The 72,089-nt window shown below is 37.7% G+C and overlaps 3 protein-coding genes across 3 annotated transcripts; 2 read left to right on the forward strand and 1 right to left on the reverse strand.

Annotated features, from left to right (window-relative positions):
• The first annotated feature begins 5,290 nt into the window (after positions 1-5,290).
• LOC105060701 (uncharacterized) lies at positions 5,291-23,508 on the forward strand. Its single transcript, XM_010944513.4, has 9 exons — positions 5,291-5,552; positions 10,466-10,514; positions 12,738-12,826; positions 12,976-13,032; positions 14,732-14,794; positions 14,884-14,949; positions 22,217-22,303; positions 22,481-22,574; positions 22,707-23,508. Exons 1-9 carry the CDS (start codon positions 5,448-5,450, stop codon positions 23,258-23,260), a joined length of 1,164 nt encoding a protein of 387 aa, XP_010942815.1. The 5' UTR covers positions 5,291-5,447; the 3' UTR covers positions 23,261-23,508.
• Positions 23,509-24,880: 1,372 nt separating this feature from the next.
• LOC105060712 (glucan endo-1,3-beta-glucosidase 7) lies at positions 24,881-27,919 on the reverse strand. Its single transcript, XM_010944524.3, has 4 exons — positions 27,666-27,919; positions 26,522-27,519; positions 26,157-26,451; positions 24,881-25,371 (listed from the first exon to the last, which is right to left on the reverse strand). Exons 1-4 carry the CDS (start codon positions 27,730-27,732, stop codon positions 25,337-25,339), a joined length of 1,395 nt encoding a protein of 464 aa, XP_010942826.1. The 5' UTR covers positions 27,733-27,919; the 3' UTR covers positions 24,881-25,336.
• Positions 27,920-60,702: 32,783 nt separating this feature from the next.
• On the forward strand, positions 60,703-72,078 carry LOC105060720 (uncharacterized). The gene is made up of 8 exons (XM_073251078.1): positions 60,703-60,887; positions 62,151-62,258; positions 64,145-64,209; positions 64,319-64,334; positions 64,410-64,471; positions 66,918-66,936; positions 67,223-67,277; positions 71,424-72,078. The coding sequence occupies exons 1-8, from the start codon at positions 60,791-60,793 to the stop codon at positions 71,629-71,631; spliced, it is 630 nt and encodes a 209-aa protein (XP_073107179.1). The 5' UTR covers positions 60,703-60,790; the 3' UTR covers positions 71,632-72,078.
• The last annotated feature ends 11 nt before the right edge of the window (positions 72,079-72,089 follow it).

A 72,089-nucleotide genomic window follows, 5' to 3' on the forward strand; every position in this document is an offset into this window, starting at 1 on the left:
ATAAAACAAAGCACTAGTAAGAAACCATCATACTTAAACCTCTTACTTATACAATTCTAGCAAAGAAAATAGAATAGGCATCAACCCAAAGCATCAAAGCAAATGATGAATCTCAAACATCCCTCTGTAACCACATAATATCACTTTGTAGAGCATGATTTGCCATATAGTTTGCAGCTTGGTTGGCCTCACAATAGGTGTGAGATATGTAACATACCAAACAACATGCTTTCCAATGCAACAGATCTTTTGAAATAGGAATATGTTGAGAAATAGGCATACGTTGATGTTTGGTTATAGAAGTATTAGTAAGCCAATTGACAACTATGATAGAATCATCTACTAGCCAACATGTTCTATACAAAGATCAGTCACACTTATCCTAAGACCAAGCCAAGCAACAATAAGCATAAGGCATCAATGAAGACCAAAACCTTTTTCCTCTTGCTCGAAACATTTGACCTAATTGGTTTCCAATAACGAAACATATGGTTGCTTGATCAAGTGTAACAAAAGCATTAAAGTTGATTTTTAATACTCCAAAGGAAAGTACCAGCCATGATACTTCTTTAATAAATTTGGCATACAACTGATGCTAAAAAGCACTGCTCTAGTGCTCTAATGGAGTGTTAAGTAAAAATTGCATTTAATTGCCACCATAGTCTATAAGGAATAAAGAAGCTCTCTAAATTAACTGATATGGGGACTGGCTAGCCTATTGAAACATGGGTTGTCCAAGAAACATATGCAACAATAGATCAATAGTCTTCCTCTACCATGGCATTAGACAAATAATCCACAAGGGTTGGCAAAGAAATAGGCAAAAAATCCATCTCACATATGTTTCTTAGTAATTGCTAAAGTTCTATAGCAAATGAGCAGGTGATAACAACATGGCTACAGTTTTCTTTTATCAATATTCAATTGGCATAAATCTCATAGTTGGGCTTCATTAGACATAATATCTCTTCTGACAAGAACTTTTTGACAAGCTAATCTCTTCCATAACAAGCTCCACCAACAAGTTTTTAACTTGCGGGTACTTTTGAGTTTCCAAATCTATTTAAAGCTTGGCATAATACCTAGGGGTACAAATGATCGGTTCAAACTAAGTCATAAGTGACATCGATCTAATCTGATTCCCTCAATGGATTTTAATATTGGACACAGATCCAATTCAATAGAAGATTGGATCGGATCTGTGGTCAAAACTTTGCTCTATTAGACCATTTGGGTCAGGATCGGGTTGTTGGATCCACATATAACCCCACCATGACTCAAAAAAAAATTGGGCCTAGTTCGGGTCTGGGTTCGGATCCGAGTTGGGTCCTATTTGAGCCCAGTTCGTATGATAGGCCCATGATTATCCTGTGCTCAGTGCAGAAATTTTTTTTTTTGTTAGGTAGAGTATATATTCATTAAGATGGAGAACGGTTACAGATAGAATGGCCTAAGTGAGCATTATATATACTATGTACAAAGAGCAAATGAAAATTATAGTACATTATATGCCAACACCTGCAAATTAGTAGAGAAAGCCAACCATATAAATAATAGCTGGGTCAAAATTGGTCTATTGAAAAAAAAAACTAGATGAAGAACATTGAATCGTACCTTGTTTAAAAGCTGTAAAGTGTGAAAAAGTTGTAGTTATAAATACATGTAGTTAGGCACCTATATAACCAAAAAATATTAAACATTTAAGACTTAGGAACCTGAAATAGAATGGGTCGACAAACTTTCAGCATGATTGTAATCTTGTTCTCAAGCAAATTCTTTTCCACATATACATAGATGCATACATATATACTGCAAGCTATCGTTGCGATCCAAGTGAGAAGCAAATGATAGAAAATTAAGGACACAACAAGGAGGACATGGTGATGAGGCGAGGAGGACACAAAGGTAGGAAAGGAGAGAGGATGGGTGAGAACATGGTTGGTGAGGATCGAGGGTTCTGAAGGAAGGATGGTCGAGAACAATGTAAGCCGGGACATAGAGTTTTGGATAGAGGATGGAGTAGTTATCAATCGAGATATAAGATCTATCATATAGGGTTTTAAAGAGGGATGTATATCTAAACGAAGCATTGAACATTCCAAAGTCACTGCCTCATTGGATGCCAAAGCCATTGGTCATTGAAGAGAATGATTCATTAGCTACTGCAGGATCAAGGGTTTTATGAGGGAGAACTGGAGAAGGGAGATTGATCAAGAAGGAGTCTGGGAGGTAGGGAAAGAGAGCGATTTTAATTTGAAAATTAAGAGAGGACTTGGGTGTCGGGGCTTATAAGCAAATATGTGAATATGATTTGGCATTGCCCCATCAAGTTTGGGCCATTTGGGTGACGGGTTGGACATGGGGCTTAAGAGTTGGGACTCATGGGTTTGCCCATTTGAGTCATACACTGGATTCATATCGGATCGGATTTCTTAGCATAAGATTTAAATTAATCTAGAAAATAAAATGGGTCGGATCAAATTAGAATTTAGTTAACCTAAGCACAACTTAGAAAATGGAATAGATCCAATTTTAGAACCCAATATGGCCCCATGGATCCTTTAAAATGGATCGGATTGGATCTAAATAGATTAGGTCAAATCACGTCACAGGACAATCTGACCCATTTGTAGCCTTAATAATACTTAAAGACTTTAATACAAATTTGACAAAAAGATATAAGGAAACTTAGTATGGGCCTATAAGAACTGATATAATTAGAATTCTAGTGCTATTAGGAGGCATTGAATTTGGTTCATTTTCTTAGCCAAAGCCAAGGCAGCCATTTGATAATTATCCTAGCTCCTGGAGCAATTAATAAGAATAAATACCTGCATTTCTTTAAATTGAACTTCTATGTTAAGATAAGCTAGTGAATATAATCTAAGGATACCTAAGTACATTAATTGCATGTCCAGTCCTGATTAACTATAAGAATTGATATTATATTGTTAGCCCAAATGTGTAAATTGTATTCCACATTGATGAACAATGCTGATGTTTGATGCAATTGTTCTATGACTTGGTAAAATGATATTTAGCTTAGACCACTTGGACCCATAAAGAAGATGGATACAAAATAACTGAGCTGCTCACTTACATAAATAAGCTTGGCAGCGAACAAATAGTGATGGGAATCCAAGGCCACCTTGATGCTAAGCCATATATATATTTAGGGGTATGCAAGGAAACTGATCAAACTATAAAATCAACTCGAATTGTTGATTTCGATTCGGTTTGGATTCATTTTTTCAATTTTGGTTTGGTTTCAATTTAAAATTTTAAAAATTAATCGAAAAATTTAGTTCGATTTTGTTTAAAAAAAAAATTAATTCAAGCCGAAACAACCCGATATGTATGTATGTATGTATATACAACGATTCACTTATATTTTGTCCTAACTTCACCAGTTTATTGCTTCTATATTTAGCTCATTTAGTACATCCCATAACCTGGCCATTTAGCATAGCCCATAAACTGTCTATTTGACATAAGCCCAATAGACTATAATCTGATAAATCGAATCGAACCAAACCAATTTTTTCATTTGGTTTGAATTGATTTTTCTGTATGATCGGTTTGATTTTAGTTTGGATTTTAAAAAACTGATTTAAATAAGTTTGGTTTGAAAAATGATGATAAACTGATCTGAATCGAACCATACATACTTCTACATACATTGTCCCATGAAATCATATGGAGTCCTTTTTGATCACTAGGATGCCCCCATAACAAAGCATAGAATTCTTTTTTATTTAATTTTGATAACACATGACATAGAATAAAATAAAAACGATGACAATATAGATTGAAGCAAGATTGCTTTACTTGCTAGAAATAGAGTCTTCGATTTTCACTCGCAATCTTTGCAATCGCTATATCCGTTAGGAAAGTAAACTCTGTAGATTGAGAGATATACCCGACAATATGGTGCTAGTACAATATATATGATTCGAAACTGCACGATGACTTGCACAACTTCTTAGATATCACATTATCCCTCCATTCCATATTAACAATAATTTAACATAATATTTAAGTGAAGTCCAATGGCACTACCCTCATTCTTTTTTTACGATAAAAAATTCTTTTATAAGCCACAGTAGTATAACTTTATATGTGGCTAATAATAATCTATCAGATATTATAAAAAAAGATAAATTACTTAATCTACTTTAGTTCAAGCCTGAAAATCTAACTTTATTCCCTTCATAGTTGACTTCTCAAGGCTATAATAGTTGCATTAAATTTTACAAAATCATTCTAATTTTTCTTGCCTCATTTATAGATTTTTAGTTAGAAAAAGTATATTTTGATTAGATAAACTAATTTTCTTTATTTTAAGATCAATAATGTTATGTACCATATATCATTTTGTCATTAACATAAACCCTCGATATAAAATAACTTCTTTCAATGACTAGTCTTTTACAAGGTATATCCTTATTGCTACGTACTAATCCTTGAAATAGACGTTCATATTTGCTAAACAAGTAGATTTATGTGTCTTATTTTGATGCTTGGCCATATACACCGTGGATTCATTTGGTTTATAATTTTTTTTCCTCTATAATATTATTTTTAAAAAATTAATTCTTAAAAATATGATGCCTAGAAAAATAGTTTTACTATGTTTGGTTGAATATAGAGTATTGACTTATTTTAGAATTACTTATATTTGATTTAACATCTATTTTCTTAGTAAAACTATATACAATACCTATTATATCTTTAATAGATATAAGATCATACTTTTTTGCTCCCAAATTTTATATAAATATTAATATAATATTTATATTAATATAAATATAATATTAATATAATATAATATTAGATTATAATAATTTATTATATCAATATAATACTAATATATGTTAATATTATATTAGTACGATATTACTATATATGAATATGAATTCTAATATAATACTAATATTTCAATATGATATTTATTAATATATGTATTAATATAGTATTAATAGAAATATAATATTAATATTAATATTATATTTATATTAATATAATATAAAAGATCATCATTAAAAGAGTATTTTTGAAAAAAAAATTTTAATTTCCATCTCATGAGAATTTTAAAAGCCGGCCATCTTTATGAGTTTTTTTTTCATAAAATATAAAATTATATTTTTATGAAAAAACTTTTTTCTTTTTCAATTTCTTTTCCCCTTTTTTTTTTTTTCCAAACTCTAATCAAATAAAAAGAACTTTTCCGCTTTCAAAGCAACATACTCTCTCCCCATCAATTCCCACGAACCATAGGGGTAGAGTCCAACCCATTTGCTGAACGGCTACGATCGCGGGTCTGGAATACGGACGTTACGAAGGGAACTCCAAGGTTTCGCCGAGAGTCGGCGCGAGGGTCTCGGTCTATGTAAAACCAGCCAGTCGCAGCACGCGAGTCCCAGCGAGACCGCCGGAGACGCGCTGCCATGACCACCCGCATCGCTCCCGGCGTGGGAGCCAACCTTCTCGGCCAGCACTCCGCCGAGAGGAACCAAGACGCCACCACGTACGTCGGCAATCTCGACCCCCAGGTACTCCTCTCCCTCCCCTCTCTCCTCCTCCTCTTTCTCTCGCTCATCTCGCTCTCAGAAGTTCTTCTTGCACTGGTTTCATATCTAGGGTTTCCAGAACTTTTCATTTTCTATGGGGCATGTAGTCGATATTGTCTTTGAAATAGGACTGATAGGGGCCAAATCTGTTCTCTTCTCCATCAAGAAGGAAGAGGACTGGTAGGGTTTTCTTTGTGTGTAATCGCTTAGGTTTTCGTAATTATCCCACAGTGTTCGTGTCTCAATGAAATTATTGCCATGTTTGTTGATTGGAATGTTTGGATATTTGGTAATGCTGTATTATATCAGGGCTTCTCGAGAATCTTGTGAAATTGCTCAAATTAGCTTGGCTTGTGAGACCACTGGTTAAACTAGTACTTGTTTATTTTTTTCTTTCTTAGGTTGATGGGTATGCTGGTGATAATGATTTGGATGATATTTGCCGTTTCGATTGCAATAGTTCATACGATCATGGCTGCACTTGTATCCAAGTTTTGGTGCTTATTGGTGGCCTCAATTTGTTATCATTGTCTTGTTGTATAGTAGAATAGAGAGTGTTTGGATTTTCCAAGTAACATGGAAAAAAATCCCTAATTATCCGATATCTATGAGATGATGCTTTCTGGTTATCATGATGATGATTTTGTTCTAAATGTGCTCTCACTTGGGAAAAAATGTGGGAGAAATAAAGCATCTATCTAGCAGAGGTTCACTAAAATGGACAAACAACTATGAAGGATTGGACACTTTTTACCTAACTAGTCATTTTGATGCAACCAAGTGAAATATCCATCTATAATGCAACAAATTTCCTGCAGCTCGTTGCACAAACAAAGCGCATATCAAAAGCTTCCAACATGGGTTTGGTGTTGACAATGCAGGCAGTGAAGGCTTGATATTAATTTCAGAGCTACTTAGTGGAAGGCTAGACTAGCTAAGCAATATTCTAAGCTACCGAGCAAAAAATAAACTAAACCTAGAAGTAAGAAAGTGGAAAAAATAGATTAAAATCTGAAGGCTAAGGGAAATTAAGGAACTAAATTGCTTAGGGAATAATTGGTAGCTTACCATCCCACTACCAAGGCGGCTTCACTGCCAACAAGGACTCCACCATCTGACGCTACTGTCGGATGCCTCAACCAAGGACTCTATCAACTGATCTCGACACCAATCCCTGGAATCAATTTATCTAGAGAACCATGTTTTATAAACCTGTTCCATAAAACTTACAGTTTCTCCAGGAAGTCCTGCCCATGTTGCATTTTCAGTCTATGACAGTACTTGTTTGGCATTCCAAAGTTAGCAAAGAGGCATTCTTTCCATTTCAATTATATGATGAATTTCTTCCTCTCAGATTGCTTACAGTAATTTCTTTATTTATGTTGCTCTTTTGTTTTATGTTTCTAGCCATAAAAGGGAGATCACAAACTCATAATTTTGCCCTTAGAACAAAAGAAAATTAGTGAAATGGCTCCTGAATTCAAGGCTAGTGAATATTGTTTAGGAAATTCTACAAACCACATGTGAAATTCAAACTTTTTCCAAGTAACATCATTTTTGATTGGATCTGTACCATGTCATCGAAGTACACTGCAAGGTTGAACATGAAATAGAAAACATGTGTCATGGTCTGCAACTAATTTATTGTTGTTAAAGGATCCTTTTAAAAATTATATCTCTTCTTTTCTTTTTTTTGATGGTCCAAGCACCTCACTGTGCCAAATCTTTTTTCATTTTGTTTCTCTTAGACTCTGTTTGGTTGCTGGGAAAATGAAAGAAGGGAAAAGAAAGGAGAATTAGCATAAGAGAGAAAATAAATTGGATTTTTCTCTACTTTGGTTGATCTAAGAAAATTTGGTGGTGGGAATATAGGCAGGTGGAGTTAGGTCTAGTTTGGTTAAATTCAGGTTGAGATTTGAAATTACTCATCCTAGACTTGGCCAAAATTCGATCGGGTTGGGATAATGCCGACCCATATTCAACCCACTTGGGTTTAGCTTAGCCTTCGGTCAACTTGATTAAAAAAAAAAAAAAAATTATAGGAACATTCCTTCAACTTTAGTCCAATTTCACTTACACCTCATTGACTTTAAAACGTGTCAAACTAGTTCTTCAAATTTTTGATATGTTCCAATGTGGTTCTACCATCTAATTTCAAAAACTTGAAGGGCTGGTTTGACATGTTTTAAAGTCGAGTGGGTATAAGTGAAATTGGATTAAAATTGAGGAGATTTTCTTGTAATTTATCCTAAAATAAAATATACTGTGTTAAATATAAAATAAATGATGAAAAGCTTATTTCTCCCTTCCCTTTTGATGCACATCCTTACACCTCTCTTTGTTTTACTTAAAAGAAAGGCACAGAGGTCTAACCATCCCTAGATCTTCTGCTACTTCCATCTCTCCCAACATTGATCCCAATTGAAAGCTCTCCTAGTTGTGACTCTGACCAATGACAGCTCTCATGCAGCTATTCTTTGCATTGGATCATGGTTCAACAATTATGAGCAACAATCATAGAGATCAAAGGAGAGTTGTTAGGTTTTCTTAACATTTATGTGCCAATTTTAATTTTGACTTTTTGAGTTGAAAGGGCTATGGAGAAACTTAAGGTTTCATTGAAACCAGGGAAGGGAAATGTTACGACAAATGAGAAGGAGTGTTGGGATCTTACTGAAGAGAACTGAGAGAAGGGTTAAAATTGGCATGAGAATATTGAAGTTGCGATGGGTTGAGTTGGGATTTTGATTACCATGAAGGCAAATTTAAGATTAGGAAGGGAGCTTCGTTCTAACTATTAAGACTTAATTGGGTCTAAGCCAACCTGAGCACTACACGCACAGTGGCTTGATGGGTTTGTTTGATTGACTTTAAATGGGTCTGTGAAAGGACCAATCTGAATGTGCTTTTTATCCAGATTGGTTTGTGGGTCCATGTTAGTTTTGGGCCCTAAGAAGATTGAAGAGATAATTGTGGAGAAAGTGGTTAAGATATGACCATGTTATTTTAACTAGTTGCATCATGCATGTTTATTATTTTCCCCCCAAGATACCAAACTTTTGGAGAAGTAAAGTTTAATTCTCTTGAGGATTTTTTTTTTCTTTTTTTTTTTTTTTGTTACACAAATTTCACAATGTAAAAGAAGAATGTCTTCTTTGTTTTCTCTCACTTTCTGGCAGTTTTGTTAAAAAGCGGTTGGGTAAGCGCTTAACTTGGTCGGGCTGCGTAGGCCAAGCTTGCTTAACCCTATTGCTTTAATGTTTTATTTATCTGTTTTTTTCCCCCATCCGAGCCCAGTATGGGAAATGAAAGAGGCGAAGACTGCTGCCAACCTTGTAGCAACTAGCAAGCTGATCAATGGCCACTGATAGGTCAACTAGCAGTTGTAGGTGGTAATACTGGTTGCAGTGGCCAGCACGAGTACCACATTTGTATATATTGCTTTTTTATTCTTCCTTAGATCAATTCTCATCCTCTTCTTCTCCTTCCTCTAAAGTTTCATTCTCTTCCCCTTCTATTCTTGCCCCTTCTTCATCTGGCCATGTCCCCCCTTTTCCTCCTTTTTTCCCCTTTTATTCAGCTTGCTAGCCTTTTGCTACTCGCCTCCTCCTCCTCCTCGATGGTTCTTGGATGTGTCCCTGCAACATGTTGGCTGTTGCTTTCTAACCTCTTCTTCCTCCTGCTTCTTGCTGGGTATTGGCTATGTTTTGCAGCCTATTGGCTTCTGTTATAGCAGCAATGCTGCTGCTACTCTATTATTGTAGATTTTGGTCTTTGGACTTTTTAAGTGTGGAAAATAAGATTCATGTTGCTAATACTGGTGATAAAAGAGTATATATATGATGCATGCATATGATTAAATGCATTTACAACAATAGCTGGGAAGGATATCCTCCCTAGGTGGATGCCTAAATGCCTAGGTGCCTGCTTAGGCCATATAGGGGGTCCACCGTTTGGCTTGACATATGCAGCTTGACAACCTTGCTTCCTGATCAATCAAACAAAGCCTCAACATGCTATTATGAGCATAAAATTGGCATGCTTTTTGGTTTTTAATAATATGAAATCAGCACAATATTTTCCTCTATGTTTATTCTTGTAGTTTTAAAATATAAATTTTCTGCTGGATTTTTGAAAACTGTTCTTTTCATATGTTGGCATTGAGTCTCAAATTTGGCATGTTTGCTTTATATAAGCACACTGTGATTTGATGAAGGCACGATGGATTTCCAAATTTATATTTTATTATCTCTACTTGGCAATGCTAAAGGCTTTTATCCTCTGTCCATGGGTCCTTGAGGTGACTTCTTCATGTCTCATTCTACGCATGTCCTCTTCATAAGAAATACACTCGCCTTGGTTTAGTTCTCTATCTTCTGGTGAAGCCTGAGAGGGATTAGGGAAGTGCATGGATAAAATATCATATTCTATTTATCAATATAGTTAGTTAAATAAAAAAAAATATATTGGTTCACAACCACCCATTCTCCTCATCTGCATTGCACATGCTCAAAAATATTCAGTAAAATGAAATATAGTTACTTCACCTTAGATTTCAGATGAGTATTGCTTATGTTTGGAGCTAGCTCAGCTATAGTTCTTCCTTATGCAAAATTTTTTTTGATAACAGAAGCTTATAAGCTACAGCATAATGATTATAAGGAATAATTTTATATTCTCAAAATTAACTCTGCTAGAGCTTTACATCTTCAAGGTGTCATTGTTATCATAGGCCTTTGTGAAGTAGTCCAGATTTTGTTCCCCCTCAAATGGAACGCATACACGTCGTTAAAGGCACCATAATTTTTTTTTTTTGTTTTTTGGGCTTATTATGGTGATTATATAGATGCATATTCTCATGGTCGTGATTTATTATATTATTTTTAATTTTACAGGTTACTGAGGAGCTACTATGGGAATTATTTGTCCAGGCAGGTCCTGTTGGTAAGTTCAGTGCTGCTTTGTGATATCATATATTAGTTGAACTACTTTAGAATCATGCTTGGTGCAAAACAGCATATTGCCCTTTAGCACATCATAAAGCTTTCTCATAAATGGGTAATGTTGGAAGCTTAGAAGTTAGAACACTACAAGTGTTTTAGCAATCGGGTGAACGGTTGTAAACTCCACTTAATACATCAGAAAGAGATTTCTGATTCATAAAGTGCTTGAGAGAAATGTTAGGCACCAACAATTACATGATAAAATTCTAAGCAGCTAATACTCTAAATAGGGACACCACAAATAAGAAATGACATTTAAAATTTCAGCTATAGCTTGTATGCAACACTACCTGGATCTTAGTTTCAAGATTTCCTGATTGCTTTATCAGCATTTCCATATCATGTTCTATCTGATTCCTGTACCTGTTCATGTCTCACAACCTTGTTTGGCTCTTATACCGTCCATTTCTCAAGATCGATTAATTTATTTGCATATTTTAAGATGAGTTTGGGTGAAGAACCTGTGACTGCTTATCTAATGTGATTGTAATCCTTAGCAGTTTTGTTGCAACTTGATGGACAAGAACTTGGTGAGATGAGCTTTATCCGTGCTCTGACTAGAGAAGAGATGATATGACATGCCTTGAATTAATATGAGTGTTCAGCTATTTTTGTGCTACTTCAAACCATTTAGAAAGGGTGGGCCTTGGTTCAATGGAAAGATTGCTCCACTGTGACCAGGGTGTCATGGGTTTGAAACATGGAAATAGCCTCTCTGCACACGGGGTTAAAGCTCTGGACATTCGACCCTCCCAAAAGCCCATAGTGGCTAGAGCCTCATGCACTTAAATGCCCTTCTATCAAACCATTCAGAAAGGCAACTGTGTTTCAAAACTTCATAGATCTGTAATCTACCAAATTTGGCCCTCATGATCCATATTGAAGCCACGTAAAGGATTATTTGATAAAACATTGAACCTCATGTTCAATCGTAGGTAAGATAGGTTCCTCTAGCTAGTCATTATACATGAAAAGAGCATGGAATATTCTAGAGACTACATTAGAGTTGGCTGATATGGACCTGCCCTGTCTCATTAGAAACTGAGGATAGCATGGCAAACTTAATGGACTAAAAGATAAAGGAGTGGGATCAGCCTAATTTAATAATGGACATATATATGCAACATATGCATTAATATTTTTGGAGAGCATGTTTCTTAAGGACAAGCTTTTAGTAATGTCTCATCTATGCCTTAAAGGTCCTAAAAGCTATAGCATGAAAGTAGGTTTCTTGTCTGGATTATTCGGTATTGATAGGGGTGCGATTGAGCAAATCTAGATCAAGCTTGCATCTGACCAAGCTCAGTTTGAAATTAATTTTGAGCCTGCAGTTTGAGTGCAAGCTTAGCTCATTTTTTATTTGATAGAACTTTTGATTCTATAATCCTGAACTGAGGTGAATATGAGCCTACTCCAATCAGCTTGATAACCTTAAAATTGAGTCAACATAGGTTCAAATTCGTATCAATAAAAGTTTTACTTGATTCTAAATATTTATATAGACCACTAATCAAAACTTTAGTCACGAACCATGGAATCAACTAGAAACAGAATATAACATTAAAAATATTATCTATCTCACATGTTATTCAATTATGTGCTGGAAACATTAGCCTATTTGATTTATTCTAGTGGCTGATTGCACATGCATTTGTATACATCTGAAGGAAAAATGCCACCCCCTCCTCCAAACACACACACGAAAGAGCTTTCTCACCCCTGCAAATATAGTTTATTGCACATTTACCCTCTGAAAAGTGAAAATCACGATTTTCATATGTGTATATATACCTCAAATTATTTTTTGCACCAATTCGCACCCCCAAAACAACCCCCCTCCCCTCTCTTATTAGTTGTTGCATAAATTATTGGATAATTGGAGGGCTATATATGTAAATAATGATTTTCAAGGGTAAATTTGCAATAAGGTGAGCCTGATCAAGCCAATTTTTTGTTAGGCTTAATTTGGAATTAGTTTCAAGTCTAAGAACTGAATCCAAGCTTGGCTCAACTCTGAATCGGGGCTAATTGAGCTTATTCAAGTCAAGTTTGACTAGAACTCCAGCTGCTAGGATCAATTGACAGCCCTAGTGCTATGTAGACGGGTAAAATTGAACTTGGTCTTACGTCATTTCAGTATTTCATTGTTCACTTTTCTGTGCAGTTAATGTCTATGTTCCAAAAGATAGAGTTACGAATCTTCATCAAGGATATGGATTTGTGGAGTTTCGGAGTGAAGAAGATGCAGATTATGTAAGCATTGCACGCATTTGTGCATTTCTCTTGTCTGTTTTTCCTGCATTCACTTTTTTTTTTTATTATGTAGCTTTAATTGCTGGTGCTTTCAAGCTGTATATTATCTCCAACAATGAGGACTCCTTTTTTGGTTTAACTTTTTTCAGGCTATCAAGATTTTGAACATGATCAAACTGTATGGAAAGCCAATACGCGTCAATAAGGTGCAATTGATTTCCGTTTTCCTATATCACTCCTCATTTTGGTGATCTTCATGTTCTTTAAATCGATATTATTTGTATTTTTTGGCAACTTGTTGAGCATAAAGCTTCTTAGAGCAAAAAAATCCATCAGGGGTGCATTTAGAATCTTTTTGACTCTAGCTCCAATATGGGGACCATGCTGTCCTTTTGCTCTTCCAAGTTGACACTCATGTTCTTATTTTTTCCCTCAATTATACCATTTTTAAATGGTGGAGACTATTAAATGCATTTGTTTTTCCTTTTCTTTATTAAACCACTCTCTGTGATAAAAGGGGACTAAATGTGTAACAGTTAAATATTTGAATCACAAGACAAGCTGACTATTTATTGTATCGCATTTTATTTGTTCATCATGAATTAAAGCATTACCTGTATTGCTTATGATGGGATGACAGCTATCCATGGAATCATGTGCCATATAATTTGTTATTCAGGCTGCGTGTTCAGGTTCCAAGCTCCAACTGGAAAGGTGGAGTGTTGATGTTTGGTTGACAGCGAGCTGTAAAACGTACATCAAGCTATGAAATTTATCCAAATTTAACATCCATTATTGTCATGATCATGGTAAATCATGTGCAACTGCTTGCTAGATGGTTCCTTTCAGTTTGATACACTGAATATGATGGAACAATAGCCATTCATCAAATCAGTCATGCACATCATGCATCCAAATACTCATTGTTTGTTGCTTTCACGTGAACTTTTTAGTGCTTCTTGTTTTTGTGTGATTATCTCGCAATACTATGGCAATATATAATGGCTCGAAAGATTTTGCAAGCCAAAACTGGTTGAAAACATGTATATATAGAATCTGCATCCTACGTTCAAGCCATGGTGTAAGAAATTGCTAAAATTCTTCACTCTAAAGTCATGCTGCCTCATTTCATTAAGAGAATTTTCCACATCCACTTGGTTTTCCAGGCAATGCTAAGCACGCTGTAAGGAATGTCTGCAGAACTATGCAGCAGCTTAGATGCTTATGTGCTGGGCGATTTCAAATTGTATGAGCTTTTTTAAAAAAAGAAAAAAATTGATGCCTTCTGATGGTGGAAAGCTTTTATATCCTGTGCACATAATAATTGCCAACTTTTGCTACATGTTAAAGGGATTTTATTTTCCTTCAATTGAATCTTTTCTGACCATTATAAATCATGTCCTTTTGCCTATATTTCATGAAAAATATTGAACTTTATCTGAACCTGCCAATGAAATATGATGTTTCTATATAATCCATTTCTCTCAGTTTATATTTCCAAATGTCCTGTTTCTTCCTGAATTTCTTCCCAATTTTGTCAAACTATGTCATTGTCACTAGGTTTCTAACTACACTAGCTGGGTTTACCAAATAGTTGTCTTCCAAACCAGTCATTAATTACCTGGTTTTAATCATTTGGTTTCTGTTAGTGCTGTTTGCAAATCACTCTGTTACCCTACTCTGAGTTTCTGGAACTGCCTCTCTCTTCATTAAAGCATACCTAGATGGGGACATATCCTGATTATGTCTGCTGTTGCTTATCCTTTTATGTTCCTTGTTTTTTGGCTCTGCTGAGGCTAATAAACCATTACAGGAATATTTGGTGGCTGTTTCTATGCATTAAGAGAAAATTATTTCCCACAAGATAACTCACAGATTGTACGTCTAATTTTCTTGTTATTTCAGGCTTCCCAAGACAAGAAAAGCTTGGATGTGGGAGCAAACCTTTTTATTGGTAATCTTGACCCGGTAAAAGCCTTTTCCATCCATAATTTAAACACACTGACATCCATGCAATACTTCATGATTTGATGTATATTTCTTGTTATTTGCTGCAGGATGTAGATGAGAAACTTCTTTATGATACATTCAGTGCATTCGGAGTTATTGTGACTAATCCTAAGGTGATGCCTTCTTTAACTATTCTCATTGGCTGAAATTTTAATTCAATGTGATTTTATGTTTGGAGTAAAATTACTACATGAATTGGTAATTGGGTTAGTAGTTTGATAACTTGCTGCATTCCTGTTAGTAATAACATTCCATGCATGTGTGCAACGAATGTTTGACAAAGGAATCTTGGAGAAAAGATGTACAATCTTCTATTCGTTCAGAAGCTGAATGCTTATTTGTGCAATGAAAATATTTTGTTTGTTAGCCAAAATTTTCAAAATCTTCTTTTAGTTTTATTAGTATAAATCTCATGTTGCTAATTATTTTTTAGTAGAATAACTACTTTCAATTTGAATTCTTATTTGTTGCTTATCTTGTGGTTATAGCATTTTAGGAACTAATTTATAATAGTTGAGTTTTGAGTTTGATCAGTTCGTCTCTCTCTCTCTCTCTCATGTATCTCTCTCTCTTTGAAAGGATACAGAATGACCATTATTAGTATAAAATCTTTCTAACATTGTCTTGAAATGATTGCACGAACACAGTTTGATTTTCAAAGGTGGTTCTTGTGGAATTTTGAAATCTTTTGGGGTCTGTTTGGATGATTGAGCTGAAAAATCTTTTATGGGATTCATGAGTTGGGCCAGTACAGCGAGCAAAATCATAAAATTACAGGCTAGGCTAGGTCTATATTCATAAGTACTCAGGAGTGGTTTTGGAGTGGGCCGGCCCTAATCTCATAGGGAGAAAATGAAAGACCTCAGCAGATCTTTTTTTCCTTTCTATGGTATTCGGACCTGCCCACTCTAAAACCACTTTTGGATATTTATGAATATAGGCCTAGCCGAGTCTGTAATCTTATGATTTTGCTGGTTGCACTGGCCAAAACCACCCAACCACAAATCCCATAGGATTTTCAGCCAAATCATCCAAACAAGCCCTTACATTTCAGAAATAAGATGGGATCGTACTGCAAATTATCTATGCTTTAAGTAATCTTAGTTTCCGTGATATGTGATTAGCAAACCTCTTTCTATAAAACCAGCCAACTATAAAAGGCTAAAGTACGTGCTACCAAAATGCTAGATTCCATCCTTTCAGAAGCTTGAAAGACATTTCCAATGTTTATTGAGATCATCAATTTTTCTAATAGCATTAGAATGCCTATGGTGTTGGTACAACACTATTTAATTCTGTTTGCCTCTCCATATGTACTTTTTAGTTCCAGGTTTGGCTATGCCTTTTTTTAAGTTAGTTTTGACTTCTATTTATCCCAAACTTGAGCTGACCTCCCTGTTTCATGGGTTAATGACCACATATGTAGAATTTTTTGGTTTGATTGGTACATTTCAGTTTCATGTTGGACTAGGTTTGTGTATTATGTTGGAGCAACTCACCTAAAGTTGAACCTAGGAGTAGTTAAGGTTGGGCCCAGTCACGTGTGTGTCTACTTAACCTCACATGTGAGTATGCTCAACCCAAGCCTATGCAAGCCAGGAATATGGAGCTACAAGAAGACACAAATGGATGAAGGGAGTTTGTGTTTCCCTTAATCTAAAATAGCAAAAAGAATGTGTGTTAGAGTGCATTTGATAACAAGTTTAACACCATAACCTAGCAATCCTTTCTTGTAAGCCCATGTAGGTTTACACTATTGATGGATTGAAATTTGTTGACCTATATTTATTAGGGGCAGTCACTGTGACTACATTTGATGTGAAATTTACTCTGTAATGCAGTTAGCATCAAAATGCTTGGCCAAATAGTGTGGGGAAAGTCAGATATAGAGAATGTCTTATGGAGCTGATGTTGGGCTTACCTCCAATGACATAACTGTTATTCCCCCAACCTAAGCACATGCTCAGGAATGTGGCAACCCACTGCACACGCATGAGGCTGGGTCCTACGAGCATGCAATGTGACTGACAGCTTGTCAAATAAACAAATATAACCAAAATAACAGTAGTCAAATAACATAGGCTTGTCAGATAAACGAATATAACCAAACTAACAGTGGTCAAATAACATAGGCAGGATAATAATTTTCAAAACTCACTAAATCTTTTCAAAACTTGAATTGCCGATTCCCAAAACAACCATAGTTAAACATCTGGGTGAAACTACAATTGAGCCTACACAAGAACTTTACCAAGTTTTTAACGGGTTCACATGGTTCTGCAAAACAACAGCAATTGTAAAGGCTGGTTTAGCTGAGTCTAGAGTCTTATTAAGTCAATATTCCAATTATGATTCGAAGGAGTATTCTGTAGGCCATTCCCACAATGAAGGTTTCTTATGCTCATGTTTCCGATAAGCATCTTATGTTTATTTTATTAAGCAGTTTATGGACTCATGAGCCTCTACAACTATGGCCCCATCATCCTTGTCGTAGGGCCCAAAGTACCACATTTAACCCTGAAAGAGCCGGTCCAAAGCAATCAAATCCCAGAATGATTGAATGCCAATTTATAACCCCCACTATTGGGGTCAATAGTGGTCCAAAACATACCCGACTAAGAGTTCAAATCAACACATCAAATCCAATTGTTTTACCAATATCATTACATTTTTTCCAATTGATAAATATGGCTCAAACAATTTACAAACTCCTCAATTATACTTAAGTATCAAGAATTCAAATATTTGACAAACAAGCATGGTTTGTAATGAAGTATTTCAAACACTTTCAAAGATACATGATTTAAAATTTTGTGCAGAGATTTTCAAGTATTCAAATATTTCTAATAAACATGACAATAAGTCATATTTATGAATGCATATAGATTTCAAAGATATTCAAGAGTTTTGATGATGTAATAATCTCTTGCATGATTCAATTATAGATATACAATGTCCACCATACAATGTTTAAGTGTTTGCAATAACTATTTTAGAGATATAATAAGCCATTAAAATTACTCCGGTTATGTTGGGGTTGCTTACATTGAGAGTGCTGACTATAACTACTACAAAATTATCCCTCCAAGACCTAATAAACCATACAAGTATGTAAAGATAGGAATATTTTCCAAAATTCTCTGAGTCCTCAATTACTTTTTCTTAATTTATTTCTAAGAACCTAGAGATATGCACAGAGGTCATTCCTAGCCTCAAAATAAAGCCTAACAATTAATCAATGCTAAAAGATCCTATAAGCCAACCCTTCAAATTTTCTAATATTAATCCAAGTATTGAAGCCTAAATCTTTTTCTTATTTGTTCCGAAAAAGGATAATGTTAATCATAAATAAGTGATTATGATGGTTGTTACCTCACTAACCAAATAGGGGTTGGTTACTTTCTGCTTCTTTTCCATGCAAATACAGAGACAGAGCAAGAAAATCAGGAAAATATATAGAGAGAAATGAGTGAGAGGGTGAGGGATTTTGAGTAAGAGACGTGGGAGGGCTTTGCCCTTGCCTACCTAGTCGTCCATAGAGAGGGAGAAAGAGAGTGAGATAGAGAAAGATAGATGAGAAAGAGTGAGACATGAGAAAGGGAAGGAAGGAGAGAGTGAGAGGTAGTGGAGAGAGGCTCAATCCCTTCCGCCCTATCCCCCCTTCTTTTTTCAAATTCCAAAGAGAGAGGGAGAGGTGAAAGATGGAAGGGGCGTGCTCAGTCCCTTCCTTTGGTTCCTTCATAGAGAAAGAGAGAGAGAGAGAGAGAGAGTATAGGGAGAGAGATATACAGAGTTAAAAGTGAAAATGGGAAGGAACAAGAGGGTGAGAGGCGGTGGGTTGGCCTTTGGACAGCAGTAGCATGGCAGACCTTACACCGGCTATAAAGAAGAGAAGAAGAATCGGAGGAGATGGGGTGATAGAGAAAGAGGAAGGAGATTGTGGCCAAATATTAGAGAAAAGAATTTGAGAAATTGTGGCCAAAAATTAAAGAGAAGAGCTAAATGGAGATTTCAAGAAGAAAGGATGGTAAAAACTGTACAAAACCGACTCTGATTTTTATAAGAAAAACTTTTTTAGGTAATGGCTAGCTATAAGAAAAACCTTTTTTGGTTATTTGCTAGCTATAGCTTCCCCCCCACACCCCCCCCCCCCCCCCCCCCCACCTTTTTTTTGGGCTTTTTATTGTTACCGGGTGTCCTTTTCAATTGAACTAATTTTTGCTTAAATAAGCCCAATTGATATCATATTAGATCCAAGAGTAACTTTGCCACAACCTATCCAGTTATGTTTGATTGACCACGTGCAATGGATACTCCAAAAGCAACCTCCACAAAATCAGATTGAAGTGTAGATCGCAAATAACATCCATCTTGTATGGCTTTTCTTTCAAATATCCTATCATCCGTTCAACAGTTTGATCAAAAACACTCACAACAATAATAAGCCAACTTATACTAGATAACTGTTTAACTTTGATAATTCAGCATCCTATATGCTTGTAGATTGGATGTGTAACACAGGTTTGATATCTTCGCCTATTAGGATAGGCATAAAGGTCACCAGAGAAATTCTGTTCATACCTAAATTCTTATTAAGATAAAACCATGGAAGTTGGATTTCCAATGCAAAATTGATAATGGATGTGGTGGTGAACCTAATGAATCTGAAATCGAGGTCCAACTAGGGGGGAGGATTGGCTGTTTTTATGACTTTAGTGCCTTTCTGCACATCCAAGTTTAAGTCTGAATTTGCATAGGAAAGAGGAATTTATTGACTTAAAACCTAGCCTAGGGTCTTGGGATTTAGCATTTAAGTGGAGTTCTAAGGTTTAAATGAGAAGAAAGGGAGGATATTAAGGGCCTGTTGAACAACTGATTTGTGCAACATAGTTGTAAGTTGTAACTCAATGATGCACAGTTGGAGATCAATAAGAGAGAGCTCTAGGATCAATTCTTGGAACTGTGAACAGGGAAAACAGATACAGCCATACAGGTATGGAAAAATAAAGTAGAATATTAAAGGGCATAAAATTGAGGAGACAGTAAGGGAAGATGATACCTAGTGACCTCGCACCACTAGGAAACTCAGTTTCACATATAGGATTTGAAGTTGCACACCTCTGTTGCAGATTCACAGGACAAGAGAACAAGAAGTCATTCTTTGATTCACCATTCATTGAACTTTTATGACCCCTGTCGATAACAAAAAGAAACACTAGTGATGACTGATGACTCTTAGTCCCAAAAATAACCCCCACAAAGCATGGTTACCTGTCGTGGTTGCTGTAACTTGAACAGTTGCATGAATAATACCAATACAGAATTAGTCTGATCAAGCTGTCAAATAAGATTTGAGAACTTCTGATCTCTGCCTTTGATCCGAAATGACCCACTAAAAGCTAATATAAATCACAACAAAACAAAAATACAGAAATGGATAACTAAGTCTTAATCCCGTAGCCCTCTGACATTATCTCCATTATTCTGTGACACATGACATTGTCTCATATTAGCATTAAGCATAGCATGATACCTGCATGTTATAACATCATTTACCTGCCTCTCTTTGAGTATTAAGTTTGATGATCCCCTTATTCATTTGGCTGAGGGACAGATGTTTCATGATCAGTCATTAGTAATTTGGAATGTGGCCACTGTATGTGGTCAACTGAGGGATCTCCAGTGGCAGATCTTGGGGACCTGGCAGGGCCCACACCTCCCCTCCCCACCCCAAAACACATATACAACCCAGTATTCCATTGTGTTTAAGATTACAAGGCATCCCTACTCCAATAGAGCTGGCCCCTCCTTCCTGTTTTTTGGGAAAGTATATATGAATGTGAATTGAAGGAATATTAGGCAACCAATCGCTGCACCTGTTCTATTGGCTTTTATAATAACTTCCCATAAATTTCCCCCGTAATAATTGAATTATAATGTACTCTTTACAGTACATGACTTTTCCTGATATTTGTCCCAATTCAAAGCACTGGCCTCACCAAATCTTAACCATAAAATAGAAAAACAGGAAACAATCTCAAATACCTAAATTCCGAATTCCATTTTCTATTAAAAATATTCTCCGAAAAAAAGACTTCTATAAAAAGAAAAGGTCTCAACTCCAACACAAAAACAGCGGCAAGAAAAGCCCTCTTGGCCTTGGGTATCACTGTGATGCAGTCAGAATATGATAGTAGTTTTCTTTTATTAAAACTCTAGCCATTGGTGAATGATCGTTTCTCTCAAGCTTAAAGAGTAAGTCTCAAAACTCAGATCCTTGTGGAAGGTCTGAATCATAAGATTATTTGTTCTTGTTCCACAGATCTTCAACATACCATCCAATAAAAAGGTTACTGCTTCCCTCTGGCTCTTCCATTGCATCATATAGATTTTTCTCCAGAAAAAAGGATACCAGTTATAAGTTGAATATCATCAATATGAATCTCTATGATACTAGATACTTTGCTGATTTTTTTAATTAAATAAATACTTGTTTTTGGAAAAAAGTTGTTATAGTGTCATGTTTCATAAATATTAAATTAGCTTTTCTATGCTTTAGTCTAAATTATTCTTTACTTGAAAGAACCTCTTGCTTTTGTCCAACATAGCAAACAAAGACTATCATTTCTTTTTTTGGACAAAAACGGAGGAGGCTAGCTCCACCTGCTTCATTGAGAAAATGAATAGTATTACAAACACTTATATTTCAATGTTAACCAATAAAATAATATCTTGTCCATCCAAACTACATCCTTTAATCACAGTTTAATACACATAAATATTGAGTCTACTACATAAAAGCATGCAAAGAACTCTGTTATCTGTATCACCCAACAATATATGTGAACTCATATTTTCATGTTAATTAATCCATTGTATTTATATGTGTGCGCATTCCTATCTTGTTTCTGGGATAAGGATTAAAATGTAGCTTGAACTCAGATTGCTTTTGATAATGAGCTTGGAGAGGCCATCTAGTGCTTTAGTTGTACATTTTTTCCCATAAAAAATTTAATGTTTTGTTAGGTTAAAAATGTTATCATTAGTAGAGGAAGCTTTGATATTTCTTAAGGTGAATTGGGCCCCCCAGGGGTTAAGCCATGGGTCTGTCCCTGGGGATCTCATGGTGCTTAAGCCAAAGGATGGTGTGTATTGTATTTGACTGACGAGTAAAACTGAATAAGATTTGTATTTCTATCCCAGTATTACCCCCTTTGCCACTTTTCTGGAGGAAAGTTGTCTTCCATATTTTATCATACGCTTCTTCATGTTCACTATCATGGATTTCATTACATGTGGACCCCTATTTTTAGTTGCTTGTGCTTTTACATCTGCCCTTTGATAACGCAAACTGAAAATCTCTTCTTCCTACCTACTCAGATAATGCGAGATCCTGAAACTGGGAATTCACGAGGTTTTGGCTTTATTAGCTATGATTCTTTTGAGACATCTGATGCAGCAATAGAGGTAATTTCTCTGGCTTCGTTTAAATTACCTAGCATATTTTGAATGAACCGTGCTGCATATTTTATGCAAGTTATTTGAAAATTTTGGCTGAATGATACATCAGGTGTTAGGGCTTTTTGCTGCTTTCACATCTTATTTCCTTTTATTTTCTTCTGCATGTGTTGTTTGTCCATACAGGCTATGAATGGTCAATACCTGTGTAACCGGCAAATTACAGTTTCCTATGCATATAAAAAAGACACTAAAGGAGAACGTCATGGCACTCCAGCAGGTAGGTTTCTTCCATCTCCAAAAGTTACGGTCTGGCAAGAAATCTTATAGGTGTTCTCATCATGAAAATATTTTGATCATTATTCCATGAATTCTGAAATGATGTTTCTATGTGTTGTTTCGTAATGTGCAGAGCGTATTCTAGCTGCAAGCAACCCAGGAGCTCAGAGGAACCGGCCACACACCCTATTTGCAAGTGGACCACCAACACTCCCCAATGGTCCTCAGGCAAATGGTGCCGCCGGTGCACCAATTCCTCCGCGACCTTATGCCAATGGTGCAGTGCCACCGAGCCAGATGCCACCGGTTCGGCCTCCACCACCAATGGGGCAGTTTCCACCCCCCATGCAGATGACAGGGCCGCCATCATGGCCTGGTCAACCACAACCATCCAACCAGCACATTCCACCACCTACCATGCCGCCGCCGCCGCCACTGCAGCAGTTTAGGCCTCCAATGCAACCTCCACCATCCGGTTTGCAACCTCATCCACCTGCAGGCATGGTAAGGCCACTGCCGCCACCTTCTGGGGTAGGCATGCCGCCACCGGCTATGTGGAGGCCACCCCCACCACCTCAGCATGTTGGTGCAAGACCGATGCCTATGCTTCAGATGTCCATTCCACCGCCGCCGCCACCAAATGCTCCACTCCAAGCGGCACCTGCTGCTCCAAATCCTACAGGATGAGTTGTCAGACGTACAGGCTGGTGGAATTATCATGCGCCTTTGGTCTACTTTGCGCATGCTGTGTGGCTATACTAATGAAAGTTTTATGCAACTGAAATATGTGGGAGAGCCTGATGAACAGAGGTGTAAAGTGTGTGAGAATTTTTTGGCTTCTGTCTTGTAGGAGAACCATATGCGAGTGATGGATGGTGTCAAGATCTATAAACCCTTGGTAACATGTTCAAGTGATGATGTGACGGTATGATGAAGATTCGAGGGTCACTAATGCTATTAAAAAAACAAACAAAAAAAAATTTGCTGGTTTTGAATTCATGCATTGCATTCACGCTTAGACCGTATCGAGTCAATAATTTTGCATCAAATCGGTGGAGAATCTCCTACGGTTCAAGGTGTAAAAACTTTCTATCGGTTAAAAGCGTCGCAGGTCTGAGTTGGTTGATGTTAACGGCACGGTCTCCTCTTTTTTCCCTCTAAGACTACCTTCACAGCCTAAATCGGTGAAATCTAACATTGTGATAAGAAATAAATGGGAATCCAAGTCACCAGGAAAGCTTGTCTAACTTTTACCCTAAAGAAATCAATCACGCTTTGGATGCCGTTCGTTATCTTCATCTAAAAAATGAACATAAAATGAATGATCTATGTTAAACTACCTTCTCATAAGCATCATGAGAATTAAGATGGATAAAAAAATACGCAATTGCTAGAAATAAATAAAAACAAGGTTATAGCTTCTTCAAAAACAAGGCTTCACATTACTAGAAACAAATAATAAAGTTATAGGAAATCAAGAGGGTGTTCTCATTGATGTCCCATATGCTATCCCTCAATTTATCTCATATCCTAACCTTCAAATATTTTATTCAAGGGAATTTTCAAAAACTATTGCTCACTCATTAGTATTCAGCATGTGTAATTCATGTCCATTGCGCATTAATTGATCAAAAGACAAGTATTAGTATCAGCAAAGGCGACTAGAGCTTCTGTGGTTGGATGGAAATCATAAAATAAATAATTGATATAAAAGCTTTGGAACTCAAGGTTCTCCTTGCTAGGAGAGATGTTTTGCTCCCAGTTCACCCCTTCTATCGGGCATGTGCTTGTCTAATGGAAAAATTATTGCATGCGTTACCATGCTATTACACGCCATCAATCTTTGCGGTGTATTATGGTGGGCCATAATTGGGACAAGCAAGATGGCCGAAATCATGCTCATACATCTCGATGATTGGTGGCATGCACTAGCATGATTCTGCATGCAGTACATGCAATAATTTATCTATCTAACCATCGGAACTAAAGTCATAGTACGATTCTCGATTCTCCATAACGTGCTATGTTAGTGTCACTAAAGTTCATTTTGCATTATTGAGATAGGGGCCTATTTTCAGGAGATGCCTCCACCCAACCATGACTTGTAGCAGGACATATAATATTATCTCCATCTTAAAATAATACCACGCATCTTTTGGATAGCATATGTTACATATATAACTCGATTGGAACTCAATTATTCAAATCTCGATACACATATTTCGAACAGTATTGCCACGTAAAGCACGGGAGACACACACATGAAAGCGAATCATCTTTAGAGTAACAAGTATGATGCATGATAGCTTGATTGAAAGTTAATGTATTAGAATCTAGATAATACACACATACATCGAGACCCCAACACAACTCGCAGATAGAGGGGTATGTCTCCCTACTTTCACATAGCTTTCTAATTATACACAGTGGGGTCAGCATAACCACACCACAATCTAGTTTACAAACACGTATATATAGTACTGAAACTTTTCCGGACAACAGAAACAAATGCCAACCAGAACCAGCGGGGAAGGGAAACAGACGCAGGCCCACAAGATCAATTATTGGACGAACCTCCTCCCCTCCTTTTTATTATTCCACCCATTTCCGTGCGAAGGAAGAAACACGAGTCGAATCCTCCTAATAACCCACCACCTCCACCACCAAGGAACGCACCATCTCTCTTAGAAAAGCTAAAAGAAAAAGGAAGGCCAGCTTTTATTCTTCCCTCCAGCGAACACCTTTCTCCCCTGCCACTTCCCATCACTGGCTTCCCGGGTACACACACGTCGAATAACCTACGTTACAAGAAAGTGAGCAAAGAGAAAAACCCACAGATTAGCTCTAGCTCGGGAAAAAAAAAAGAAAGAAGAAACCATTTATCACCGTGCACCGCGGAGGACCACACTCAGCCGTTAATCCTACGCCATTATTATAACGGCTGTCGTAACGGTCACAAGTTTAGAAGCCTCCGGTTCTTTTAAGTGCACACTAATAATGCACATTTAGAAAATGACAGTTATTCAGACGTCACGAGATTTTTGAAAGAAAACTCAATTCCATCTTCATTGTTCATTAAAAATCATAAATTCCCTTCCCCACATAACTACCAACAGCACAATTTATTTATGAATTGATGTGCTACGCATCCGTTACCAATATTTGTTCATAGAGCATTATATTGTGCATATTCCTCAGAAACACAATGATTTATTAAAATTCAAAATTATTTTATTAAAAATGACTTACTTTTTATAAAAAAACTGATTTGCCTGTTAAAATCTTTTCCAAAAAAAAAATCTCATTAAAATTACACAATATATATATATATATATATATATATATATATATATATATATATATATATATATATTCTGCATGATCCTTTATTTCATCTATTATTTTAATGTAATAATAGTATTTTTCCAGCACAAATATTTATGCAATTGAAAGAAAATATATGATAGCGACCGTTTCGTCCTCATGACGACAAGTAACGGTAGTGGCGGAACCGTTAGTCCGTGATATAGACGTCAGCGAACGTTGATGTTATCTAAACGGAAGGGGAAGCAGGGGAACATACTGGGATTCGCCGACGTGAGCGTCGCCGACTGCTGGAAGTCGCAATTCCAAGGGTTCCGGCCGGACATCTGGTACAACTGGTTCATGGCGTAGGCCGCGTGCGACCGCACCGTGTTCGGCTCGTAGCACGCCCCTCCCGGCTGGATCGGCCCGCAGTCCACCCCCGCCTGCCCGCACGCGTAGTCCAGATTCGTCTGCAACTCCTCATCCGTCGCCCCCTCCTTCGGCACGCACCACCCCGCCGTCGCCGCCGCCGGCGACCCCTTCGCCGGCGCCCCCGCCGATGACGAATTCCCCTGTTACACATCCGATCGATCACGATCCAACAGTCGGAGAAATCCGGAAAATTCCTGATCTACTACGAACCTGCGCGGTGGAGCCAGACTTGGAGAGGCCGGCGTCGTAGGTCATGGTGAGATCCGGTCGGAAGAGGCCGAAGGATCGCTCCGACGTCGGCCCGGGCTTGAGATCCTCGTCGTAAAGCGCGAAGATATACGTGTCCACGGATTTCCCGGGCATCAGCGGCGTCCCGTTCATGGATCTCAGGTGGGACACCAGGTTCCCGACGAAGGCCCTCGCGTTCTCCACCGTCGCGCCGACCTCGTCGGAGTCGCCGCGGTACGGCCACCCGGTCTCGGCTACGACGATCTCCGCATCCGGGAACCCCAGCCCCTTGAGCGCCGACTTCACCGCGTCGACCTGGGCGTCGAACATGTTGGTGTACGTGATCTTGGATCCAGGGTCGTACCGGCCGGAATTGGGTTGAAATAGGCAAAAAGCTAGGGTTTCGGGGCGGGGATCGTCGCGATAGGCGAAGTAGGGGTAGGGGTTGATCATAAAGGGGGATTTGGTCTTGGTGAGGAATTGGAGGATTCCTTTGAGGCCGGTGGTAAGATCGGAGTGGAAGGCGCCGGAGGAGGGGGGTTCCGACTGGGCGAGGACGGCCATGATGTTGACGGTGGAGACCTTAATGTTGGAGTTCGGGGCCGCCGCGGCGACGGCCGTGGCGAGGTTCTGCATGGCCGGAATTAGCTGGGCGGCGAGGGAGGCGTCGCCGGAGTTCAGTACCTCGTTGCCGACGGCGATGACGGAGATGTCGGTGGCGGGGATGAAGGGGAGGACGTTGGCTGCGACCCAGCGGGAAGCGGCGGCAGGGTCGGAGGCCAGGGAGGGTATGTCGCCGTTGGCGGCGCCGATGACGACGGAGATGTTGGTGCCGCCGAGGGCTCGGAGCATGGCCGGGTCGGCACCGTAGAGCCGGACTTTCGAGATGCTCGTCGACTTGAGGAGCTTCGCCGTCGCCTCCGGCGCCGGAAGATTGTCCGCCACCTCGCCGTAGTTCACTCCGATGAACGACTGCGACCCTGCCCGCAAAACCAAAATAAAATTAAAAATCCTATTTTTAAACCCTAATTACCATCAAAATTCTCTTTTTTTTGTTGGTTTCTCCTTCACATCCAGCTTTCTTCTATCTTTTCCCTGATAAAAAAATGGAGAGATTGGAGCTTACTTGCGAAGGAGAAGAAGGTGAAAAGGAGAGCAGAGATCGTGAAAAAGAGGTGATTTGTTTGTTCCATAGCTTCAGAGACTGAGAGGAAGAAGGAAGAAAAGAGAAAGAAGTCGAAGTGAGCTTTCTTGAGGTCGCATCGATAAAGAAATAGGCGGTGGGAGGAGATGAGGTGTGTGGTAGATTCGTAATTCTTCAGGCTTTCAAAAATTTCCGACGGGTTAAAAAGCCTGGGGCCGGAGTGGGATATCCTTGAGCTTTTCCTTCTCTAGTTTTCACATCATGGACGGTGCCCACGTGTTGGCCCGATCAACGCCCGACAAGCGTCCCGGGAAAAAGTATCCGTTGGGTTGACCGCTGGCTGTAACGTTGATTTTGATGGGGTTATCTACAGCTATTGGATTATGGTGGTCCAGCGAACCTTATTCTCATGAGTTATTATTTTCTCAGCATATTAAGTCTGAAGTGGAGTTGATTAGGGAGGAAGCAAAAGCTTTACAAAAGAAGATGCGAGGGTAGCTAAGCTTTTTGTACCATATATTTGCATGTGTGTATAAACTATTATCTTTAGCAAGCTTTCTGTACGCCGGAAAGAGGCTAAAAAGCTGTTTGCTGGAGCTTCAGGGAGGAAGAGCAAAGGGGAGAGGTTTTATGTTATGTTTATATTTTTTGCTGTCTCCCATTCTCTTGACCTTGCATGGGTCAAGGAAAGCTTTTGCAAAGGGTTTTTATATGAATTGTTTGTTTTATATAACTTTTGTTTCTAGATGGGTACTTTCATGAGTCTGGCCTTTGATTCCAAGGCAATGTATATAGTAAGGCATACATTAAAATTCTTAGACTGTATTTCTTTTGGGTTAAGTGGAATGTGACAACATTTCTATTTCATCTATAGCATTTTAATCTGCAAAATACCAGAAATGTAGGTTATTTATTGGAAGGATCACAAAGTAGATATTTTGTAGAGCTACTTTTTCCAATTAACTACTCCACCATGTAGAGTAGATTATTCTAGAATTGCGTTGGTTACGAGCAAGCCGACTTATTTATTCTTAGGCAACTTACTCTGCAACCTAACACACAGAAAGAAAAAAATAATTAGTGTGAAAATCGCTTCACTTATGAAATCAGGGCAATGCATATATCTTTGCTTTGTGAAACATTTAAAAAAAACAGTAGAATTAAGAAAAATCTCAAGCAGCAACAAAGAAAGATTTGCCCCTTGCCCAAAAAAATGATTCACTATGATAATTTTATTCATAATTTTAATAGAATGTGCTAGTATATTTTGTTACAAACTAATTGCTCTCATACTTCTAACAACAGGGCCATATTCTAACAAAGTTAGTCTAAATTCTTTTTCTAGAATTAATGGACTTATTTGAGCTAGTTAGCCGAGGGATTTAATTCCATCTTGTTCTTTGCCTTTTAATTATTGTCCCTCTTTAGCTCCTTCCTTTTTTCCATTTGCTTCTAATCTTTTGATTTTTTGCTTTTTTTTCTCTCTATTGAACAAGCTGCTTTATAAGAGCCTATATATATGCAACCCTTCATATTGGCCATCATGATGTCCTTAAGGCATCTATGTAACACTAAATATATCTCCCATATAATAGTACTATCATGGTCGGCCACATAATTTGCCACTCAGTCAGCAGTATTATTAGCCTCTCGATCTATAGATATATCTAGCTATATAAGTGGTATTCGATTCAAGTCTCTAGATGTTCATCAACATGGGGTGACTAACATTCTAATGTTCTGTCCCATTGTTGATCAATCCATGATATAACTATTAGGAGTCCCCTTCCATAATTATATCGTCACGCTGTAGAGAACTAATGATACAAACCAACCTTACTATGCAGCTTTCAACTCAGCCATTAGAACCATTGTGTTATAAAATGCTATCCTCCTACTGCCACCAGAGACTATTTATCATCTTGAATGACAAAGCTCGCTCCATTGATACTCTCTCTGTTCTTCACACTAACATCAAAGTTAATCTCGAAGAAAATAAGGTGCAAGAGCTTTCAAATGAAAAAAATCACACATGGTGCAATAATTGCAGTAGTGGAATCTGAGAGTTCTCTAACTATCAAAGATTTTTTTTCATGTTTCTTGCCAAATGAAATATGAGGCATGAAGTGAAGCTCTCATAACAATGACCAATGACCCAGGGTTTATTTACAGCCATTGGATTATGGTGGTCCTACAAACGTTCTTGTGGTGTATTTCCCAGGAGTTGTTGTTTTCTCAGCTTATTAAGGCTGAAGTGGAGTTGATTAGGGAGGAAGCAAACTAAAGCTTTACAAAAGAAGCTGTGAGGGTAGCTAAGCTTTTGTACTATTTATTTGCATATATATGTATAAGCTATTATCTTCAGCAAGCTTTATGTACGCCAGAAAGAGGCTAAAAGCTCGTTCCTGGATCGCTTTTGGACTTCATGCCTCAGGAAGAGCAAAGGGGAGAGGTTTTATGTTTATATGTTTATATTTTTTTGCTGTCTCCCATTCTCTTGACCTTGCATGGGTCAAGGAAAGCTTTTGCAAAGGGCTTTTATATGAATTGTTTGTTTTATATAACTTTTGTTTCTACATGGAAACTTTCATGAGTTTGGCCTTTGTTTCAAAGGTAATGTATATAGTAAGGCATACATTAAAATTCTTAGATTGTATTTCTTTGGGTTAAAGTGGAATATGACAACATTTCTATTTCATCTATAGCACTTAATCTGCTAAATGCTAGAAATGTAGGTTATGTATTGGAAGGTTCATAAAGCAGATATTTTGTAGGGCTACTTTTTCCTATTAACTACCACACCATGTAAAGTAGTTCATTCTAGAATTGTGTTGGTTACGAGTAAGTCGACTTATTTATTCTTAGGCAACTTACTCTGCAACCTAACACAGAGAAGGAAAAATAATTAATGTGAAAATTGCTTCAGTTATGCAATCTTTCCCTTTGCGCAAAAAATGATTCACTGTGATAATTTTATTCATAATTTTAATAATATGTGCTGGTACATTTTGTTACAAACTAATTGCTGTCATGCTTCTAACAACAAGAGCTCATATTCCAACAAAGTTGGCCATTTTTTAAAAAAAAAATCAATTGACCTCTTTGGGCTAATTAGTCAAGGATAAGGATGTAATCGAGCCAAGCCAAATTAAATAGTTAAGAAGCTCGAGCTCAATTTGATTTAAAATACTCAATCAAGTTCTAAACTGAACTTGTGATCGTTCGAGCTTTAATATCTCAAGTTCGAAGTTGGCTCGGTGAAAAAAGGACAAAATCTAAGATCGATTCGATTCAACTCAAATATCAATGAAGCTATATTTAAGCTCAACCTAGAACTCAAATTCAAATATTAGCCTATTAATAATATATATATTAATATATATTATAAATAAAAATAATATTATTATAAATATATATATATATATAAGTTCGAATAGATTTGTGAGCTTTTGAGCTGAGTATCCTATTACTCAAGCTCGATCCAAAAAGCTATTCGAACTACTCAAGTTTGATAATAACTGAGTTTAGTTGGGCATGAACTCGAGTCAAGATCAAATAGCCCACGAGTAGCTCAACTTATTTGTATCCGTAGCCGAGGGGCTTCATTCTACCTTGTCCGTTGTTTTTCAGTTATTGTCCCTCTTTAGTTCCTTTTTTTTTTAAAAAAAAGGAACTTCCAATCTCTTTCTTTTCTTTTCTTTCTTTTTTGGTTGAATTGGTTGCTTTACAAAATCCTTATTTATATACAGCCCCTTGTATCAGTTGTCATGATATTCTTAAGGCATCCACATAACACCGAATACATCTCCCAAATAATAGCACTATTATGTTTGGCCACATAGTTAGCCACCTAGTTAGTGATACTATTGGCCTCCCTATGAATATGCTTGGCTATATAAGTGGTATGCAATACAAGTCTCTAGACATCTATCAACAAGGGGTGACCAACACCCTAATGTTCTGCCCTTTGTTAATCCATGATATAACTGTTCGAAGTCCTTTCTAGAAGTATACTGCCATGGTGTAGAGAGTAACAATAGAACTAGCTCTTCTTAAGTAGCTCTCAGTCATTAGCACCAGTGTTATAAAGTGCTACTTCTATGGTCCCGAATGACAAAACTTGCTCCACTGATATTATCTCTATTCTTCATATTGTCATCAAATTAATCTTGAGGAAGCTATGGCATAGGAACTTTCAGACAAAAAAAACCACACAAGGCGCAATAATGCAATAGTGAAACCTATGGTTTCCTGGTCATCAAAGATCCCTCCATCTTCCTAGCCCAAGTGAAATATGGGCCATGAAGTGAAGCTCTCATACCAACAACCAAGGGGCTCTCATGATAGTCTTTAAATGGTCTTATGTTCGTGGCTAACTAGATATGATAAGCAACATATCATTCCATGAGCCTTTTTTGATTCCACTTCCCTTTATATTTGTTATTGTTTATGAGCTATAGAAATGTCTCTAGGTTCTACGATTAATGTAAAGGCATAACCACCTATAAACCGGACTTTAGTTCTATCTCACTCTGAGGCACTTGAAGAGCATATGGTCAATGATTTCTTCAGGATCCATGCATAGCTTACAAATTTTTTTTGGGGAGGGGGGCGGGGGTGGGGGCAGGGGAAGAGGAGGGAAATGCCTCTTTGATTTAAGGTTTTTCTACATGACAACCACTCTAACACCACTTTTTTTTTAAAAAAAATTGCAACTCTTGTGTGGAAACTAATCTTTTGTACTTGTGCGGTATCCCCTGGCTGCCCATGTGTCCTAAGTATAGTATAAAGCTTGCTAGCTTTACTTGCTGAGTAGCAGTGCCATTCCATCCAAGCTTATCCAATAGGTCTTTTTGAAAAAAAAAAAACTTTATGCATCGTGGGCGGTGCAGCTCAGTGATTGGCTCATGCATGGGGCCGGATGCAGTGCAGAAAAAATTTTTTTTTTTCACCGACCTCACGCGAAAGCCAATCATTGCGAGCGGTGTGCGTGGAGTTGCACTGCCCGCAATGCACAAAATATTTCTCCCTGAAAAATTACTACGGAGAGTACACGATAACCTAACTCTTCTCCAAAGTATCTTCGTATAATTTCTCTATCCTATATTTTCACCTGAAGACCAGCTGAACTACCCTATTTTACAGGGCCTCATAATCAATTATATAAATATATAATATTTTTATATAAATTAATGCATAATATATTATATTGAGCTAGGCTGGGTTCAAAATACCAAGCTTGAGTGTAACCCAATTTGTGTGGGGCCTAAGAAATTGAAGCATGGCTTGACTAGATGGCCAAAAAAATTAGCTTAGGCCTCATGGCTAATATAGGCTAAAGGATACTACAGTATGCGTAATTTTAGGATCGATCAAGTCAATTTTACTATTTGTAACTGGACTTGATTAGTTTGAGATGCTTGGCCTAATGAGAACATTAAGGTTTAAATAAGAAGATTATGTGAGAACTTATGTAGGTGTATATTTAGTCCTATATTGATTATGTATTGAAAAAAAATCTTGGATATGCTTTTGATGTTCTAGGTTGTTAGAGAAAATTATCTTATATTGATCTATATCTATATGTAGCCCTTTCTTTTTTTTTTTGAAAAAACTCTAAAATTATATTTTGTTAGATTTTACCAAAAGAAATGCCATACATTCACTCCCATGATGGTGCCCCATTCGAGTGCCCTTCCACTATTTTCCTTATGTGTCCAAATACACAATATGAAAACCTTACTATCTCTGCTAATAAATTTGCAACTTGACTACTTTCTTTCAAAACATGCACAAACATGGAATCATTGTAAGATCATGCTAAATCTCTAATTTCATTAATTAGAAAATCTTGAAATATAATGAAATTTTTCATTATTTATTTATTTATTTTGACTAGTACTAGAAAATCATATAAAATAACAACACCTTTAATAGAAAGATTTTATCTTTAATATAATGAAGCTAATTGGCTAAACATATGATTGAGCTCTTTAGGCTAATAACTATTAGCAAATAAAATTGGATTAGCATGGATGGAAAGTTGGAAACAGTAGATGGGGATTTTTGTTTGGTTATCTTTTGAGTTTTCCTATGCTAGTTCTTTTGAAAAAAATAGTAAAGTTTGGATAAAAATCTATTTAGTTATTGATTTTATAAAAAAAATAGTTTCCTTTCTTTTTGCAAAATGGTACACATTTAAGGATCTCTAAAGAATTTTGATCCTGGGAATATGAAATGGATGATAATTACCTTCTTGAATATTTGCTTGGTACATTTTTTAACCATGCAATTCATATATTTTGAAAATATGCTATCTATTTCTTTTGATTATGGCTCATGTTATAATAGTTGTAGTGATGAAATTGTCAAGGGATCTCTAAATATATATTACTACTAGATTTTAGTGGCTCAGACTCTTACCACTATGGAGATCAGAAAGGATCAAATATATATAATCTTATCCCACATGCGGAAAGACTTCTTCATATTTCAACCTTTTTATTTAGTAAATCCATATTTCAACCTATGACCTCCATGTTATAATGGAACAAGCTTTCCATTGCATCCAAGGCTCACAAATATGTATTATTTTGTAAAAAGAAAAATACATCCAATCTTTTATTACAAAATCATAATCAAGTAGATTCTTTAAAAATTTCTTGCTTGTTGTTAGCTCTAAACAAAGCTCCGCTGCTGCTGACCTCTCCCTGTTAATCGAACATTCCGAACATTCCTGAGAAGTGATCCGCTCCTATGACGTATGGAGATCATTCCGAAGTCGCACAACCTTCTTGGCACCGCCCCACCTTGATTCCTCGACTGCTTTGCTCGAATTCAAAAGGTGTTCCAGAGCAATAATTTTTTCTTAAGCCAAATGAAGTTCGCTGTGGAGTCACCTAGGTCTTTTGATAGTGCCTCGCTTTACTTTCTCGATGGTCTTATTCGACTTTATATATAATTCGATCAACCGAGCCTTCTCCAAGGCATATGCCTTGTCATTCTGCCTAATATTCTCCTTCAAGCACTCCACTTCTGCAAGGGCCTTAGTGTAGGTCTTCTCTTTGTCTCCGAAATCCTTTGGCTTGCCTCCAAAATTCTTTGTTCAACCTCATGAACCTCCTTTTCAAGTGCCTCAATTTCAATGTTGATAGGTAAAGCCACAACTTTTGGTAGGGATTTAGCATGATGACAAATAAGCATACAACCACAAGTCCCGTATTGGCTAGATTGCGCAAAGGGGAAGTAAATACATGACAAAAATCATGAGAAGATCTTGAAGATAAAATATTATTTTATTAAAAAAAAAAAATTATCTTTATATGACAGATAAAACAGAGACAAAAGATTATAAAATTGAAGCTTAGGCGGAGGAGTTAACGACCTAGGGCTGAGAAACTTTCGAGGAGCCTGTGGGAACTTCTGCCACAACTACAAAGATTTTCTTAAGTGCTATTGATTCTGGCTGGGGCTGAACTTCTTCAGCGGTCGCTGACTTTGTCTGAGGTTGTTCCTTGGCCATCGACTCGATCAGAGGTTGGTCCTCACTTACCTCATCCTCATCCAAGAAGGATAAGTCCAACTCAGAGAGTTGGATAGTTATCCTTTGATGAAGTATATCCTAGCCAGTGGCCTTCTCGACGAACTCAATCTTCTCCTTAGTATACTCCAGAGAAGTGCGGAACACCTCGACCACCAACCGACCAACATCAATAATTTTCTCGTCAGCTGTATGTCGCTTCTTTTTCTCCTCTAGAAGCTCAGTCTTAGCCTTCTTCTGGGCAGCTTCAACTATCACTTTTGCTGCTTCCGCTACCTCGGTCATCATTTGTATAGCCTTAACTTTTACTAGCATCTCTTTAAAGTATTTTTCTTCAGCTTTAGTCTCATCGATCCTTGATCAAAGGGTCTCAACCTCCTTACAAATATTGGATATCTTTGACCTTATTGTCTTTATAGAATTGGTGAAGAGGGTGACGTAGCAGCCAAGCTATGGAAATAAGCAAGCAGATAATGAAGACACATAAAAAGAAAAATAGAATCAAAGTGACTTATCTGGATAACAGAATCAATGGCGTCTCTTTGCTCGAGCAGATTGCAAGCCACTCGATGGTCCTCCAAGATGGAGCTTGACGGTGAGATCGAAGGAGTCTTTGACCCCCGATAGGAGGGGGTAGCTGATGCTGAGCCAGCCCCCTCAGCTCTGGAAGATGGTGCTAAAGCCTGGGGCAGGACTTGAAATCAGAGGCGATGGCTCAACTCTCGATGCTCGAGCTTGTACCGGAGAAGCTATCACTCCTCCAATTGGGGGAGAAGGACCCTCTTTGGTGGCCTGCATTGCTTGAGCAGCTGGAGCTTGACATTGTTTCTTCTGTCTAGCAATACCGGAGGTCGAGTTTGAGGTATTTTTCTTCTTCAAGTTCAATTTCTTCAATTCTTCAAGTTCTTCGGGTCTCATTTCTGCACCAAACCGATGCACGCCAAAAAAAAAAGAAAAGAAAATATAGAAAAAAATAGATTGACCAATCCAATCCTTATGTCAAAAGTTGGTTGGACTGAGACTGACATTGAAGTCTGCTCTGATAGTAACTCAAACAATGATAGAATCTTGTATCCGTGCAATGCATCGAAGCACTGAAAGTCTGCATTTCCCAGCATAGGAGCTCGGAGGGCAAACTCAATAGATCGGCCCTAGTGAGCAAATCTCTAGTCTGCTATGGCCGAATAGGAAACATAAAAGAAGAATCCCTTCCAACCATAAATTGAAGAAGGAGCAACTCGGATCAAAGTGGAAACCTCCTTTTTGGGAGAGATATACCACCAATCCTTAGCATAAAGATGCCTCTTGAAGGTAAAAAAAGAATGAAAAAGGGGTATAGATGGTGGAATGTCTGTTGGAAAATGTGTCCTAAAGCCTATCATTTAAACAGTAGATGATTGGAATTAGTATATGAATTATCTAATAATAATAGTTATTTGACAGGTTCATCATAAAAGTTCTGTCTTCTTTAAATGAACTCTTAAATTATGATGAAGTCCTTAGAACCACAATCAATCGATAAAGGAGGATTTATCGGATGGTTCTTAAATTATTCACGATCAAATGATAAGTTATTAACAAGGATGATAACTTATCAAGTGTAGGTCGCTGTATGCCATATGCGTTGGTTGTCCTCGTAACCAAGTGGTGTAGAGACACTGGTATGGCATCCAGGTAAATGTAGGAGTACATCTGCATTGAACGTGATCAATGTAACACTCTACTATCAAGAGTAGCTAACTAAGATCAATGGATATAAGTATCCCTCCGACCTGAGATCACCACGGTGACTTGCAAGCAACTCACTGTGCTTTGGTGCCGGACTGCCTGTATTTTTAATATAGGTTCGAAAAGTTTTTGGATACAGTCAAATACTTGTAAAGTCGGTGTATGAGTCAAGATGAGATTGACTGCTCCTAATTAACTTCTAGAAGAGAATATCTCACTGTGTTTCAATTTAGCAAAACTTAGGTCTGGATAATCCTCGTGAGGAGTCACAGAATTTGCAAAAATTTTGAGACACAATAGAGATGACTTACATGAGTGTTGACAGCATACTCAAAGTCGTCTTGAGCATTATTGATCAAAAGAATGAATTATATGGTAACCATGGGTCAGAGTTCTTAGAATATTGCTTTGCATACATTCGACCTATCTGGACGTCGGGAACCATTGCTAGATGGTTACTTCGACTGGTACAAAAATTGATTCATGTGCTACCAGCTTAAGTTCGAATCTATAGGATCACACACATAAGAGGTTGTAACCTAATCAGATGGTTAATCGATGATTGAGAATCATTCTAAGGTTAAACAATCAATGTGATTGATGTTTGACCTAATGCAAATGTTGCAGGAGGATCATTAGCAATTGGATTGCATATTGGCTCAATCTGATTGAGCAATTAGGCTGAGATCAAGTCTAATTGAATATGATTCAATTAGAATTAGTTTGGATTTAATTGAATTAAGTCTAATTGGTTTATTAGATAAGCCAGTTGCAAGGGAGAATAAGTCCATGTTTGACTAGGACTTGTATGCACTTAATTCTTAATTAAGTTAAGATTTAAATTAAATATGATTTAATCTGATTTAATTAGACTCCTAGTTGGACTAGAATCATCATTAATTAGGTTGTAATTAATTTAAATTGAGTTCAAAGTATTTGACATAATCTAAATAAAAATCCTAGTTAGACTAGGATTCCATCTTCTCTTGCGCCACCTAAGAAAATCAAAGCCAACGCCCACTAATTAATTTTAGATAATTTTTTTATGATTTTTACATCCAAGAGAAGTAATCTCATACCACTTATTTTAGAGATTTGAATTAGATTTGATCTAGTTCAATATAAAAATTAATTTGGTTCATTGAGGAAAGTAGTTTAGCTTATTTCTCTTTTTGAAAGAGTCCCTCTTCACAAGGACTCTTCCCTCCCTCCCTTGCGTCAACTTTCCCCATGTTTATCCTCATTTTTGTTGCTCCTTTATTGGTTATTTTCATGCTATCCATGAAATAAATGAGATAGGGGGTGTCCAAGAGTTGGACGCCCCAAGGACTCCTTGTTAGACTAGGTCTTATGACCTAGTCTGCCATATTAAAGGAAGCCGCCCCATATGCCATGATATAGGAGTCAAAAATTCATGAAAAATTGAGAGAATTACCAGAGGAGAACGACAAAGACCTGGGAGGTTTGAGGCACCAAAATCCATGGAGGAGAGACCTCTAACAAGAGATCAAAAGTTGATATCTTGTAGAGAAGAAAGGTAAGAGAGAAGATTGTCTTCTCTTATTGATTTTCTTTCATATTTTTTTTTCTCTTTGTTTTTGTGTTTTTATCTGATAAAAATATGAGAGAGAAAGAAGGATTACATGGATGGTTTGAGGTGCCAAAATCCTTGGAGAAAAGTCTTCAATCAAGAGATCAAATGTTGATGTCTTGTAGAGAGAAAGGTAAGAGAGAAGATTGTCTTCTCTTATTATTTTTTCTTTCATATTAATATCTCTTTGTTTTATATTTTTTATATGATAAAAAATATGAAAGAGAAAGAGGGATGGCATGGTGAATTCATGCTCTAAAGAGTTAGAGCATGGTGATCTTATTTTGGACATGATATGATCATGTTCTAATGGAAGAAGAAGAAGAAAAGAAGATCTTTTCTTAAGGTTTCTTTTAGAACCCTTCTTCTCCATAAATTATGAGATTTTTCTATGAAAAAAATCAGATATCATAAGATCTAGAAACTAAAAAAATATCAAGAAAAGAAGGTCTTCTCAAGTCCTAGCATAGAGATGTTTTCAGGATATCAATTGTTGATGTACTGAAGGAGAAGATCTGTCTTCTCTTAGGATCTTTTTCTATTAAATATTAATTTTGATTTTAGGGAGGTTAAAAGATTTGACTTCTCTCTTATTCCTCCTCATATTTTTCATCTCTTGGAATATCCAAGAGATCTAAAAAATATTTTTTAGATTAACCATCTGGAGGGATCTGAAGCTAGCACTTCGAGCGGATCTTCGTTCGATGAACCTTCGATTTTGTTGCAGCCTCGTGTGGATCACTTGTAGAGGTCGGACGCATGTGCGGCTCTAAAAATAATAAAAAAAATCAACCGTAGAGTTCTCGACCCGCATGAAGGTAAGAGATCTAATCTCTTCTTTTATCTAGATATGATCTAGGTTTTAGATCTGAAACTGTTTCAGATCTAGGATATTTATTTGATCAATATCAAATCTTTTATTTTATAATTTATAAATATAATATGATATATTATAGATCTTAATTGTAAGATTTAGTAATTTGATTACATATATTTATAGATTAAATTATTTAATTTATATATTCCACTGCATTATATTTCAAAAAAATTTTGAAATTCATGCATGAAACCCTGCCCCTTTTCCAACAGTGATATCAGAGCATCTAGGTTCTTTTATAACATATTTATAATTATATTAAAATAAATTTAAAAAATAAAATAATGATCGCACGGACTGTAGGTTATCCTGCTGTAAGGTTTACCTCTTACAGTGCAAAGGTTGTCCTAGTACGTTGCGATCTAGAAAATTTAAAAGAATTTAAATAAATCTTGTCATGAATATTTTAGATTAAGTCTATTTCATTTCATGAATTTTTATGTAATGTACATAGATTAAAATCAGCCTAGAACAGGATCTTGTGAAGGTTCTATTTGCTAATCGGGCCACCTCGACTACCAAGCCAGCTCGACCAGCATGCCGGCTCGACTGAAAAGTTGGTTGAATTATATTTCTAACTGATTTTAATTGTTAGTGTTTGTTAGTGAAATAAGTCGATCCATTTTTTGAAATGAGTCGACCTATTTAGTGAAACAACACTATATTGTATTAAACCTTTCAAAAGTTGAAAATATTTTTCAAAATGCCGAACCCCAACCCTCAGCCATGAACTTAATTAAAAGAATTAAGTGATTGTTTAGGATCTAGGTTTATGATTTAAAGATCCTAAGATAATTTTATAAAACATGGGTTAAAGGGTAATGGGTTAGCTTTAATCAGATCATTAACTGGGTTAGACCTAGGGTTAGATTAAATATGGACTAAGTTAAGAAATTGATCAAACCTAATTAAAAGTTAATTAGAATTAGATCATTTCTATAGATCACTTCAATAGTTGTAGTTGATCAAAGTCTATATATCTAACAAATAGACACTGATCGTGGCTCAGCGGCTGAGCCCGAGTCTTTAGGCAAACCAAATCAAAACTAATAAACCTGTTGGTGTCTAAGATAAACTTGATCGATGGTTTTTAATTGGGAGCATGCTTACCTGACCATTTCTTATGGTGTCTAAGACAAGTATTGGCAGACCCTCCCATCGATCATACTTACCTAGCCAATATGGTTAATCAGGTCTTGATTAGGTTGCTCATTGATTTGTGCTAACTTATATCACATAGAAAATCAGAGAGTCTGATTTCATTCAGTGAGACTGATCTAGGTGCCCATGGACCAAATTTGATCCTAGTCCTTGTTAATGACTTGAGAAGTCAGTGGGAGGACTTGACTTGATGAAGTCAGTGGGAGCGAATTGGTCCATGTCTTTTCTATCCTTAAATCACTGATAATTTTAAATCCTCTAAAATTATTAGGTCCTTAAAATGATAAAGTTATGGAGATAACTGAGTCATAGCCTCCCATTAAGGTGTTTGATAATGAGTCCATTAACTCAATAATCATTGCAGAACTAAAGGCCTGGTGCTTGTTGACTAATAGAATTATCACTCATCATATGATAACTTGGATGTGTCTCTCTAATGGTGGTTAGATTAGCCAACCAAAGTTGGACTTAATCATTTATTGGTTAGATGCACCAAGTATGGTCATGTTAATGGTTGGACCTAACCGGATCCTTACAGTGGAGGCCAAAGCCTACTGATTAGGTTTCTGTGGCAAAATTAAATTACTAGAAGTTGTTTAGAGAAATAATTGATTAATGAACCTACTTGTAGATGCACATGGGTTGGCCGACTAAAGTTGGGCTTGTGTGTAGTCTATGTGGATTCTAGTACCTATTAGGAAATTAAAATAATTTTCTGAATTGGAGGTAGAGGCTACCAATTTGATTAAAATAGTGAGAGAATCTTGAGACTAAAGTCTAAGTCTCTAGGCTTAAAATAATTCATATACATTAGGTCATTGTTCTCTTTTCTCAAAATAAGGCTAAACCTTAATTGCTTCAATCGCTGTTAGACAGTGATGACTTATGGGACCCAACTTCGTTAATTAGTATCGAAAGTTGAATTTGGTTCAGCAGTACGAATGGGTTCGTATTGGGATTTCTTAGTCTAGTCAAAATAATTAGTCAAAAATTGATCCAAATTAGGCAAAAGCACAGGTTATAGGAAGAAAAATTATCTTGCTTCCCTTGACCATAATAGGCTGAACAAGAGAAAGAAGCAAGGGTTGCTCATCAAGGATGTTATATGATAACACCTTAAAGTTTCTCTATGTAATTCCACTACCTAGGTATTAGATACCGATGATTTTATGTAATTTATTGCTAGGACTACAAGTAAGTGGAATATTTAAAAATTATGAGAAATTCTTGAATGTTAGGGAGGAAAGTCTTATTCCAATCCTAATTTTGGGAATTGTAGAGCTTATTTTCAAATATTGTCATTTAAAGTAATTGTTACTATTGTTCATTATTTATAATCTTTATTGGCCTTTTGGCTAAAGATGATCATCATTCATAAAGGAAGATTATTCTGGTATTATTATGAATAATGTTACAATAATACATGGACAATAAAGAAATGACATTTACACATCCTGTTAAGTGTAATGTATACACCCAAGTTAGATAATGTCATGAATGTCTATCTTTGGCATTATAGGCTTAGTCATCTTGACAAGAATAGGATAAACGGGTTAGCTTGAGAGAAAAATCTCAACATCAATGATTGTGAATTATTGATAGCCTGTGAGTCTTATTTTCTTGAAAAGATGATAAAGTCACCTTTTAATGGAAAAGATGAAGGAGCTGATAAAGTTCTAAGTCTCATACATAGTGATGTATGTGGACCTGTAAACTTAAGTGCCAGAAGAAGATATTAATATTTCATTACAGACGACCTATCTGGGCATGGGTGCGTCTGGCCAAATCATTTGAAATGTTCAAATGATTCAAACGATGAAAAGGATGACATATCTAGGAGAGAATTGGATTCTCTCTCAGTGGATTCTTTTTCAGAACACAGTGTATCTGAAAGGAGAAGTTGAACTTTGTTAGACATGATTCAATTCACGATAGGATTCATTAATCTGCCTGTTTCAGGATTGTGCTCTTGTGTGATTACTTATTTTACTCTAAAAATATACTGAGTAAGTCTGTTGTGTAGATTCCATATGAGATATGGATCGAGCATAGACCTAGACTTTCTCACCTTTGGGTTTGGAGTTGATCGGCCTATGTCAAAGGTTTGCATATAGATAAACTTGGTTCATGGTCCAATAGTTGTTTAAGGATTACTAATTCTATCATGCTGAAGAACATAAGATGCTCATCAGCAGTAGGGCATTCCTTTTGGAAAGGAGTTCCTTAGAGAAGAAACTGATGCCTATCAAGTTGAACTTGAAAGTTTGACTGGTAGAAAATGAACCGACATAATCTAGTAAACTTATAGAATCGGATTTGATTAGATCAAACTCGGAGCCCATTAAAGTAAATGCAATGCAGTGGTCTAACTCTGAGAAGTGGCTTGGAGCCATTAAATCCAAATTGAAGTCCATGGAAATCAATAGTGTATGGACACTAGATGATTCACCTGAAGGAATAAAATCTATTGGGTGTGAATAGATTTTTCAAAAGGATCAGAGTAGCACAGACGGAAAGGTGGAGACCTATAAAGCTCGTTTCACTATTATCCCAGAGTTAGAACATACGTTTTAAACATATGTCTTTGTTATGAACAAAGAGGTACCCTGCATTTATAAATAGATAAAATATTCTGTAGTGTTATTCCTTATTTGTCTGTGGATGAAATTCTCTTAATCGAAAATGGCATTCCAGCATTGCAAGGAATAAAGGTTTGGGTGTCATCTAATTTCTCCATGTTCAATACCAGATATGGTATGCTCACTAATGGTAGTGAGGAGATAGCAGTCTGATCTAAGTAAGAACCACTGGAAGATTGTATAGACAATCCTTAAGTATTTAAAAAATACTAAGATCCAGTGACTCAAATATGGAAATACTGACTTTAAACATGTGGATATTTCGATTTTAGTCAGATTAAGATGATAACAAGAAAGTGTCAGATCATACCCTAATTGTAAGAGCAATCTGCTGGAAATGTTCCAAGCAGGATACTTTAGTCTACTCAGTTAGTGATGTAGAGTATATCATAGCATATGATGCTGCCATGTAAGCTGTGTAATTGCTGAGCTTCATTAATAAGTTTGGAGTGGCACCCTCCACCGATAGTCTAGTCCTATCGTAGCACTGGAGCCATAAATCTGGCTAAAGAATCAAAGGACCAGCATACTCTATATTACTGTCACTTTTGATTTTAGATCAGGGTGACATCGATCTTTGGAAGATCGATGAAAAGGGAGAACTTGATCGACCCATTTGCTGAGGCCTCGGAACTAGAAAGTTCTACGAACTCAAGTGGAAGATAGGATATTTGATATCATTCTGATTGGCTTTAGTACAAGTGGGAGTTGTTGAAAAATATATCCTAAAGCCTATCATCTAAGTGGTAGATGATTAGAATTAGTATATGAATTATCTAATAATAATAGTTATTTGACAGGTTCATCATAAAAGTTCTATCTTTCTTAAATGAACTCCTAAATTATGATGAAGTCCTTAGAACCACAATCAATCGATAAAAGAAGATTTATCAGATGGTTCTTAAATTATTCATGACCAAATGATAAGTAATTAACAAGGACGATAACTTATCAAATGTAGGTCGCTGTATGCCATATGCGTTGGTTGTCCTCGTAACCAAGTAGTGTGGAGACACTGGTATGGCATCTAGGTGAGATGTAGGTATACATTTGCATTGAATGTGACCAATGTAATACTCTACTGTCAAGAGTAGTTAACTAAGATCAATAGATATAAGTGTCCCTCCGACCTGAGATCACCACGGTGACTTGCAAGCAACTCACTGTGCTTTAGTGTCAGACTATCTGTATTTTTAATATAGGTTCGAAAGGTTTCTGGGTATAGTCAAGTACTTGTGAAGTCGGTGTATGAGTCAAGATGGGATTGACCACTCCTGATTAACTTCAGGAAGAGAATGTCTCACTGTGTTTCAATTTAGCAAAATCTAGGTTTGGATAATCCTCGTGAGGAGTCACGGAATTTGTAAAAATTTTGAGACATAATAGAGATGACTTATATGAGTATTGACAACATACTTGAAGTCATCTTGAGCATTATTGGTCAAAAGGATGAATTATACGGTAACCATGGATCAGGATTCTTAGAATGTTGCTTTGCATACATTCGACCTATCTGGACATTGGGAATCATTGCTAGATGGTTACTTCGACTGGTACAGAAATTAGTTTTTATGCTACCAGCTTAGGTTCGAACCTATAGGGTCATACACATAAGAGGTTGTAACCTAATCAGATGGTTAATCGATGATTAAGAATCGTTCTAAGGTTAAACAATCAATGTGATTGATGTTTGACCTAATGCAAGTGTTACAGGAGGATCATTAGCAATTGGATTGCTAATTGGCTCAATCTGATTGAGCAATTAGGCTGAGATCAAGTCTAATTGAATATGATTCAATTAGAATTGGTTTGAATTTAATTAGATTAAGTCTAATTGATTTATTGGATAAGCCAGTTGCAAGGGAGAACAAGTTTCTGTTTGACTAGGACTTGTATGCACCTAATTTCTAATTAAGTTAGGATTTAAATTAAATATAATTTAATCTGATTTAATTAGACTCTTAGTTGGATTAAGATCATCATTAATTAGGTTATAATTAATTTAAATTGAGTTTAAAGTATTTGACCTAATCTAAATAAGAATCCTAGTTAGACTAGGATTCCATCTTCTCTTGTGCCACCTAAGAAAATCAAAGCCCACGCCCACTAATTAATTTTAGATAATTTTTTTATAATTTTTAAATCTAAGAAAAGTAGTCTCACACCACTTATTCTAGAGATTTGAATCAAATTTGATCTGGTTCACTATGAAAATTAATTTGGTTCATTGTGAAAAGTGGTTTAGCCTATTTCTCTTTTTGAAAGAGTCCCTCTTGACAAGAACTCTTTCCTCCCTCTCTTATGCCAACTTTTTCCATGTTTATCCTCATTTTTGTTGCCCCTTTTGTGATTATTTTTATGCTATCCATGAAATAAATGAGATAGGGGGCGTCCAAGAGTTGGACGCCCCAAGGACTCCTTGTTAGACTAGGTCTTATGACCTAGTCTGCCATATAAAAGGAGGCCGCCCCATATGCCATGATATAGGAGTCAAAAATTCATGAAAAATTGAGAGAATTACCAGAGGAGAACGAGAAAGATCTGGGAGGTTTGTGGCACCAAAATCCATGGAGGAGAGTCCTCTAACAAGAGATCAAAAGTTGATGTCTTGTAGAGAAGAAAGGTAAGAGAGAAGATTATCTTTTCTTATTGATTTTCTTTCATATTTTTTTTTCTATTTATTTTTGTATTTTTATGTTATAAAAATATGAGAGAAAAAGAAAGATTACATGGGTGGTTTGAGGTGCCAAAATTCTTGGAGAAAAGTCTTCAATCAAGAGATCAAAGGTTGATGTCTTGTAGAGAGAAAGGTAAGAGAGAAGATTGTCTTCCCTTATTATTTTTCCTTTCATATTAATATCTCTTTGTTTTATATTTTTTATATGATAAAAAAATTTGAAAGAGAAAGAGGAATGGCATGGTGAATTCATGCTCCAAAGAGTTGGAGCATGATGATCTTATTTTGGACATGATATGATCATGTTCTGATGGAAGAAGAAGAAGAAAAGAAGGTCTTTTCTTAAGATTTCTTTTAGAACCTTTCTTCTCCATAAATCATGAGATTTTTTTATGAGAAAAATCAGATATCATAAGATCTAAAAATTAAAAAAATATCAAGAGAAGAAGATCTTCTCAGGTCCTAGCATAGAGATATTTTCAGGATATCAATTGTTGATGTACTGAAGAAGAAGATCTATCTTCTCTTAGGATCTTTTTCTATTAAATATTAATTTTAATTTTAGGAAGGTCAAAAAGTTTGACTTCTCCCTTATTCCTTCTCATATTTTTCATCTTTTGAAATGTCTAAGAGATCCGAAGAATATTTTTTAGATTAACCATCCAGAGAAATCCGCAAGAAGCTAGCACTTCGAGTGGATCTTCATTCGACGAACCTTCGATTTTGTTGCAGCCTCGTGTGGATCACCTGTAGAGGCTGGATGTGTGTGCGGCTCCTAAGGTAACAAAGAAAATCAACCATGGAGTTCTCAATCCGTATGAAGGTAAGAGATCTGATCTCTTCTTTTATCTAGATATGATCTAGGTTTTAGATCTGAAACTGTTTCAGATCTAGGGTATTGATTTGATCAATACCAAATCTTTTATTTTCTGATTTATAAATGCAATATGACATGTTATAGGTCCTAATTGTAGGGTTTAGAGATTTGATTACATGTATTTATATATTAAATTATTTAATTTATATGTTCCGCTGCATTATATTTTAAAAAAATTTTAAAATTCATGCATGAAATCCTGCACCTTTTCCAACAATCTCAATCAAATAATAAGTAGTCAAGAAATCAATAACGAAGCACCAAGAGTTTAGAACCATCGAACTCAAGGCCATGTCTAAACACTGAAAGAGATTGACAATAAAAAGATGAAGAGAAAGTCTGAGAGCAGCCTTGAACGACTCCTCATATAGAGCCAGCCAATTAGGAGGAGGGTTGCGGACCCGACCGCTTGGACCTGGGAGTTTCAGCTCATATTTGGAAGAAATGCCAAACTGAGCTCAAAGTAAGTTAAGATCATCCGGATCCATTGCTGAACGATAATATCCGGGTACAAAGTCAGCCCCATGCTCGGCATCTGGCTCCCCAAAATCGCCTCTTGAGTGAGGCTCGAGAGACCGGCTCATCATCTCTTTCCCTAATCTACTCATCCTAGGGTTAACAGACGAGACTAATCCCTAGAATAAAATAAGGAAAGAAAGGTTGAAATAAGGAAAAAGCAACGAGCGGATACATGAGAGAAGCAAGGACCTATTAGAAAATGACTGGGGAGGAGCTCTAAAAGACCAACCTACACAACTGAGAATCACTCTGCGAGAGGATGGCCGAAGGTTATTAATGGCACCTTGAGCCTTTTTAGAGGGGGATTGCTGTCATTGGGAGGAAGAAGTAGACTGGGGGAAGCAATGAGGAAAAAGAATAGAGTGAAGATGGTGCTCCTATTTGTAAGAGCTGTGAGCAGCCCCTGATCCCACACTGATTCGATTGAAACCACTGGATAGCCATCGTGTGGCGTAGCTAAAAGGACTAAAATCATGTTTCCTGGAGGTGCATTTATGAGCACATCTCTAAAGACGTGCATGTCGCTTTGAATCTGGCTAAATCTTTAATAACCACCAGCTAGTGTCTTTTCGCAAAATCCTACCAACTCTCTAATGTGATGGTTCATTTTGTCTAAAAGCTACAAAAGTGCCTTTTCACATGAGGAGTGGAGATGCAGTATGTGTCTTCAATGGACTTGATCTAACTATGCTCCCTTCACTCGATCCTATTTTGGCTCAAAATCATGAATAGGGGCATATGTTATGGATAAAAAATATCTTTGGTTTGAACTAAAGACATCGATACTTCTAGATCCCGACTGATCTAAGGGTCGATCGCTGACCCATGCACCGGCTTTCAACTTTATCATCAATATGCTCCCATGCATCAACCATCGATCTATGCTTCGGTTATTGAACCCTGCATCGACAGCTGACCCCTATCTCCATGCATATTATCGCTGATCTATGCATCGACTGTGATTCTCATGATCAAAACAACCTCCATGCATCAAATATCGATCCAAACTTCAGATGTCGACCCCCACGTCAGCTCCCAACTCATGCATTTGCTGCCAACACCTATCTCCAATAGTACATGTGGCAAGCCAAAGATCCATACTCCCTCTGACTCCTATTTTGATCACCACATTCGAAAAGGCTAACTAAAAACTCCCACGCACCTCCCTCAAGTCACACAACCACTAGGAGCAACTAGCCACAGGCCCAATAAGGCAACCACAACCGCTTAATCTTAAAAAATTAGGTTGAAAATCTTTGGCCAACGCATCCAAAGAAGTCAAAGTGGCCTCCAATTCTTTTCTCTTACGACTCTCACCTCGATCTATAAATAGTGGTAACCCGAAGACCCTCAAGGTACACACTTTTTTTTCTCTCATTCATTTTTTTTCATCTGTTTTGCCGATTACTGACTTGAATGTCCAAGAGTTTTCGTCGGAGCCAACCCCGACTAAGGACTTATTTTATAGGTCTGGTGATCATCTTCCTAGTGATCACCACCTCACTCCAGCCAATCCAATTCAAATTGAAAATTTGTAGTATTGTAGACCACCACCTCGACCTTGGCTGACCATGTCCTCGGTTACAGTCGAGGCACATAAGGGTCGGCTATAGCAGACCCAAAAGAGTTTAAAAAGCATGATCTTAGATTTGGCAGATCTTTCCAATTCAGCAAGATGATCATTTTTGGAGGATAATCCTTTTTGTTACTCTGGAAAGTCTAGATAAGGAAGGAGATTACTAAAATTGAATCACGTCCTGAATGAAAATAATCGTCCCCAGCTTGATCTACGTATAATAATAAAAAATTGATTAATCTTCTGGGCGTGAATGACTCCTGTTGGGATAGATCCTCGTCACTTAGCCGACTAACCCTCTTCCTCACCTCCCAACCGACTAAGTGCGTGATAAATGATTCTTTCTCGTCTCTGCACTGACTGAGTTGCTATGATTCAATCCAACTTGGATCAATAGATCTTGTCCTAATCGGTATTCAATCGACTAAAATTGATGAGACTTGACCACCAGCTAAGGGCAATGAACCTAATCAAGTCGGTGTCTAACCAACTTGGTCCAATATATAATCGAGGACTGATCGATGACAATTCGACATATAGTCGGTATTTGACTGATTTGATTCTATATGGGACCACAACAAATCGGTATATGATCGATAACTTACTCGAAGCCGTACCGACACTCTAAATCCCATACGATGATTATTCGACACGTGTATTAACTACACATGAATATAGAGCACAATAGTTGCCCACAAGTGGCCCATTACTTAGCCTTAATGGTAGTTAATAAGGAAACCATCCACTAAATCTCTTAACTCCCACATTTTGAGTATTCAGGGATGGAGGTTACATAATAAAGACTTTCCTAGCTCTATATAAAGCGGTAAGTTACAGAAGACTAGATAAGTAATATTTTGCTAATTATAAGCTTTTGGACTCTCATTTTGGCTCTCTAGCTGTTTCTTTTCTCCGACTAACTTAAACATTGGAGGGTCTCCTGTCAGATAACTTTTGACAAGATGATTTGTTTTACAGATTTCCTATCGTTCACTGTTCGGATGCAATAACTTGACTTTCGATTGACTAACTCATCAGAGACAGGCTGCAACAGCTTGGCGCGTTAGATAGGGAGAGAAGGAAACAATCTCCCAAAAATTACAATGATCAAAATGAGAGCGCAAAATACTTCTATGAGTTCCACTCGACACTCATCGTGGCGTGATGCACCTTCGATGACCCTCAGAGAGCCCAATGCTGGATAACTGGTGGTGACTACGGACCAGCAGCAATTTGTTGCCCTTATGCCGTAGGTAAAAATCTTGATGGAGGCTGTTCACAATCTTCAATAGACTGTAGAACAGCAACAGCAACAGCAGTAGTGATGGCCATAGGAGACGACACCGCAGGATGTGTCCTTCTGACATAACTGCCAGCCCCATTCTCTATCATGCCACTCGACTTGACACTCTCATCGGATGAGTCATCGATCCGTCTGACACTCATCTCGTCCCGACTCCTAGCATGCCCCACATGCCGACTTCGCTGATCGTCAATCTCCTTCCCCTAGATGAGTTTCACAAAAGGAAAAGAGGTCGCGGTCTCCATCAAGTTCTTCTGGGGAAGGCTCAACCTTGGGATATTCTCAGCATTCTGATGAATCTCAGAGGTGGTTGGATGAATATAATAGTAAACTAAGAGAGTTGGACTGTTGGCTGAATCAGCTTAAGATAAATAATAGAAAATCTACTGACGAACTTGGCATCAACACTAATCCACTCTTCTCTCGATAGATTCTAGACGAACCGATTTTTACTCAATTCAAGATGCCATAGATTGAGCCGTACGATGGGTCCACCGATCCATTTGACCATCTTGAGAGCTACAAAGCTCTCATGCTTCTTCAGGAGGCATCAGACGTCCTCCTTTGTATTGCTTTTTTGATTACTCTTCAAAAAATTGCTCGGACTTGATACTTCAGACTTCAACCGGAGAGTATCCATTCATTTGAGTAGTTCGAACAGCTTTTCGTGGTGCATTTCAGCACTAACAGAAGATGTCACAAACCTTCGACAGTTTTTTCTCCATCCGACAGCAAGATGGAGAATCTCTACATAATTTTGTGGCGTGTTTCAATGTTGCCACCTTGGAGGTCCAGGATCTCAACGAGTCAACGACCATAGTGGCCATGAAGCAGAGATTGCGAAGCACCATATTCACTTATTTTTTGGATAAAATATTTCTTCAGACATACATCGAGCTCCTCGAGCATGCACAGAAGTATATTCATGCTGAGGAAGGTGCAACTGACCGACACCAATTTGAGGACAGAGATCAAAAAAGAAGATAAAGAAAGATGGAACCTCGTGGGACCTAATTGAACCCATGCTGAGAAAGAGGCTCTGCCTTTCCGACTAAGTCTGAAGCTTAAAAACTTTGGTATGACGTTTGCGCAGATTCTTACATCCCTTTAAATACTCATCGGGTGCAGATTCTTATGGAGATAGAGGGGGAAGAGCTACCTTCGATGATCTTAGCCGGTGAAGTCACGATCGTCATCTCGTAATAGAAAGTGCTACTGTCGATTTCATCGTGATCACGGTTATGATATCAAACAATGCATCCAATTGAAGGATAAGATCGAAGCCCTGATTAGGTGGAGATATCTCGAAAAATACCTGCAGGACCGATCTGTGCAGCTGCCTACTGATCCTCAACCATAGTCGTGTCTTGGAGAAGAAACTCATGCTCAACCGACAGTGGGTATGATTAACATGATCTTAGCAGGACCGAGACTATAGGGGGCAGACAACTCAGAAAGCTCCTCCAAACATCAGCAAGGAAGCAACGACATTGTTTTTTTTGAGAAAGATCTACAAGGGATCTAAACTCCTCATAATGACATTGTTATTATATCTATGACAATAGTTAACTACGATGTAAAACGATGTATTGTTGATAATGGAAGCTCTGCTGATTTGTTATTCTACAATATTTTCTTTCGAATGTAATTTTTTACTAACTAAAACCAATCAACATGTCTCTAATCGGATTTATTGGTGACTAGGTCAAAGTGGAAGGAGAGATAGAACTCTCCGTCACTGTCGGACAACAACCTCGATAATCGACCATACGGCTCAACTTCCTTGTAGTCTAGATTCCTTCCATCTACAATGTTATCTTGAGATGATATGGACTAAGCGTACTTTGAGCAATTATTTCAACATATCATTTGCTCATACATTTTCAGACGAAGAATGGGACTGGTGAAATAAGGAGAAATCAATGGTTGGCTCAACAATGTTACTTAACTGTGATTAAAAGAAGAAGCCAACTGAAGCTCTTCCATCGACGGACTGAACCAAAGAGAAGAAGAAAGTTGGGGAGAACCCACAGGATAACTCATCTCAATACCTCTCAACAATGAAGATCTGACTAAAACCATCCAGGTCAGATCCTCATTAAGCGATGATCTACAGGAGAAGCTTGTGATCTTTCTGAAAAAGAATATTGATGTTTTCATCTGATCTGCCTCAGACATACCGGGTATCTCTTTTGATGTGATTATCCACCGACTAAATATTGACATCAAGCATAAATCGATGAGACAAAAGAAAAAAAAAATTATTTTCGAGCGACAGAAGGCCATCGACGAAGAAGTTGACAAATTGCTAGCAGCCAACTTCATTCGTGAGGCAACTTATCCTGATTGGCTCTCGAGCATTATAATGGTCAAGAAGGTTGATGGCAAATGAAGGATATGCATCGACTACATCGACTTGAATAAAGCTTATCCAAAGAATAGCTTTCTACTTCCATGGATCGATTAATTAATCGATGCAACTTCAGACCATCAGCTGCTAAGCTTTATGGATATCTTCTTCGGATACAACCAAATCTGAATGATACCTGAGGATGAGGAGAAGATAGCATTTATCATTGATAAAAGATTATACTGCTATGAAGTCATGTCTTTCAATCTCAAAAATGCCAGATCTACATATCAAAGGCTGGTCAATAAAGTCTTCAAGAACCAAATCAGTCGCAATATGAAAGTTTACGTCAACGACATGCTCGTGAAAAGTAATGAAGCTTCTCTATATTGATGATTTAGCAGAAGCTTTCGATGCCTTAAGGAGACGTTAAATGTAACTAAATCTGACTAAGTGTGCCTTCGATATCACTTCAAAAAAAATTTTCGATTTTATGGTGACAAGATAGAGTATCAAGGCTAACTCTGAGAAGATCAAGATTGTTCTTGATATGAAGCCTCTGACTTCTCTATGGGATATTTAAAAATTGGCAGGATGTATTGCATCTTTAAGCCGTTTTATTTTCAAGTCCACAGACTGGCGCTTCTCCTTTTTCAAAATTCTCAGATAGATGAAAGACTTCACTTGGACAGAAGAGTGCCAGAAGACTTTCGATGGCTTAAAACAGTACTTAAACTCTCTTCCACTTCTGACAAAGCCAAATATCGATAATGAGCTATCATGTATTTAGCTACGACTTCTAAAGCAGTCAGCTCAGTGCTAGTTCGAGAAAAAAATAAGGTACAAAAATTCATCGACTATATAAGTCGGGTGTTGCATGGGGCTGAAATAAGATACTCTCGGATCGAAAAAATCATCTTCATGATCATAACGACTATTCGATGACTGCACCCCCACTTTCAAGCCCATTCAGTAAAGATCCTGATTGAGCTCCCCTTGAGAACTCTACTCGAATGATCAGATACTTTGGGGAGAATGGCCAAATGGACGATCGAATTTAGTGAGTTTGATCTTTCTTGTATTCTACGATCCTCGATGAAGGCTCAAATACTTACTGATTTTATTATCGAATATACACCAACCGACAATAGTCAAGTCGAGGATCAACCCCACAAAGAAACTTCGAAGCCAGTGTGGATTCTACAAGTGGATAGAGTTTCAAACACCCAAAGATGTGGTGTGGGTCTCATTTTAACCAACATCGACGGGATGGTGACTGAGTTTGCTCTTCGATTTAGTTTCAAAGCTTCAAAAAATCAAGTTGAGTATGAAGCTCTGATAGTCGGACTGAAGATCACCAAAGATCTCAATATAAAATATCTAAAGGTGTTTACCAACTTTCAACTAATTACCAGCTAATTTCAAAGAGAATATGAGGCCCGAGATCCCATTCTTCTCAGGTATTTACAAAAGCTTAGATTTCTGCAAATAAATTTTGACTACTTCGAGATCTTTCACATCCTCCACTCAGAGAATGTCCAAACTAATTTTTTATCTTGACTTGTTACTTTTGGCTGTGGCGAGTTGAGAAAAATCTTCATTGAACATCTTGAGAATCAAAGTATTGGCTCCAAAAAAGTGCACCAAGTCTAAATCAATCATGAACTGAGCTAGATTGATCCATTCATCGAATTTTTGACCAACGAAACTTTACCAATTGATCCTACTGAGGCACGTCGGATGAAGAGATTGGCGGCTCAATATGTGGTCATCAATGATTGGCTTTATCAAAGATCGGTGTCTCTACCCTTGCTCAAGTATCTTCAATCTTCCAAAGCCGACTATGCTCTTCGGGAGGTACACGAAGGTATTTATGGTAACCACTTATGGAGCAAGTCTCTATCCTACAAGATTCTCTGATGAGGATATTATTGACCAACTATGCAAAAAGATATTGTAGATTTAGTGCAGAAGTGCGATCAATGTCAAAGATTTATCAATATCCAGAGATTTTCGTCAAGTCACCTTACATCCATTTCGGCATCTTGATCATTTGATTAGTGGGGAGTTAATATACTCGATCTTTTTTCGCCTGTCAATGGACAAAGAAGGTTCATCATCATAGCCATCGACTACTTCACCAAGTAGCTGGAAGCTGAACTGCTAGCGCAGATTATGGAAAGGAAGACTATCGACTTTCTGTAAAAATCTATCATTTACCGATTCGGTCTATCCTGAGTAATAATTATCGATAATGGCCGACTGTTCAATAATGCCAAATTTGAAAAATTTTGTGCTAAGTATCACATCATTCATAAGCTCACTTTGATCGGACATCCGTAATCTAATGGAGAAGCTGAAGTGACCAACAAGACAATACTATAAGGTCTAAAAATAAAAATCGATCAGGCTAAAGAAAATTGACCCGACGAGCTCTATAGTGTCTTGTGGTCTTACCAAACAACTTCTCGGATTCCTATCGGAGAGACTCATTTCAAATTGACATTTGGGACAGAAGTCATGATCTCGATAAAAATCGGCCTACCTTCGACTTGGATGGAGCATTACGATAAATTGACCAATTCGGATAAGTGATGAGGTGATTTGGACTTGCTCGATGAAACTCGAAGGCAAGCTCAATTAAGGATGGCTTCTTATCAAGAAAGAGTAGCTTGGTATTATAATTCTCAAGTTAAGCCTAAGATCTTTCGAATAGGAGACTTTGTTCTTAGAAGAGTCGAAGTTTCTAAACCAACCAAGCAAGAAAAATTATCTCCGAATTGGAAAGGCTCTTATAAAATCTTAACAATTTTACGACCAGGGGTATATAAAATCGAGAACTTAGGCGGTATGAAAATTTTTCAGATTAGAATGCTGAGAATTTATGAATGTACTATCAGTAAGAATATCTTATAAACAAAAAAAATTTTTCTACAATTTTATGCCGAATAGTTCAAATACTCGATAATTTGTAGAATAACATGGTCGCTTGACATCTGGCCAAACAACTGCATCGTCTACTAGTACTTGATGAAACATTATTCGGTTGATAACTGATTAACAGAAAGGCAAAATAATATGATGAGCCATAAGGTCCAGCTATCGCAAGCGTATCAGCTACGGCCTAAAGGCCGCAAGCCTATCAGTTATAGTATGCATGCAGGCCAAAATGGATAATAAAGTAGTCTGTTGGCTTGCACTCGGCTGGCTAAGGATCAAATGATCCGAAATAGAATAGAGAAATTTTTTCTAACTGACTAAGTTTCGATTTGACAGAATGATCTACAACTACGTCTCAAAGCTGACTAAATTCTCTATAGAAATTGACTACCTGACTTAGAAAATTTTTCAAGTCAATCTACTCGATTTGCAACTTTCTTTCGATTATCTGACTTAATTTTTTCAACTACTTTACTTAGTCATTTCACAGAAATAAGTAAGTAAAAAAGGAAGATATGCAAATAGGCACAAGTATAAGTCAAAATTGTAAAGCAAAAGATTACTTCATTTCAAAAAAAGAGTTCATTACAAAGCTAAGGGATAAAAATAAAAGTACAAAACAAAAAGAAATACAAAAGTCTAAGAAGATGGAGGATGATCTTCTACAGTGCCTGCTTCCTCATCGCTTCTTGAATCTCCCTCGCCTGGGAGATTATCTAGTTACAGCCCGCTCAGATCCAACTTGGGCTGCAATCGGCTTATGGCCTTCTTGTAGCCCTCAAATCTGAGTCGGTAAGCATCCGTGGAGCCTTTGACAAGCTCATCCTCATATTCTTGAGACTCTTGAAACTCGACCAGTGCTCGAGAAGCTGCCTCCTGAGCCCAAGTTTCTGTCACTAACAGTTTGTCCTTCAGCTCTTGGGTGGACTTTTTGGCCTCCTGCCATTTGCCCTTCTCCTCATTGAGGGTAGTTTCTGCTGACTTAGCCTTCTTCTGAAGCTTATCGGACTCCTTCTCCTTCTTCTATCGAGTCTCCAAATTGGTGGCCTTGTCTCGGGTAGACGCCAATTTGACCTCTAACAGAGCGATCTTCTTTTGGTATTTCTTCTCCCACTTCTTGACAGTATGGAGAAATTTTTTCGATGACTTCGGCCGGAGCATGAGCAGTCTAGGCCTTATCTTCAAACTGGGTGTTGAGTTACGCAAAGGCGATCAACCCCTCATACAAAATTCTCGCATTGTGTGCCAACTGCAAAAGAGAAAATCAAAATTTGGTTAAGTCATTTACTCGACCAATATGACTAGTTGGTAAGAGAAAAATATTTTAACACCGAGCAAAAATAGGTCGAAGACTCATCGATAACAACGACGCATAGGAACCCGAGATGATCTCCACGATTGGGCGAGTTTTCCTAACTTCCCAATCGACGGGCAGCATCACCATCTTCATCAACTCTCTGACGAGTCGATGATCTTGGAGTGCTTGATCGAAGGCCTTGATGTGCATCCCAAGAGTGATGAAGGTCTATCCGAAAGAATACGAAGGACCATAGTCGACGGTGAAGGTGGTGGGCATTGGAGCTTTCCCCTTGTCAGCATCTCTTCGACCAATTGTTTGGTTGCCATCCATCCCCGCTTGAGCCGACAAGGCTTGAACTGCACTGATGAGTCTGGTCGGGGCCTCGATGACAACAACATCATTATCGATAGGGATAACTTCGATAGGAGGTGGCGATGAAGATCGCTTAGGCAGTGGTCAGGACGACAATGGTGGCTGTGTACTCCTCGACACTTGAGGAGGGGATCCTTCTCTCAATTTTTTTGGCGGACCCCAAGAAGGACAGCTAGGCCCAGATCCTGATCTCTTTTTGATAGTGTGCTGGAGGGATTCGGTCGAGATCCTCATGCCTACAAGGCAATAACAAAAGATGAGTTAATCTACAAGAAAAGAAAGAAAGAAGAACTTCGAACATCCACAAGAGGAAATCTACCTAAATGACTGGTCGGGCTTATCCTGGCATCATGTAACGATTGCTCCTCGAAGAGCTCTCGCTGTAGGGGAACCTGGATGCTGAACAGCCAGTTGTGCAGTTTTCGATCTTCTTCCAGGACCACATCATTTTTATTCGAGAAAAGATTGAGAGTGTCCAGTTCAGTCAAAGCCTCAAGGGTGGTCAGCTGCTATAAAGAAAAATTTATTCTTCCATCTGTGGATGGAAGAAGAGAGCCCAGTGATAAACTGACGTTTATATCGGAGACTGAAAAACCACCACCTTCATTTTTGAGGATATTTCTTTAACATGAAAAGAGCACGAAAAAGAAAGATTTGCAGCTCAAAATGAAAAAAATGACAAAGTACTACAAAAGAAGACAAAGTCCTAAAAAAAATTGAGGGTGAGCTAGACAGGAACTACATCGTACCAATCAAAAATATTTGCAATAAAGAGATGATGAAGAAATCAAAATCTCGAATGGAGGAACTTCTCATGATGGCGATGTAGCCATCAGGAGGGCGAACAACCTGACTTTCTCCGTCGGGTGCCATCAATTAATACCGACTAGAGATGCGGTAGTGATCCCTTAGTAGTTCAATATCAGTCTCAAACAATTTGAACCTCTCGACAAGAGGTCCGAAAAGATTCTTGAGAGTTAGCCATTCATCCAACTCTTTAGGATCAGAATGATCTTACCGAGAAGAAACATCTTCGGGATCATCCCGAAGAACTTTCTTGGTCTCCCTCCAAATAGTTGGAGTCTAAGAATTTTGGTCTCTCACAATGTTCTCATCTCCAGACTCTTTACTAGAAGAAACCATTTTCGAATGAAAAAATCAAAATAAAAGCTGAAAAAGTAGAAAAATCAAGATAAAAACCTAAAAAGAGGGAAAAGAGGTTTAACGTTCGGAAATAACCGATGATGATGAAGGACCGACGACGATGAAGACTGATGAAGAAGGAGATAGCTGACAATGATAAAGCCTAAACCACCCTAGGGACCCTAAACTCTATTGAAGAACAAAGATTTAGGAGTTGGAAATAAAAGCACTGGAATCGGAAGAAAAACTGAAGGAGAAATGACCTCTATTTATAGATTCTTTTAACAGCCAAGATCAATGCAGGGAATCACGACCTCTTTGAAGATTTCAACATGTGGCAGTAATCCCAACCGATCATTCTCTTGACTTTTTGATGCATCGACATTAAGATTATGCCAGATCAGCCGGATCCTCATGACCACAAACTGAGCAAATGGCTATCTGACATGTGGGAAACTCGAATTACTCAAAGAATTTTGACCAGCCGCCCAATCTTCCACAATCATTATGGAAGATCGTTTCGAGCAATCTATGGTATTAATTGCCACGACATGCGATGTGACAAAGCCACTGCACATTCTATGAAATGACAAAATGATGACTCGTTCCTTGAACCGACGGGACAGTTGCACACAGCTTTCGGAGTGACATTAAATAAAGATCACTGCATGATGATTAACTCCTTTCATTCGATTAAGATTATAGAATCGGCCTCTGGAGTTGGAGGGCAAATGTCGAGGTAAATCCTTATCACTTAGCCGACTAGCCCTCTTCCTCACCTCCCAATCGATTAAGTGCACGATAATTGATTCTTTCTCGTCTCGGCACCGATTGAGTTGCTATGATTCAATCCGACTTGGATCAACATATCTTATCCTAATTGGCATTCGACCAACTAAAATTGACGGGACTTGACCACCGGTTAAGGGTAACGAATCTAATCAAGTCGGTGTCTAACCGATTTGGTCCGACATATAATCGACGGCTGATCAATGACTATTCGATATATGGTCGGTATTTAATCGATTTGATTCTATATGGGACCACAATAAGTCGGTATATGATCGATAATTTACTCAGGGCTATACCGACAATCTAAATCCCGTACGACGGTTATTCGGCATGAGTATTAACTAGATGCGAATGTGGAGTATAATAGTCGCCTACGAGTGGCCCATTACTCACCTTAATGGCAGTTAATGAGGTAACCGCCCATTAAATCTCTTAACTCACATGTTCTGAGTATTCAGGGACAGAGGTTACATAGTAACAGCTTTCCTAGCTCTATATAAAGCGGTAAGTTACGGAGGATTAAGTAAGCAATACTTTGCTAATTATAAATTTTTAGGCTCTCATTTTGGCTCTCTAGGTATTCCTTTCTCTAGCTAACTTAAGCATCGAAGGGTCTCCCATCGGACAACTTCTGACAAGAGGACTTGTTTTGCAAGTTTCCTACTGTTCACCATTCGGATGCAACAATTCAGCTTCCAACCGACTAACTCGCTGGAGACAAGCTGCAACAACTTCAATTCCTCCTCTATAAATAGAGGGGCATGGGGACTCGTAGGTAAACTTTCGAAATGCTCTCTTATATTGTTGTTCTCTAATTTTCAGCTAACTTAAGCATCGGAGGATCCCCACCAAAAACTCTTTCGGTTAGGAACTTATTTTACAGGTACAGCTCTGACATCTAAGAGGCTTCTCTATCGGCATCTTATATCCAATCGAAGACTCTTTTATCTCATCTCCAGCCGAGGTCATCTCTAGTCGAGGACTCCATCTCATCTCCAGCGAGGATATTTCCACTTCATTTCTAACCGAAGTCATCTCTAATCGAAAATACTCCCATCTTATTTCTAATTGAAGACTCTTTCATTTTATTTTTTATCGGAGATCCCTTCACTATATTTTTCTCTCAAGTGACAAAATTCGGTCTCTTTGATTTGGATTTTTGCCGCAAAGTAACAAAATTTATACAAGAGCAATCTCCTTCGCTATATTTTTCAAATCAAGTTTGTCTATCAAAACAGCCATACATCGTACCAAAAAAAAAAAAAAAACAACCACATAACAAATTGGTGCCGCGGCGTCGGTTCGTCTGGCCACGTGCCCTTCCCAGCTTCCGACGGCGCCATTAGGACGCACCTCTTTCTATCCTAGCTATAACGACTTCGGCGGTTGACCCCAACAATTCAACACCGTCTAGCAGTGGCGGGGCCTACATCTCAGACCGATGGTCACCCAACTGTACGCCACTCTTAAAGCACACAGATCAGACCCACCCCAGTGGCCCCCAACACTAACGCACCCAGCTGGGTCGGGGGAAAAACGCGAAGCACCGCAATCCGACGCTCCTCCGCGAGTGAGCCCACCACCACAACTCCGAATTTCAGATCCGGATCCGTTTGGCCGATCTTTTCGCCCTTGGTTCCTTTGACCCCGCCTTCCCTCCTCGTCTCCGTGGGATCGATCGAATCGGGGGAATAGGGGGAAAGAAGTTGGGGTTGGGGGGAAATGATCACACGGTCGAAGCTGGTGGAACAGCTCAGAGACTACCAGATCCGCTCTCAGCACAAGTGGGTCGCTCTTTTTAATCCCATCTCACCACCAGGTTTTCTTTTCTTTTTGTTTTTTTCCCCTCTTGTTTAATAGCTTTATAGATCTCCAAAGAGTAGTTTTTTATTTATTTTGGAATTATGATTCTATGAAACGAGTTATTCCCAGGAATTTTGGGTGGATAATTAACAATTGAATGATGTAGAGTTTGCAATTCTGTTTTCAAGATCTCCTACTAAAGAGTAATCAGATTTGATTAAATGAGCTTTCCTAGCATCAAACTTGATCTTTTTTTTTTTGATGCATATGTATTATTATATGACCAACTAGCCTATGCTTTTATTGAATTGTTTCCTTCAAATTTAGATTTGTATATGGTTATGATATTGATTTACTGTAGGTAGTTTCAAACGAGGAGCTTAATCAGAAGAAAATAGACACAGGAAAGACATAACTAAAGGAATCCATTACCAAATTCAAAGGTTGTTTAACATAAATTTCCCTACATCATTATTCATACCATCAAACTGAGGTGTTGTTCTACTCACATGATCTGTGTCTGACGAGTGTCAACTGCAAATCTTATTCATAACCCTTCGTCTTCTTCTTCTATATTTAAATTCAGAGAAGTTTTTGTTAGTCCCCTAGGAACCACTGGATGTTAAAAAGTGTAAAATACACTTTCATAGCTCAGCTACTAATTGTATTATTACTTAATAAGTTTTGCTTGGATTTGACTTCTTGAATTTGGGCTAGAGACATGTTTTACTGAAACACAGGTTGTCCTCGGTGGATGAATATGCCTTCTATGTAATATAAACTCCTAACTTAATGACGTACTATGAACTCCTAACTTAATGACGTACTATGATTTCATCTGGTTCATTTTAAACCTTTAAAAGCATTCCCATTTTGCCAATAGGACATGGGTCATAGGGCTAGCGATGCCCTTCTCAGTGCATGCACTGGGGAGACATTAAGTCTCAAACTTGTCATTTGCCCTCTGTCGATGTTTACTAATTAGCATTCATGTAACTTCTGCAGTATCTGTAGATTTTGTAGGCCGACTGATGCTAATGTATGACTGACTGTATGTGTTGTAGTCAGTTGAGATGTAGTCTAGATATTTTCATGCTGTAAAATGGAGGGGAAGAATACATGCCTTTCTAAATTTAATAACTTGCCAAAGTTTGTGATAGCTTTGATTAAACTTCAAGGAAGTCATTTTGTCAATGAATATGTCCATCTAGGTTCATTGTATCAAGATAGCTTCCAGCTGATTGTTTTAGCTCATTTCTATCTTCCTTTCTCTTCCCAGTTGTTGATAGTGAACTTGGAGAATCGATTCCAGATAAGAATAGAAATTTGGTAGCTGAGCTGCCTGAACAAGTGAGGCCCAACATAAGTGATTCTTGTGAACCGATAGGTCAGCTTGGCTATATTTGATGGTCTATGAAAGTCCAGCAATTACTGTGACTATTCACCTTCAGGGTAAAATTCAAGATGTGCCTCTTAGTCAAGTTTTCAATGAACCCCCCCCCCCCCAAAAAAAAAAAAAGGAATAAATGGGGATGAAAGAGGTCCTACATAGTTAGTATTTCATGCTGAATTCCCATCATTTATGAGATGGATGACAAGTTGTCATTATGGAGTAATATATGGAGGATAACAGCTTAACATCTATTTGATCCTGTTTATGGTATATCAAGAGTAATTTTAATTATATGAAGAGTAATTTAGATCAAATGAAGAGTATTTCTTGGAGCATCTCAAAATGAAGTTTATAAGTATCTTCAAAGAATTTCTTTGTATGCGTAAAACTGTGAAATGCCATATCAGAAACTAAACATTGTTCTCCTTATCACATAAAGAGAATTAGGAGATTTATACGGTATCTAAACCAATAAGTTTAGTTATAAGAATTGCCAAGACTGTTGTTTAAAACTAAATTGAGAAGTTTGCAAGACTACGGCCAAAACAATATGATAGCATTGGGGACAGAAGTATTCTGGATGAAGATTTACCCTTCTATGTGCCCTACAGTAATTAGAAAGAAAATTAGCTGTTGTTCTCATCAATGTGGATGAATTCTCGTTCAATACTTTTTTGTTCATGTAGTCTCCTTGATTTTTCTTTTCAACTTTGATTATGTCTGATAGTTTTGTTCTTGCACTATATTTTAGAAAGCACGTTGAATTTGATCCGGCGTATATAGAGCTTCACAAACAGCATCCCGAGCTTGCATAGATTTGGTTTATTCTTTATCTGTTCAAGTCCTCCTTTCATGTTATGTTAAGATTGAATCAATCTGGTATTACAGCATGTGAACCATTGAATATTTGAACCAATTCCATTTCTTATTAACTTAATGTGGTTGACGAGCAATGCTGATTACAATGTCTTGAACGTGTCTTGAGGTTGCATGACAAAGGTTTCAAAGGAAGGAAAACTGATTGTTTGTCAAGAGAAGTTGGTAGGTATTTTCTTGAAGAGGATATCACAAGCATGTCACTTTTTTAGTTTTTTAGATGCAGGAATGTGATGTCATAAACTCCAATAATTCCACTAACTAATCCATCTCTAGATAATCTTTCCTGAATCATATTCTTCTGTGGTTTTCAATGAGAAGGCCTCAATGCCTCGTGAAGGTTTGATTGTCAGCTTAAGCTAGTCTTATTTATTATGAGTCAGCAGTGAACTTTGGACAGCCGTACTCACTTTGAATATTTCGACTGCTGAATTGGATTATCAAAGACAATAGAGTGTTGCAGTATTCAGATTCTGTTAGCAAGGGACACAAACAAGCCAAATTATTATCAGCAATTGATATAAAAATGGGTGAGCTGGATCTACTTAGTTTCTGTGGTAGTATGTATAATGTTTCTTTGGGGGATCCTACAATATGTCAAGCTTTCCCCTGCGAATTGATTCTCCCAACTCTTAAAAACAACACAAAATTGATACTGCCTGTTTATATGTAGTGGGAATCGGAGGCTAGGAATCACTATTTGGACACCCTTTATATGTTGGGGTCAAGGAAAAAAAGGCTGAATGGTGCAGGACAAGTATATTTGCAAGCATAAACTAAAAAAAATACCACATACTCCATTTTAATAAGTATTTTTGCAGTTGTTTTCCCAATTCCAGAATTTGTGACAAATGGATAGGTTTTTTTGGCATATTAGATTGAGTAACTTGAACTTGTTTGGAGTTGAATCTTTTTGATGGGGTAAAACTAGTTGCTGGTTGAGGCTATGCTATGTCGGGAAATTCTTCGGAACCTGCAGCATTATCTAACATTATGAGATTTAGGAAGTCATGGCAAGATGGGCATCATGGGAAGGCTTGAGGCTAGCCATGAAGGGTTGCATGCTCAGGTTGCTTGCTCCAATACTGTGAGAAATATATGCAGTTGCCTTCTAGGTAGGAAAGAAAACAAGAAAAGAAAACCTATAGTTGATTATTCATAACTTTCATTGGTAATAGGAATATAATCTCCCAGGTCTATTACTGCTCACTACGGTTCTGAAAGGGAAAAAAACACTGTTAATTTGTTACAGGGATGTGCACATTGCAGGTTGCACTTATTCTTTTGTGTTCGCAGAAACAGTAACATATATTTGCAGACATGATGGTGAAGTAAATCATTGAGTTCTTATATAGGTAAATAATGGAGAGTGTAGATGAGAGCCTTTTTCAGTAAATAAATATTTCCAGTGCAGTTGCTACTTAATAATGAAGACTAAAATTAAAGAAGATTCCTCTGCACAATAAGTAGTATGGTGATATATAGACCTGTTGTCGACTAAACATAACCAATATAGTTTTGTTTGCGGCTGCCTGAAGGATGGGCCTAAAGGAGGATGACTTGCCAGATTATGTGTGGTCAAATCCAACCTCATAGAGAAAACGTGTGGTATCTTTTATTTGCACAATCTTGACTGATATACAGGTAACAAGACCATGGATCCACACATCCCATGGATGAGAATTTATAGCCCTTTTAAAATGAGTGTCAAGCAACATTTAGATCCATAAAAAAACTTCATATTAGAATGTCACAAATCAAACTATCATTCCAGTTTGGTGGTTTTGGAATTCTTACATTGAGTGGATTAGAGGTCATCTAGGCTGACAACCAGCTTATGAGAAGTCATGGGTAAACAAGTGAGAAAGACTGCCAAAATAGAAGAAAGAAGAGGGAGAGGATCAGCTTGTGTGACTGCTGGAACAATAGGAGCAGTGGTGAACTTGCATATTTCATGCATGAATTTGGGCACGGTAGTGACCTAATTATCTGAGTCAGAACTTTGGATCCATAACAAGCTTCAAAACCTTATGTATATCTATAGGTAGAATAAGCCCATTGCAGCAATATTGGGCTTTTTCATTCTTACAAAAAGACCAGAGTAATCATGAACAATGATTATGATTTTTGAAATTTTATGACTTAGTTAAAAATAATTAGACCAATAGTCTTTCAGTTCCATGTCCTATTTAAAAAAAGGCTTCTGTAAATGACACATCACAATTTTTCCTCATCTTGTCAACTAAAAGCATGATATCATTGGACCACACTTTGGAAAAGATTGATTTCCTTGGTACGCACTTGCCTGCATTTTTTTTCTTTCACCCAATTTGATTCTTCAGTCTATCAATTTCTGATATGTTTTAGATTTTTCTCCACTTCACACTTATGTTTGATGGACTTCATATTGATACAGAAGATTTGCTTGGTGTGGTCATAAGGGATAAGCACTACAATGCTTTTTTTCCCCTTTTTCCTTGCAAGACCTATTGACATCTCCAATAGAGAAACATTAATTTATCTTATTAAATTTGAGATAGAATCATTTATTTGATGCCTGGACTCCCGTATTTTTATCTATCCTTTTTATTAACCCCCCTCTCTCATTCGATCTTTCCTTTTCATTTTGTTAACTAACATAATATGTGAGAAGTAATATCTGTATTGAATCTGATTTAAAACCATATAGAATTATTCTATCCCTCATCAAAGAACTATCCTTATGTTCTTTCTAAACCCTGATTCAGCTATAACAATCACTAAAAAGGGCATCCTAGTGCATGAGGCTTCTATCATTGTAGGTTTTGGGGAGGGTCAGATGTATGGGTGTAGAGAGTCTATTTCTGTGTTTCGAACCCGTGACACCTAGGTCATGGTGGAGCAACATTATAGTTGCCCTGAGACCTTTCAGCCTTTACAATTGCTAATTATTCTTAAAATTGGGAAAGTGCTTCAAATCTGACTTAAAGTACATTCTAACAATAAGCATTAAACTTCTAGATTTCATTTGATTATGCTTAATCTCTTCTAACTCTACATGTTATCTTGATCATTCAAATTTTGACTTTGTTTACCACAATCCCTCAAAAACAAAAAAAAAAAAAGGAACTTTGTTTTTGACAAACTTATCACTTAAGCTCTTCTACTTTCAAAAAAAACCCTTTCATTATGATCCTGCGAGCCTCTTTGCATTACCTTGTATATTCCATGAAAATATTTTCTGATACTTTTCTTGTCACCACCCACCATTGCAACCCTTTCTACTATTTATCTTCTATTTTGAGCCACTTTTTTTGTAACTTTGTTTACCATCAATAATTGATCAAAATTCAGCAGGATGCACGCTTCTTATCAAGCATGGCCATTCTCTTTATGTTTATCCCCTGGTCTTTCTTGATAACTAAGTAATCGAGTTTGTATTTAACGCCCATCGCAGAAAATGAAACTAGAAAATCAAATATGAAGCATGTGCACCCGTGCAGGTGCAGACTCTATAAGTGTGGCACACAGGGTGCACATGGCCTGAGAAATATGAACCAAGAGTCAGCATAATATGGACAGTGGAGGTGCCTTATAAATGGTTTTGAGAAGAGTTTGCATTATATGGTAGAATAGATAATATTCCAACCTCCAAGCATTATGTATCTACTAGGATTTGAAACAACATTTAAGAATCACATGAGATACTCATGTTGGTTATGGACTGTCACTGTTGAGTACCATAGCATATGATGCCAGTCATGAGCCATTTTTTCATTCTCATTTCCCAAGAAACAGGTGGTGTTGATTCTTGCTGGTATGTGTCAAGTTCATACATGATAAAATGATATAAAACCAGTGTACCATGTCTGTTTTTAGCTAGTATGGTATGGAGCAATGTGCATTGGTGCCTAAACATGTGGTTTCATATGGAGACCCACGACGTCACGTAAAATCAATACGTGGAAGAAACCTACATTTTGTCTGGATCCAATCGGTGCCAACAAAGAATTGTGGAATAACAAATTTTTAGTCCTCTATTCATTTCTCTTTTAGTTTATTGGCTTTTTCTTATATGTCAAAATCTTTTTAATATTGAACAGAGACTGGCCTTAGGTCGTTAGTGGTTGTAGTGGAGAGGTGCCTAATCCTTTGCTGGTAACTGCTGTTTGATCCTTCTCTTGTCAGTAAACCACAAGTAATGTGATTTTTAGATGCTCTTTTTATGGCCATCTGTGTTGATAAGTTTTCAAGCTTTTCTATGATAAAGAATTTGGTGGATGCTACTCTGATTTCATATATATATATATATATATATATATATATATATATATATATGTCAGCACATATTCATTCCACCTCATCGCTCTACTTTTGGTATATACTCTTATTTGTTTTCTCTCTATGTTTAGTAAGTCAATATATATTCATATTTAGCCTGCACACCTATTTTTGGTTTCTCTTTGTTTAGCAATTCTACTTTTGGTTCTTTGGCCTTACTGAGTATGTAATCAAGATGTTTCTTTTTCTTGTAATTACTGTAATTGCTGGCATTGTAATCTACAAATACTCCTATTAGAGATCAATGAAATCAAGGTGTGAAAATCAGAAATTATCCTCAATAAAAAAATTACCATTGTCATGGTATCAGAGCCCTGAAGCTCCAACGAGTATCCCTTCTTCCTCCTCCTTCAGTGCTCTCTCATGGCCACCAGTTCATCTATCTCCACCTCCTCCAATCCCTCTTCTCCTCCTCCACCAATTACAACGACCCTTCTCACTTTTCCATCTGCACAGCATTTTCTATCCATCAAGTTGAAACTTCCAATTTTTTGATCTGGAGAAAACAAATTACTCCTTTCTTAAAAGGTCAAGGCTTATTTGGGTTCCTCGATGGTTCTCACCCACAGCCCACCGATCTTATTGCCACTGCTGTCTGGCAACAACAAGATGCCCAACTCGTAAGCCTTCTCATTGCTTCATTATCTGAAGATTTGGTTCCCTTTCTTCTTGACAAAGAGACCAGTTTTGAGTGTTGGAGCACTCTTCATGAAGCCTTTGGTTCAGCATCTCCTACCCGACTCATGTCTCTGCATCTGGAGTTGCAGAATCTTTATCAAAAATCAGATGAGACCGTCACCTCTCTGCTCCGACGTGCAAAAGCTGTGGCTGATGAACTTGCTGCATCTGGTAATGCCCTCAAGCCTACTGAATTTAATCTACATGTGCTGCGTGCTATATGTGATGATCTACAAGATGCGGTCTCTGGTATTTTTAATCGACATACTCCTCCGACATATACTGAACTTCATAGGCTATTACTTAGCCATGAAGCATGCGGGCATTCAGAAAATTAACCTTGATGACTATGCTTTCCCTTTCTTCGTCCTTACAATCGTCATAAAATGGAGTACCGCTCTCAACCGTGTGTGTTTATCGGCTATAGTCCCTCTTATAGTGCCTATCGATGTCTTGATGTGAAAACAAATCGTACATATATCACTAGACATGTTCGCTTTGATGAATCTATCTTTCCTTTTCAATCTCACTCTCCATTGGATTGTCCACCACTACCATCTCCCTCTTCCCTGCCATGGGGTGTTACATCACTTCGACCTCTACAAGAGGCCAACCCTCCACCATCCATTCCTCCATCTCCTTTGCCCCAGTTGTCCATCTCACCATCGGTTGCATCCCCCATGTCTCGGTCTGCCCCAGCACCTCCTTCCATGATCGTTCTCCCTTCCAACCCCTCTAGTACTACAGACTCTGTATCTGTTCGGACCAGATTACTTACTGACCCCTATTGCAATCCCTTATCCACAAAGCCCTCCCTTCCCACATCTTCCCCCATGACAAGTTCCTAGCAAGACATAACCTCCTCTAAACAACCTACCCAACCCATCCGTACACATTTCATAGTGCTTCAACTCCATCCCAAACAACCATCCGCCCTCACTAGCACTATCCTCACCATAGAACCTACTTGTTATACTCAGGCATCTAAACACTCTATGTGGCGTGCTGCAATGACTGAGGAGTTTAATGCTTTAGTTCGTAATGGTACGTGGTCTCTTGTTCCACGTTCATCTCAACAAAAAAATTTGGTTGGGTGTAAATGGGTGTACAGGATCAAAAGAAAGGCTGATGGCTCTCTCGAGCGCTATAAAGCGCGTTTAGTTGCAAAAGGGTTCCATCAGCAGCTTGGTCTTGATTACAATGAGACATTTAGTCCAGTTATCAAACTTACCACCATTCGGACTGTTCTAAGTATTGCCATCTCTCAAGGTTGGTCCATCAAGCAATTAGATGTTCATAACGCTTTTCTGCATGGCAACCTGACAGAGGAAGTCTACATGTCACAACCTCCAGGATTTGAAGATCGTGACCATCCAGATTATGTCTGTCATCTCCACAAATCTCTATACAGGTTAAAACAAGCACCTCGTGTCTGGTTTCACCGTCTCTCCGAGTTTCTTCTTAGACCAGAATTTGTTGCCAGCAAGACTGATCCTTCATTATTTATTTTGAAGACGAACTCTCATGTCCTCTATATGCTCATCTATGTTAATGATATTTTGGTAACTAGCAATGACTCCAGTCAGATCTCTCTACTTCTTCGTCAGCTCGCTACAGAATTCTCCATTAAGGATCTTGGTGATCTTCATTTTTTCTTAGGAATTGAGGCTGTTCAAAACTCTACCAGATTATTATTATCTCAAATCCGCTATATTAGAGATCTTCTTTCAAAAGCAGACATGGTTGATTGTAAACCTGTTCAGACCCCAATGGCCATGACACAGGGTTCTGATTCAGGAGATGCTTCTTATCCAGACCCTACACAGTATCGCTCCATTGTTGGAGCTCTTTAGTATGTTATATTGACACGCCCTGACATTTCCTTTGCAGTGAATCAAGTATGTCAGTTTATGCAGTCTCCTAGTTCTGATCACTGGGTTATGGTCAAGCGCATCTTACGGTACCTTCAAGCTACAGCTGATCATGGGTTAGAAATTCAGAGATCAACCTCTTGCTCTCTTCAAGCCTTCTCCGACGCAGATTGGGCAGGTAGTGGGACTGATAGGCGTTCCACTGGGGGCTATGCAATTTTTCTTGGCCCCAATCTTATTTCATGGGCATCTCGTAAACAGAAGACAGTTGCTCGATCATCCACAGAATCTGAATACAGGGTCTTAGCAGATGCATCAGCTGAACTAATCTGGCTTGAGTCATTGTTTTAAGAACTTGGCTATCCCTTACATGGCCCCCCCATTCTATGGTGTGACAATATTGGGGCCACTTATCTCTCGGCCAATTCTGTCTTCCATGCTCGCACGAAGCATGTCGAAATTGATTTTCATTTCGTTCGTGAGCGTGTTGCACGACATCAGTTATCTGTTTAGTTCATCTCCACCTAAGATCAGCTTGCCGATATTCTCACCAAGCCCTTGGGTACCTCACGTTTTAGGTTTCTAAGGGACAAGTTGAAGATTCGTGGTCCTGACTCTTCATCTTGAGGAGGTGTGTCAGCACATATTCATTCCACTTCATCGCTCTACTTTTGGCATATACTCTTATTTGTTTTCTCTCTATGTTTAGTAAGTTAACATATATTCATATTTAGCCTGCATACTTATTTTTGGTTTCTCTTTGTTTAGCAATTGTACTTTTGGTTCTTTGGCCTTACTGAGTATGTAATCAAGATGTTCCTTTTTCTTGTAATTACTGTAATTGCTGGCATTGTAATCAACAAATACTTCTATTGGAGATCAATGAAATTAAGGTGTGAAAATCAGAAATTATCCTCAATAAAGAAAATACTATTGTCAATATATATATATATATATATATATATATATATATATATATATATATATATGGACCGGCAAAGAAGAACCAAGCTAATGAATGCAAGAGTTAGTTTGGTTTCTGCTATGAAACTTGTAAAACTATGGATGCAAATGTTTTCTAGTCTGTTATAAAATTGGGTTGTTGCAAACTATGGTACTCAAAATATTTTGAATTTGACATGGAAGCTTTTTGAAAAATCTGGATTAGTTTGAAATTTGTCACTACCATGTGACTGGTGATTGTTGATTGATAGAGGTTTGTTTGACTGCATGAACTCCTTGCCTACGGTTTTAAAGGAACCATATATCAATTGCTGAAACTAAATAGCCAACTATGCATCTTCTAATTTCTTTTTACTCTTTACACTCACATGGTCATGTTTTGTTACTTGAAATGCAAATAGTTAGCCCTTGGACCTGCCTAAATATGGAAACTTTGTCAATACTTTTGCAGGCGGGACATTATTGGAGCTCTGTCGTGGGGTTTACTGTTGTGTTTTCTTGTAATTTCGTCCTATGTTACGCTCTATTTCAGATACTTCAAGCTTTCGGCCATTATTATATGTTTGGGAATTCTTCTTCCTCTGTGCCTTCAAGTCTGTAGGCAGAGAAAGCTGGCTAAAAAAAGAGAAAGAAGGTTGCTGTTACCTCTGTCAATGTGATCTATTATTGGAGATTTGGCAAATGTTTTAGCGTATAACTTGGTCAAACACAGGAGTAATTGATTGTTAGCTTGGCCAGCATATTGAGGTGGCTAAGAAGAACCAAGGACGAATCTTGGTTGCTCATCATATCCACCCACTCCTTGAAGGATAATACCCAGTCTCTTTTCAATCTTATTGGAAGATGGACTACCTTGATTCCCATTTTGTGAGGCTTACCTATTGAATCTGTACACTCTTCCAGCATATCTTAATCAACTTGCCATGTAAGTGATATGGTGGGAAAACTGACAGACCGCTGAATCTTACAAGGGCCTTCAGCAGGAACTGTTATTCTTTGCCATCATACCTTGAATGTCACTTCATGTAATTGATGGTCATGGTTGCATCATCTTTTTGCTGGATGTAATTCTTCTTGAGTTTCAGAAAATCAAATTTGTCTCTGCATGGTGACGTGT

Source organism: Elaeis guineensis, chromosome 2, assembly GCF_000442705.2.
Source record: "Elaeis guineensis isolate ETL-2024a chromosome 2, EG11, whole genome shotgun sequence".
NCBI classification, from domain to species: Eukaryota; Viridiplantae; Streptophyta; class Magnoliopsida; order Arecales; family Arecaceae; genus Elaeis; species Elaeis guineensis.

What these genes read in the sequence shown, in the direction of transcription:
- LOC105060712 (XM_010944524.3), bottom strand. Translation starts at nt 27,732, where the DNA reads ATGGAACAAACAAATCACCTCTTTTTCACGATCTCTGCTCTCCTTTTC. An exon ending in CACCTTCTTCTCCTTCGCAA is followed by an intron (nt 27,520 to 27,665) that starts GTAAGCTCCAAT and finishes TTTTGCGGGCAG; the next exon opens with GGTCGCAGTCGTTCATCGGA. An exon ending in GCTCACGTCGGCGAATCCCA is followed by an intron (nt 25,372 to 26,156) that starts GTATGTTCCCCT and finishes CTTGTAACGTAG; the next exon opens with GTTATTCGACGTGTGTGTAC.
- LOC105060701 (XM_010944513.4), top strand. Translation starts at nt 5,448, where the DNA reads ATGACCACCCGCATCGCTCCCGGCGTGGGAGCCAACCTTCTCGGCCAG. An exon ending in AGCCAATACGCGTCAATAAG is followed by an intron (nt 13,033 to 14,731) that starts GTGCAATTGATT and finishes TTGTTATTTCAG; the next exon opens with GCTTCCCAAGACAAGAAAAG. An exon ending in TTATTGTGACTAATCCTAAG is followed by an intron (nt 14,950 to 22,216) that starts GTGATGCCTTCT and finishes CTACCTACTCAG; the next exon opens with ATAATGCGAGATCCTGAAAC.
- LOC105060720 (XM_073251078.1), top strand. Translation starts at nt 60,791, where the DNA reads ATGATCACACGGTCGAAGCTGGTGGAACAGCTCAGAGACTACCAGATC. An exon ending in TGATTCTTGTGAACCGATAG is followed by an intron (nt 62,259 to 64,144) that starts GTCAGCTTGGCT and finishes TATGAGATTTAG; the next exon opens with GAAGTCATGGCAAGATGGGC. An exon ending in AGGTGCCTAATCCTTTGCTG is followed by an intron (nt 67,278 to 71,423) that starts GTAACTGCTGTT and finishes ATACTTTTGCAG; the next exon opens with GCGGGACATTATTGGAGCTC.